General features: G+C 43.3%; 2 protein-coding genes across 4 annotated transcripts; one reads left to right on the top strand and one right to left on the bottom strand.

Moving 5' to 3' along the window:
* Positions 1 to 10,528: 10,528 nt before the first annotated feature.
* Positions 10,529 to 23,839, bottom strand: LOC125084326 (zinc finger protein 709-like). 3 transcript variants are annotated; one of them, XM_047701513.1, is made up of 5 exons: positions 23,702 to 23,818; positions 22,856 to 22,958; positions 13,188 to 13,314; positions 12,921 to 12,993; positions 10,529 to 12,522 (listed from the first exon to the last, which is right to left on the bottom strand). In XM_047701513.1, the coding sequence occupies exons 2-5, from the start codon at positions 22,931 to 22,933 to the stop codon at positions 10,959 to 10,961; spliced, it is 1,842 nt and encodes a 613-aa protein (XP_047557469.1). In that variant the 5' UTR covers positions 22,934 to 22,958; positions 23,702 to 23,818; the 3' UTR covers positions 10,529 to 10,958. The 3 variants fall into 3 exon arrangements, with proteins under 3 accessions (XP_047557469.1, XP_047557492.1, XP_047557481.1); XM_047701536.1 differs by lacking the exon at positions 22,856 to 22,958 and adding an exon at positions 19,239 to 19,436 and having other exon boundaries at positions 10,530 to 12,522; positions 23,702 to 23,782; XM_047701525.1 differs by lacking the exon at positions 22,856 to 22,958 and having other exon boundaries at positions 10,531 to 12,522; positions 23,702 to 23,839.
* A 21,808-nt stretch (positions 23,840 to 45,647) lies between these two features.
* LOC125084316 (zinc finger protein 709-like) lies at positions 45,648 to 70,617 on the top strand. The gene is given in 5 exon segments (XM_047701486.1): positions 45,648 to 45,945; positions 68,239 to 68,365; positions 68,550 to 68,610; positions 68,998 to 70,495; positions 70,498 to 70,617. Coding segments are annotated over 5 exon segments (1,710 nt in total). The 5' UTR covers positions 45,648 to 45,942; the 3' UTR covers positions 70,519 to 70,617.
* The last annotated feature ends 1,072 nt before the right edge of the window (positions 70,618 to 71,689 follow it).

Raw genomic sequence — 71,689 nt, 5'->3', positions numbered from 1 at the left:
TCACATATCCTTGATAAAACCTGTTATTACCTCCCTGTGCATTCCAGACATCCTAGTGGTCGTAAAGAGGTATCTCACTGGGCTTTTGATTTCCATTTCCTTGTTGAGTCATGATGTCCAGCATCAGGGCATATGCTCTTGACCATTTATCTGTCTTCCTTGGAAGAATGGAGTTATTTGACTTTTTATAATTAAATATAAGAAGTCCTTAGAGATTTTCGATACAAGTTCCTTATCAGACAGATGATTTGCAAAACTTTATTCCACTCTCTGTGTTGTGGGTTTTTCCCCCCTCTCTTGAGTTAAAAATTTTACTTTACTTTAAAAAGAATTTATTTAGGGCGCCTGGATGGCTCAGTTGGTCAAGCAACGCCCTTAGGCTCAGGTCATGATCCTGGAGTCCAGGATGGAGTCCCACATCAGGCTCCCTGCTCAGTGGGGAGTCTGCTTCTCCCTCTGACCTCTCCCCTCTCATGCTCTGTCTCTCTCTCTCTCTCTCTCAAATAAATAAAATAAAATAAATCTTTTTTTAAAAAGTATTTAGGGGCACCTGGGTGGCTCAGTCCTTAAGCGGCTGCCTTCAGCTCAGGTCATGATCCCAGGGTTTTGGAATCGAGCCCCGCATTTGGGCTCCCTGCTCAGTGGGAAGCCTGCTTCTCCCTCTCCCACTCCCCTTGCTTCTATTCCCTCTCTTGCTGTGTCTTTCTCTGTCAAAAATAAATAAATAAAATATTTTTTGAAAAAGTATTTATATAGTATTTATTTATTTATTTATTTAGCACAAGCAGGGGGAGGTGCAGAGGGAGAGGAAGAGAGAACCTTAAGCAGACTCCACACCCTGTGCAGAACCCATCACAGGACTGGATAACACGACCCCGAGATCACAACTAGAGCCAAAATCAAGAGTCAGTTGCTTAACTGACTGAGCCACCCAGGTGTCTCTAAAATTTTTACTTTTAATGCTGATAATAAACATATATGATAAAATTTACCTTTTAACCATTTTTAAAGTATATACTTCAGTCATGGGAAGTATATTGACATTAGGAAGCCGATCTCATAACAATTTTCATTTGCCAAAACCGAAACTCTATCCTATTGGAGAACAACTCCTCATTCTTCCCTTACTCTAGTCCTGGCAAAACCATTCTGCTTTTCGTGTCTGTGAACCAGATAACTCAGCACCTATTGCAAGTTGAACCGTAGAGTATTTGACCTTTTTTACAGGCTGATTTCACTTAGGGTCCTTAAGGGTCATCCATGCTGCAGCATGTGTCAGATTTGCTTTCTTTCTTTCTTCCTCTAAAGATTTATTTATCAGAGGAAGAGAGAGAGAGAGAGAGCACGAGCAGGGAGAGAGGCAGAGGGAGAGAGAAAGAGAGAAGCAGACTCCCCGCCACTGAGCAAGGAGCCCAATACACAGACCCCATCCCCCATGATGACCCATGCCTGAAGGCAGATGTCCAACCAATTGAGCCACCCAGGCGCCCCTTCCTTTCTTTTTCAAGTTGAATGTTACTCTGATATATGTATATACAAACATTTTAACCCATTGAACTGTTAATGGGTGCTTGAGTTATATCCACCTTTGGGCTAGTGTGAATAATGTTAATAAGAACACTAGTGGATATCTATTTGAGTCTGCTTTCAATTCTACTTCAACACCTAGGAGAACTGCTAGACCATAGGATAACTCAGCTGGTAATCTGAGGAACTGCTGTGTTGTTTTACATACCATCGACACAATTCTATATTCTCATCAATAGTGCAATGGGGGTTCCAAAGTGTGTTTTCACTTTCTTGACCGTGTCCTTTGAAGCACAAAAGTCATTAATTTGATGAAGTCCAAATTACTTACTTTCCCCCCATTCTTGCTGTTGGTGTCTTAGCTACCAATGCTTTGCCAAATATAATTCAAGAATTGTTTCCTATGTTTTACATAACTGTGTTATCATTTAAGCTTATGATTAGATCTTTATCCTTTCTGAAAAATCATTGTATGTGATGTCCTGTAAGGATACAACTTCTTTTGCATATGGCTTAGCACAAGCTTCTGAGAATATTCTCGCCTTGTTCTTCATTTTTATTTTTCTTTCAAAAAATCACTTGACTATAGATGTATGGGTTTATTTCTCAAATCTCAATCTACTCCACAGATCAATAGATCGATCTATCCTTATGTCAGTACCACACTCTCTCAATTATTACTGCATATTTCAAAGTTGTGAAATCAGGAACGTTAGTCCTACCACTCTTTCTTTTCCAAGAGTACTTTGTCTATTCTGGTTCCCTTGCAATTCCATATAATTTAAAAAACCATCTTGATAATTTCTGTAAGGGGGGATAAACTGGGGTCGTGATAGGTATTGTGTTGAGTCTCTAGATCATTCAGGGGCTAGTGCTATTTCAACAATGTTTAGTCTTCTGATCCATTTTCCTGTTTATTTACACATTTATTAATTTCTTTCATTCATGTTTTATACTTTCCGAGTATTCACTTGTATTTCTTTTGCTAAATTATCCCTAAGTATTTTATTCCTTTTGATTTCATTGTAAGTGTATTTCTTAATTTTGTTATCAAATAATGCCTTACAAGTGTTCAGAACTACAGTTCATTTTTCCGTGTTAATCTTGTATCCAACCAACTTGCTGAACTCAGTTATCCATTCTAAGAGGTTTTTTGTTTTTTGTTTTTAGTGGATTCCTTAGAGTTTTCTAAAAACAAGATATATCTATAGGAAGAGAGAGAGTTTTACATCTTCCTAACCAATCTGAATGCATTGTTTCCTTTTCTTGGATAATAGTTTTGGCTAATATTGTCAGTACATTCCCAAACATAAGTGGCAAGAGCAGATATTCTTTTGTTCCTTGCTTTCAGGAGCAAGTATCCAGTCCTTCATTACTAAAAATAATACTGGTTTGGATTTTCCCACAAATGCTCATAATGAGATTATTTCATTTCCTTCTTTTCTAGTATGCTGAATGCTTTAACTTAAAAAGCATATTGGATTTTGCCTATTTTCTCTGAGGCTATTGAGAAAATCTTGCCATTTTTACTCTGTTGGTATCCTTCATTATGACAATAATGGATTTTCAGATACTAACCCAAGTTTTCATCTTTGGAATAAATCCCACTTGGTCATGTTGTAGAATTTTCATATATAAAGCTGGATTGGGTTTGTGGGTTCACAAAGTAAATGTGACATGTTCTTTCCTTTATAACTGTTTTTGTACATGCCCAGTTTTTTCTTTTTTTTTCTTTTTAGTAGGCTCCACATCCAACATGGGGTTTGAACTCATGACCCTGAGATCAAGAGTCCCATGCTCTACCAACTGAGCCAGCCATGTGCACCTGTACTTGTACAATTTTTTAAATTGAAGTATGGCTTCCATATAATTTCAGGTGTACAACACAGTGTTGCAACAATTATATACATTACAAAATGCTCATCCAGAAAAGTGTAGTTACCATGCATCACCATAACAAGTTATTGACTTAATTTCCTACTGTTGTGCTTTTCATCCCACTGATTTACTCATTCTGCAACTGAAAGTTTGTAGCTCTTAATCCTCTTCATTTAGTTCACCTGTTCCCTCAACACCCTCCATTCTGGCAAACACTGGTTTATTCTTTATGAGTCTGTTTCTCAACCAAAAAAAAATGTTGCCTGTTCTTTTTTTTTTTTACATTCCACATATAAGTGAAATCATATGGGATTTATCTTTTTCTTTTTTTAAGGTTTTATTTATTTATTTGACAGAGAGAGATCATAAGTAGGCAGAGAGACAGGCAGAGAGTGAGGAGGAAGCAGGCTCCCTGCTGAGCAGAGAGCCTGATGCGGGGCTTGATCCCAGGACCCTGTGATCATGACCCGAGCCGAAGGCAGAGGCTTAACCCACTGAGCCACCCAGGCACCCCTGGGATTTGTCTTTTTCTGTCTGACATATTTCACTTAGGATACTGTTCTCTGTGTCCATCCATGTTGTCATGAATGGCAAGATTTCATTCTTTTACTATGGCTGAGTATTATTTCATCATGTATATATACCACATCTTTATCTATTCACCTATTGAAGGACACTTAGGTTGTTTCCATATTCTGTATTATTTTTTAAGATTTTGTATTTATTCCTTTGAGAGAGAGGGAGAACAAGAGCATGAGCAGGGGAGAGGGACAGAGGGAAAGGGAGAAGCAGGCTTCCCACTGAGTAGGAAAGCCCAATGTGGGGCTCTATCCTAGGACCCTAAGATCATGACCTATGCCAAATGCAGACGCTTAACTGACCCACCCAGGCACCACTTCACTTAAATTTTTAAAGGAGTTGTGAAGGATTGGTATTAAAAAATCTTTGAATATTCTGGAGAATTCTGCATTGAAGCCATATGGGCCTAGGCTTAATTTGTGGTGGTTCTTTGTTTACTAATTCAACCTCCTTACTTGTTATAGAGATGTTCAGATTTCCCACTTATTTTTTTTTTAAAGATTTTATTCATTCATTTGAGAGAGAGAGAGAGAGAGACAAAGCAAGCACAAGCAGGGGGAGAGACAGAAGGAGAGGGAGAAGCAGACTCCCGGGCAAGCCAGGAGCCCAACATGGGCTCCATCCCAGGACCTGGAGATCCTGACTTGAGCGGAAAGCAGATGCTCAACCATCTGAGCCACCCAGGCGCCCCTTCCCATTTATTCTTGAGGTAGTTTCAGTAGTTTGTTGTTTTAAGGAATTTGTCCATTTCATCTGAGTTATCTAGTTTGTTGCTAGACAATTGCTCATTAAATCCTTTCACCATCCTTTTATCTCCGTAATGTCCGTAGCAATGTCCCTCTTCCTGACTGTATGAATTTGAATCTTTTCTCTTTTTATCTATATTGATGTGATCAATAAATATAACTATAAGTGATCTATAAATCAATATGTATAACGTGAAGAAATATATGGGTAAGACAAATTTCTTATCATGAATTGTTTATTATGATTATCAAGTTCAAAAACTTAGACTGAGATGTAGAAATGCACCTAAAGACACTCCCAGCATGTCTTCTGGCATTGACATCTAGTCTCCCCATGCTCCTATAGATAACATAATTTGTTTCTTATCTTTTCCGCGCAGCAATTTAAAGTTTAAAGTCCGTATTTTTCTTCTCTTTGATTTGCAAAGGTAATGTCATTTACATTTTGAAATAAGCTTTGCTCTGCTATTAAGAATATATCTTGCGCCTGTTGTAATATCCGTGGTAGCATATCACCAGCACATGTGATGGAGAACATGGAAGAGCTGCTGCTCTCTGTCCTTAACTAGGCCATCCCTGATCAAAGACAGGACCCAGTGGCAGCAGGATTAATTATATTCCAGAAAATCATGCTGGAGGAGGTCCTGGCCAACAGTCTACTTTATCTCCACATTTTTACAGACCTTTAGGATTGCCAATGATCTAGTTGCCTGGGAGAACCCCTTATCCAAGGTCACCCCTTTGGGATAAAGCACTCTAGGATAATCGTGCCTCATAATGACTCAAATACAAAAGAGGATCCCATATGTCTTGGCACAAATAATAAAAATCAAACTGGACAGACTCGTTTCAATCTCAGGCTAATAAATTACTTCAATTTTTGGAAACATATATTGACACTTCAGTTCTACTCTGGAGCAGAGAAAACCAACGAGGGCAAAGGGAGATGGGCTTTGCAGAATCAAATTGGTGAGGTTTTCCTATATGCCATGGGGGTATGTGAATGGTTTATTTAAATGATTCTGTGGACAGACATGGTAATGATACCCATTATGGCTGATAATAGTCTGTAAAAGTATACGCCATACCATATTGGATGATTTTATACTATACCCAACATTATAATACAGCACACAAATACTTCCTTTTAGGTACATGAGAAAAGCCACAATAAAATACTAATCAGCTGATCCCAGCAATATATAAAATGACCTAAACATCATGATTACTTGGGATTCAAACCATGGAAGCAATATTGGTTTTACATCTAGAAAGGAATTAATGTAATGGACCGTTCATAGAATAAATGTCAAAAACTAGAGAATCATCTCAATAAACACAAACAAGCAGTTGACAAAGTTCAACACACCCTCACAAGGAAAACATTCAATTAACTGTGATAAACTACCTCAAAAAGCTACGTCAGCATGAAAACGGTAATCAAGGAAAAACCCAGAGCTAACAAATACTTGATGGTGAAAAAATAAAAGCTTTCTAAGATCAGAAAAAAAGACAAAAAAAGTTTACTCTCACCAGTTCATTTCAGTGTGGTAAGGGAGGTGGTACAAGGGCAATTAGGCAAGAATAAAAAATGAGAGCGTTCCAGGTTCCAGAGAACAGACATGTGTACCTTCCCAGGCTGACATAGGGAATTGCAGACGGTCATGACACCTTTGTGGGGACACACACAAATACCCAAATTCACAGACTCCAGAGATAATGGCCCAGAAATGGCCAGCCCAGGCCCTCTGGATTCCCCTGAAGTTTTCTCTCCCTCCTTAGGACTACCACCTAAGATACATTAGGTATCTTACTTGTAGTTCTTGTTTCTGGTCTTCTAAAATGTCAGCCTTAAGGGGACAAGGATATTTGCTCCCTGTCACTCACTGCAGCACCCACTAGAGCACCTGATACACTGGAGATTAACCCTTGTTGACTAACTGGCCTCACAGACACTCACGCACCCCACCTCATCACAGGAACCATGTCTGCTTGGCTTGATCAGAGCCAAGTGAATTGTTCTCGTCTCCTTCCCATGGGGCAGAGGGGTGTCGTCTGGTCCCCAAACAAACCAACTCCCAAAGGAGGATCCATGTGCCCTTCCTGATGGCCCAGTGACTTCACACTTCCTGAGCAGAAACCATACAAGGTCATGTCTAAAAGAACGCAACTCAGGAGCCTCGAGAGGTGAGTTGGGGCCCATGACAGCTGGAGCTACTGTGGGCCAGCCCCTCGCGCTGCTGTAACTACATCTAGAAACACATCCCTCATGACATTACATGTCCTCATTTTGCTTTTCTTTTTAAGATTTACTTGTTTATTTGAGGGCGGGAGGGGCAGAAGGAGAGAGAGAGAATCTCAAACAGATTCTCTGCTGAGCACAGAGCCCCATGCCAGGCATGATTTCCTATGACCTTGAGAACATGACCCTGATAGCATGACCTGAGCAGAAACCCAAGTCAGACACTTAACCAACCAAGCCACTCAGGTGCCCCGCGTTTTGCTTCTCTGTGGAGGATTCACTGAGGGGAACACAGAATGGTGTCTCCTCCCTCTGCTGCCATGTCCTCTGCTGTGTTCTCCTCAGTATGGTATCCGTGCCCGCCTGAGGTCTCATCTGTACGCAGACCTCACTCTGGTCAGCCATGATGGCCTGTCCTCACCAAGGCCTTGATGGTTGTCCATCCTAGTTAATGTCTGCTGGTGGGGAGCGTGGCAGCCTCAGAACCTTAGGCTCCAGGTCTCACAGCCACAGAGAGATCACTTTGTGGACTCAGGAAAGCACTAGATGCTGTTGCAAGACGACGTTAAGACGTTCTAGAACCCATTTCTGTATCTTCAAGATAATCAGGTGGTGTGGCCTCTGACAAAGGAGGGCACCACCTCCTGCGTCTGGGTGCTTTCGGGAAGGAGGAAATCCACCGTGTTTCTGCCACTTTTTAAACGTTGGACCCCATTGCATTCTGAGGGCCATGTTTACAAAGGGAAACTTGGGGCTGTGGAGGGCCCGTCAGGGATCTCCATTTCGCACAGACCACCGGCCGGTACTCTGTAGGGTGAGTCCTAGTCCAGAAGGGAGTTGGCCTGGGCCTTGGGGGGTTGCCCCCAAACTCACCCTGCAGGGAGGCTCTGAAGGAAGGGAACCTGGGCTTAGTTGGCACATGGGCAGCTGAAACCTCAAGGTGGCCTGTGCCACAAACACAGGGAGGGAGGTTTAGGGACAGCAGGGCCCCTGAAGTCCTCCTGGGACTAGAACAAAGCAGGGTTCCCTTTTTTGACATCACGGGAGGTTTGAAGACTATCGTGAAGCTGCGCTGGTTGGTGCCTAGCTGACGCTCGTGGGGCAGCAGGGGTGACTCTGCTTGAGGGGCCTGTGTCTCCTGACCGTTACGGGTTCTTCCACAGCTTCACAGTCACCTACAGTTGCGACCAAGAACATTTCTAGAGTAGTACAGGTGTTGCATTAACCGTAAACTTGGGGGACACCTAAGTGGCTCGGTCGGTTAAGTGTCTGACTCTTGATTGCCACTGAGGTCATAATCTCAGGATTATGAGATTGAGCCCTAGGTGGTGCTCAGCCCTGGGCATGGAGCCGGCTTAAGTCTCTCTCTATCCCTGCCCCTCCTGCCCGCCCTTAAAAAAAAAATACACACACACACATATATATCTAAATAGATACATATGACTTAAACTTGTTTCTCAGCAAGCTGGGCCAGAGAAGGCAAGAAGGTAAGAGATGAGAACCGTAACACCTGGAAATGGCCTCAAGACCAGCTCTCAGGGGACCTGATGTTGATAACCAAAGATTAGATTAGGATAAACCCAGGCAGCTCCCACCAGCATCCATTAGCTGCACCCTTGTTTCAGACAACAGCATTCTTAAGTTATGATCTGAGAATCCTGTTGTTTAATGTGGCACCAGGAGTCTTACGGCTTTCTCGCCATTTATGTGTATGAAATGAGGGTAGGTGTGCCCCTGGAGGGTGTTTTCTATGTCAGGCTGGGTTCCAAGACAGGTCTCTGTGGCCTTCTTCCCCACTTCTTAGACTACTTCCTACGAAGGACCCCACGTTGGAGGACATACGGCACACACAGAAATCAGTTAGGGTTTTAACATTCTCCTAGCATGTGACAACATTTTTACTATTTTCTATTAATTGCTTTTAGTAAATATACACATGTAATTTAAGAGTAGTTATGTATTTTCACAAATGCATAACTGTAACACTCTCAAGATAGAGAACACTCCATCATCTCAAAAGAACACAGTCAATAGGTATTAACAGAAAAATATGTTTACTATACAAATTAGACTTTATATGAATAAAATCTAGAAAAGAAGAGAGTAACACTTCAGAGAACATTCTCAACCATAACAATCTAAATTTGTGGATACCTGAGGACTTGCAGGAAAATTTGAACCCATGCTGGATCTTTGATGTAGAACTCTGGAGCCAAGTGGAGAAGCCTACTGCTCAGACCCAATGGAAGTCAAGCAGTTGGCGGTGGTTTTGAGATTATTCTTGGTTTCCAGGAAAAAAAAAAAAAAGGAATAAGGAAAACAGGCTGGAAGCATGTGTCTGTGAAGGTCTATGCTTCTACCCACCTCCATACATGTGGCTAAAAAATGTGCCAGTCCTATTTCACTTCTGAATTCCAAGTTTTATGTAAATTAGGCTTTGGTAAATTCTAACATGAAACCATAAATGCAACAGATTCTAGGAACAGTAGTTTGCACGACGGACTTTGACATTAACAGCTTCAAGGAGGGTCATTTCCAACTCTAGATTTATTTTTCTATCTCACACAGGCCTCTATTCTTAATGTAACTCTATACTCCAAGTCCCAGCCATAACCAATGACAAAGAGCAAAGGACAAAAGAAGAAAATAATTCACGAGACTATAACGTATGATGAACTTTACATATTCACAACTGTATGGCAAATATTTAGGAAAACAGAATAAGGCTCTTCAGGCCAATGAGACGGGAGCTTTCTGTTAATAAAGAATTGCAGAATATAGAAATAATGACTAAAGCATACTGAGTACTTGCCCCACAGGAGGACACCAGGGAAAGGAAAATACGAAAGTATTATTTCTCAACATTCCTTTCCTTACATAATTTTAAATATAAAAATTAAGGGCGCCTGGGTGGCTCAGTAGGTTAAAGCCTCTGCCTTCGGCTCAGGTCATAATCCCAGGGTCCTGGGATCTGGGAGTCCTGGGATCGAGCCCCTCATCGGGCTCTCTGCTCAGCAGGGATCCCGCTTCCTCCTCTCTCTCTGCCTGCCTCTCTGCCTACTTGTGATCTCTGTTTGTCAAATAAATAAATAAAATCTTTAAATATATATATAAATATATATATATATATATATTTAAAGATAAATTAAACCCACTTGCATATTAGAAATACACTTCAATCATCCACGGACCCAACAGACTTCAAAATAAGAATATAAAAATGTTACTGAGGAAAAATTTACTTATTTAACTTGGGAACTCTTGCTTAAAAAGTACCTACATAATTATCTAGATCACTTCAGTATCTGCTTGTAAAAGTAAGTGGAAGTCCACAGTACAGAGAATTAAGAATTCTCCTCAATTCTGCCTGGGTGACTCAGTTGGTTAAGCCGCTGTCTTCGGCTCAGGTCATGATCCCAAGGTCCTGGAATCAAGTCCAACATCGGGCTCCTTGCTCAGCGGGGAACCTGCTTCTCTCTCTGCCTCTGCCTGCCACTCTGCCTGCTTGAGCTCTCTCTCTCTGACAAATAAATAAATAAAATCTTTTAAAAAAAAAAAGAATGAAAATCTGATAAAGACCATATGTGTATAACATTTATAATATTTCTTTAATGTTGTGAATTTTCATAAGTATTCTCCATAAATTCATGTTCACAAAGTTTACCCATATTCCTTCTTTCTTTCCCATATAATTTTTACACTACCTTTAAAATATCTGTAAAAAGTTTTTATTTTTTAGTCTATAGTATGAATCCAGGGAATAATCTAACATGATTTTCAGTGTCGTGGGACAAGTGAAGATTTCCTACATTGTTTACCATCAATGGAATTCTCTCTATTGACTTTTCTGGTAAGTTCTGAAGGAAACAGGACAACTGAAGGCTTTTCTACATTCCATACGTTTCTATAATTTCTCTCCAGTGTGCATGAAAGACTAAGCAACAAATGACAGCTTTCTTACATTCCTTATTTCCATAGACTTTGTCTCACATATGAGTTCTTTCATGATTTTGTAAAGAATGAATAAGACTGAAGGCTTTACAACAAATTTTACATCGATAAGGTTTCTCTCCAGTGTGAGTTCTTTCATGTGTTTGTAACGAACTGGGAGAAATAAATGCTTTCTTACATTTCTTACATTTATAAGGTCCATCTCCAGTGTGGATCACCATGTGTGATCGAACACCTGACCGAAAAATGAAGCCTTTCCCACATTCCTTACATTCATAAGGCTTTTCTCCAGTGTGAGTTCTTTCATGTTTTTGAACATAATAGTGACTGCTGAAGGCCTTACCACATAGTTTACATTCATAGCGTTTATCATCAGTATGCGATCTCTCATGTTTGCGTAAGTTACTTGAATATCTGAAGATTTTACCGCATTTTGTACATTCATAGGGTTTTTCTGCACTATGTGTCTTTTCATGTATTCGAAAGGACTGGGGACAACTGAAAGCTTTTCCACATTGCTTACATTCATATGGTTTGACTCCGGTGTGAGTTCTTTCATGAATTCGAAAGTAATTGGGACAACTAAAAGCTTTCCCACATTCCTTACACTTATAAGGTTTCTCCCCAGTATGAGTTCTTTCATGATTTCGAAGGGAACTGGGATAACGGAAAGCTTTACCACATTCCTTACATTCATGAGGCTTTCCTGAAGTATGAATTCTTCTGTGTTTTCCAAGGGACCTGGGAGAACTGAAAGCTTTACCACATTCCTTACATTCATAGGGCTTCACTCCACTGTGTGTCATTTCATGACTACGACAGTTTTTGGGACACCTGAAGGCTTTCCCACACTCTTTACATTTATAAAGTCCATCTCCACTTTGCTTGATCATGTATCTTCGAAATTTGGTAAGAGGATGAAAGGCTTTCCCACTTTCCTTACATTCATAGTGTTTCTCCCCATTATGACTTCTCTCGTGTTTACGTAAATTACTTGAATAACTGAAGGTTTTACCACATTTTGTACATTCCTTGGGCTTTTTTGCACTGTGTATCCTTTCATGTATTCGAAAGGACCTGAGACAACGGAAAGCTTTACCACATTGCTGACATTCACTAGGTTTCTCTCCAATATGAGTCCTTTCATGTTTACGTAAGTTACTTGAATAACTGAAGGTTTTGCCACATTTTGTACACTTGTAGGGCTTTTCCCCACTGTGTGCCCTTTCATGAATTTGAAAGTAATTGCGACAAATGAAAGCTTTCCCGCAGTGTTTACATTCATAGGGCCTCTGTCCAGTGTGTGTCCTTTCATGCATTCGGATGGATTGCCGATGCTTGAAGGATTTCCCACATTCCTTACATTTATAGGGCTTCTCTTCACATTCCTGATACTCATATGGTTTGTGTCCAGTGTGAGATCTCAAGTGCTTGTTAAAGGATGAATAACACATGAACACTTGTCCACACAAAGTACATTTACGTAGTTTTATTCTGGTAGGACTTTTCTTCTTCTGATTATGATATGGAATCTGGCTGAAGATTTCTTCATACTGACTACATTCTTTGCTTTTACGGAGTCTTTCTACCATTTGACTGCTGTAAAATATGAGAAGCATATTGTTAATAGGTTATTAATGATCTTATATTTATTAATTATGACAGTGACTTTTGTACCATCTTGAAGGAAAATTTGGTTTTCTGCATATTTTGATTGTTTGAAAATGAACATACTGAGAGCTTTTCAACAGGCCTCTATCTTAAGTATTATCAAAACAGTAATATTCATAAATGGTATTTCTACATGCAGTTTTCAGATACACCATTTTTCAGAAACTGTACATCTCAGTTACATGTGAGGAAAAAAAACTTTTGGCGAAATATCTTAAGGATCAATGAATTTAAAGGTGGGGTGATTTATTTGCTTGTTTTTAAAATTTCATGACATCTCTAGATTCTCTAATGAAACTCTGTTTTCTCGTGTGAATGCTACTCACCTTAGATCTGTCCCATGATTTTCATTCTGATCTTCACTGTCCTGGATATCCCATTTTTCCTCTGAACTGCAAACTAGAAAAAAGCAGTATAAATTATAAAAATTTATAGAAAAATTGTTAGGATTCTAGGTCCATGATGAGTTGTGACCACAGCAGGTTTATTAATGAAAATATTCCCATCCCATTTTTCTCCCCTAAAATAGCCCCGATGAGCAAGTTACACTGAATCTCTAATTGATTTAGCAAGTAAGAATGTCATCATCCTACCTATTGAGGCCAGGTTCCTGAAGGTTTCCTGCATCACATCTCTATAGAGTTTCTTCTGGGAGGGATCCAAGAGAGCCCACTCCTCCATGGTGAACTTCACAGTCACATCCTCAAAGGCCACTGAGTCCTGAATAATCCCATATATGTATATAGGATGGGTAAGACAGACCACTGAAGACTTATACTCAATTTATAAGCAGTTTACATATGACTTCCAGAGCCTAAGTGACCTGAGGGGCAAGGGTATTTCTTTCCTTCCTGTTCCAAAGGTGGGACATTGTAAGGATGATAGGGTTTTCTCACTCTAACACCAAATATGTGGTATTTGTTCCACAGCCACTTCTCCAATTCTATGTCACCAAACAGGTGTCCAACAATTCAGTTCTAATCTAAACTACCCAGAATTTAAGTCAGATTCATAGTTTAAGAAGTCAGTCCCACACACTGCCCCTACCTGTGATACCAACTACAAATGGGGAGCCAAGTTTACTATTTCAGTAGCCAATTACAAATTCACAGATTTCCGCTACACTCTGTCTTATCTGTTAATTTACTGAAATGATTTTGAGAAACTTAGCAAAATGCTTTATTTACCATTACCAGTTTACTGTAAAGCATATAACCCAGGAACAGAGAAAAGCTGCAATGCATAGGACAAGTTAAGGCAGTGGTATGGGTAAGGGGAATGGAAAACAGGGTGTGCAGAGCTCCTCCCTCACCATGGACACACCAACCTCCCAGCACCTGGGTGGACTCACCCTTGCACAAACTGTCAGAATTCCATCTTTAAGAATTTTGATGGAGGTTTCATTACATGGGCACAATTTATTAAATCACTGGCCACTGGTAATTAACCCAATTTCCAGTTCCTGTCCTATACCCAGGAGCTGGGAGCTACAGCTCAACATTCTAAACATTTAATCAAAGCTTGCTATTTTAGGGGGCACCTGGGTGGCTCAGCTGGTTGGGTGTCTGCTTCCGGCTCAGGTCATAATCCCAGGGTCCCAGGCTCTAGCCCCACTCAGGCTCTCTGCTCAGCGTGGAGTCTGCTTCTCCCTCTCCATCTGCTCTTTCCTCTGCTCACTCACTCTCTCTCTCTCTCTCTCTCCCTCTCAAATAATATTAAAAAAAAAAAAACAACTTGCTATTTCAGGTATCCAAAACCCCATGATAAAAGCTACCTAGAGGGACGCCTGGGTGGCTCAGTTGGTTAAGCGGCTGCCTTCGGCTCAGGTCATGATCCCAGCGTCCTGGGATCGAGTCCCACATCGGGCTCCTTGCTGGGCAGGGAACCTGCTTCTCCCTCTGCCTCTGCCTGCCTCTCTGTCTGCCTGTGCTCGCTCGCTCTCTCTCCCTCTGTCCCTGACAAATAAATAAATAAAATCTTTAAAAAAAAGAAAAAAAGCTACCTAGAAAGTGGCCAAGAGGTGCCTCATTAGACAAAACACACTCATTCACAATTAATATTCAAGTAATTTAAAGGGATTCAAGAGGATTTTGCTAGGAACTGAGGACACTTACCATACTTCTTTCTCATTATATTATAGTAGGGCAAGCCCAGGGACAAGGGCCCACTAAAAAGACTGACAGCAAATCACTGAGGTAAAAGAATGCCTCCCCACTGGCCCCATGTACCTCTACATCAACTGGGATCTTATTTAATGTAAGTGCACAATTTGGGGAAAAAAACAACATGCTTTCTGGTAACCTCAGGGTGAAGGCAAGAATGTCCCCTCTCACTACACTTAAATGACATTATACTGGAATTCTTAACTAATACACTCAGACAAGGGCAATAAAAGGTAAATAACAAAAAATGAAAGGTAAACATTTGGGGAAGCAAGAAATAAAACTGTCTTTGTACCATGACAAGATTGTCAATTGAGGGGCACCTGGGTGGCTCAGTCATTAAGCATCTGCCTTCGGCTCAGGTCATGATTCCAGGGTCCTGGGGATCGAGCCCCACATCAGGCTCCCTGTTCAGCAGGAAGCTTGCTTCTCCCTCTCCCACTCTCCCTGCTTGTGTTCCCTTTCTCGCTGTCTCTCTCTCTGTCAAATAAATAAATAAAATCTTTAAAAAAAAAAAAGATTATCAATTGAGAAAATGAAAAAAATTCCAAATAACAAAGAAAACCCCACAAACCAAGAGCAAAAATAAAAGATAAAAAGCTAAGGGAGCCTGGGTGGCTCAGTTGAATGAGCATCTGTCCAACTTTTGGGTCACGGGATCAGGCCCATGGGGCTCCACTCCCAGCAGGGAGCCTGCTTTTCTCCCTCTGCCCTTCCCCTCCCCTTGCTTGCACTCTCTCTCTCTCTAAAATAAATAAATCAGGGCGCCTGGGTGGCTCAGTAGGTTAAGCCTCTGCCTGTCGCAGAGGCTCTCTGCTCAGCGGGGAGCCTGCTTCCCTCTCTGTCTCTGCCTGCCTCTCTGCCTGCTTGTGATCTCTCTGTCAAATGAATAAATAAAATCTTTTTTATTTTTTATTTTTTTTTAAGATTTTTTTTATTCATTTGTCAGAGAGAGAGAGGGAGAGGGAGCGAGCACAGGCAGACAGAATGGCAGGCAGAGGCAGAGGGAGAAACAGGCTCCCTGCCGAGCAAGGAGCCCGATGTAGGACTCGATCCCAGGACGCTGGGATCATGACCTGAGCCGAAGGCAGCTGCTTAACCAACTGAGCCACCCAGGCGTCCCAATAAAATCTTTTTTAAAAATAAAAAAATCTTTTTTAAAAATAATTTTAAAAGTTAAGGGGCACCCAGGTGGCTCAGTTGGTCAGGTGTCTGCCTTCAGCCTAGGTTGGGATCCCAGCATCCTGAGATCAAGCTCCGCATCAGGTCACCTGCTCAGCAGGAAGTCTGCTTCTCCCTTTCCCTCTGCATCTCCCCCCACTTTTGCTCTCTCACGTGTGCATTATCTCTCTCAAATAAATAAATAAAATCTTTTTTAAAGAAAGTGAATATTTGGGTGCCTGGCTGACTCAGTTAATAGAGTGTACAACACTTAATCTTAGGTCGTGAGTTCAAGCCGCACATTGGGCATGGGGCCTACTTAAAAAAATAATAAATATGTAAAAAGTTGGGGTGCCTGAGTGACTCAGTTGATTAAATGTCTGCCTTTGGCTCAGGTCATGATCCCAGGGTCCTGGGATCAAGCCCTGTATCCATCTCCTTGCTCAGTGGGGGCCTGCTTCTCCCTCTCCCTTGGCCTGCCACTCGCCCAGTTTGTGCACGCTCTCTCTCTCTCTCTCTCTCTCAAATGAATGAATAAAATCTTTAGAAAAATTATATGAAGTTAATATAGAAAGGCAATTGCTTTCCTACAGATCTACACAAATACAGTGAACTCATCTTTGACAAAGAACCAAAGGTAACTCAATGGAAACAGTTTTTCCAAGAAATAATGCCAAAAGAACTAGACATCCACATGCAAAAAATTTTTTTTAAATCTACAGACTTTATACCTTTCACAAAAGTTAACTCAAATTTGATCATAGATCTTAGTATAAATTGTTAATTTCAACACTCCTGAAAGATAAGACAGTTGAAAATCCTGGTGATGTGGTGTTTGGTGACTAATTTTCTGAAAAACACAACAACAAACATTTCATTACAGTGAAAAACTACTCAGTGAAACAGAAGTTAACAGAATGAAAACACAAGCCATAGTCTGGCAGAAAATCTTTCAAAATCACTTATCTGATAAAGGACTGGTATTGAACACAAGCAAAATATTCTTAAAAGGCAATAAAAGGAAACAATCCAAATGAAGATGGGAAAATATCTAAACACATCCCTCATCAGTGATATATAGACAGCAAATAAGCACATGAAAACAATTTCAAAATCATATCTCATTAGGAAGTTGCACATAAAAAGAACAATGAGAGGGGCACCTGGGTGGCTCAGTGGGTTAAAGCCTCTGCCTTTGGCTCGGGTCATGATCCCAGGGTCCTGGGATCGAGTCGCACATCGGGCTCTCTGCTCAGCAGGGAGCCTGCTTTTCTTCCTCTCTCTGCCTGCCTCTCTGCCTACTTGTGATCTCTGTCTGTCAAATAAATAAATAAAAATCTTTAAAAAAAATTTTTAAAAATAAAAATTTAAAAAAGAACAATGAGGTATCACCAGTTGCTTATTACAATGGCTAAATATCATGAGAACATCAAACCAACTTCATTGCTGGTGGAAACGGAAAATGGTAAACCTACATTGGAAGAAAGGCAGTTTTTTAACACTAAGCCTACATTTGCCATACTATGCAGCAATTACGTGTTACAAATGTACACAAATGAATTTAAAACTTATGTTCATAAAAATCCTACATGTGAATGTTTACAGGAGCTTTATGGACACTTGTCATGACTTACATGGAACCAAGATAATTTCAATAGGTGAGCTGATAAAAAAAAATATCACTGGTATATCCACTGGATGAAATATTTTACAGTGACGAGAGAAATCAGGTTATCAAACAAAAAGACAAGAGGACAGTTAAAAGTCATATTCTAAGTGAAAGAAAACTATATAACAAGGCTACACACTATGATTCCAATCATAGAGCATTTCCCAGAAAAGAGAAAGTTAAAAGGCATCAAAAGATCTTTGGTTACTTGGGCTTTGGGGTGGGAGGAAGGGGTGAATGACCAGGTAGAGAACAGGAGATTTTCAAGAGAGTGAAAGTATTCTATAGAATACAAAAATAACAGACAGGGGTGCCTGGGTGGCTCAGTGGGTTAAGCCTCTGCCTCTGGCCTGGATCATGATCTCAGGGTCCTGGGATCGAGCCCCATGTCGGGCTCTCTGCTCAGCAGGGAGCCTGCTTCCCCCACCCCTACCTGCTGCTGCTCTGCCTACTTGTGATCTCTGTGTCAAATAAATAAAATCTTGAAAAAAAATGACAGAGACAAGTCATTTCACATTAGTTGAGGTCCTGAGATTATACAACACAGAGTCAACCTTAATATATGGACTTCATGCACTAAAGTTGGTTCAACAAATGTAACAAATGTATTACAACAATACAAGATATAAAATATAGGACAATCTGTGTCCAGGCAGAGGGGTTTTATGGGAAGTCTCTGTACTTTCCGATTAAATTTTCTGTAAACCTGGGGCGCCTGGGTGGCTCAGTGGGTTAAGCCGCTGCCTTCGGCGCAGGTCATGATCCCAGGTCCTGGGTTCGAGCCCCACATCGGGCTTTCTGCTCAGCAGGGAGCCTGCTTCCTCCTCTCTCTCTGCCTGCCTCTCTGCCTACTTGTGATTTCTCTCTGTCAAATAAATAAATAAAATCTTAAAAAAAAATAAAATAAAAAAATTTTCTGTAAACCTAACTTCTCTTAAAAAAAAAGTCTACTAGGAAAAGAAAAAGAGACACATTAATATTCACACCTGATAACTGATCCATGTGAGGCAGACCATCTTTCATTCAATGTATTTCAACTTACTTCAGTAAGCCATTATGATGCTTTATGAAGTCTGCACCCTGAGACTTGGAAGAGAGGAGAAACTTCCAGTGAATGCCTATAAGAGTGCCCAGCACAGTGTATTTTGAGAAGTGAAATGAGTGCCTTTGTTACTATCAGTAACATCTGGACTTAGACATCGATTACATGGCTCCTGGCAAGGCCTTGTGTTCTGGCCTTAATATACATATAGACAAGTGTTACTTTTATTTATATTGGGGATAGTGGAGACATAGGATTCCTAGAGTTCTTTCACCCCAGCAGGGCAACTCAGAGAGTCACTCCAGACTAGTGAACAGGTGAAGATGGTGTCAACCGTCAACTGGTGCTAAGATCACTGACTGATGTACGGTAAGCTGTGATGACCCTCTGGTCTGATCCAATTCAGACATAAGAAGCAGCAGTTCTGCCTAAACTCCATTATGTACAAATGTGGTGATGTCATACCTAAAGTCTATGAACTCCCATTGCTTTGCACTCAGATACTCCTATGGAGCTCCCCAGAGAGCCCGGGGTCTGGGAAAGGGGGGACTTCCTCCAACACCATGGCATCTTGCAAAAGACTGCAAAAGAGGGCCATGCTCTCCTGTACCTGGCTATCCCAAATCCACGGTTTGCCCCATGTCTCAAGCTGGTCAAAGAGCAGCCTTTTTCAAGGCCATCATGGGTAACTCCAGGAGGCATGAAAGGAGGTCAAGGAAGCACTCAAGTGAAGAAGTCTGTGGACACTACCAGTGCCAATTCAATGGCAGTTTCAAGAATCTCCAGCCTTTTGAGGTACTGGTACCCACTGTAATAGCATAAATGGGTTCAAGTAAAATTTGTAAACAAGAAATGTTTCCTCTGGAACACAGTAGATGTGAGTGCTGCTGGGAGAACAGCTATTTCCTCGAGATGTTAGAGAGGGGAGGTGTCACATTATCAAACAATTTTTAGTAAAATAACAAGGTTGACCAGGCCTCACATTTATGCATGACAATGCCCCATCCACATTTTGCTAGCTCCTTTTCTCAATGTTTGTCTCCCTAGTATGTCCTCAGGGGAGGAGATCATTAATGGGGCACCTGTGTTCTTGGAGAAGCCCGAATGCAGTTCAGATGACTGTTTGGGAGGGCAAAACTGTTGAAGATCCATGAGGATAACCCAGGAAAGGTGTACTTCAAGATGAAGGCCACTGCCTGCTGCGAGGCTTTTGAGAAAAGCACTGACCTGAACAGACCCCACCCAGTCTGGGACAGCAGGGTATTTACCCTGTTGTTGATTGGTTGAATCAATAATTTCCCTGAAGTTGGGGACTGGGTATAGAGGTCCACTGGGTGTGACCACAGTTAGAGTTACACAGTTGTGGCAATCCACTGTGAGGTGTCATTTAGTTGTTCCAGATAAAATAAGTCAAAATCAGCTTTTCACCAAAGGAGAAGCACTGGGAATAATCAACCCTTCACTGAACAGGTTTTGTATATGGTTTCGATCCTTCAAGGGGCCATATGAACTACTGTTAGAGGGTACAGTGCAAGAGGTCTCATTTTTGTGAAGACAAGTTGTAAGTGACAAGGACAAACATCAGTAAGAATAATATACACTTGCGGGGCGCCTGGGTGGCTCAGTGGGTTAAGCCGCTGCCTTCGGCTCAGGTCATGATCTGGGAGTCCTGGGATCGAGCCCCTCATCGGGCTCTCTGCTCAGCAGGGAGCCTGCTTCCTCCTCTCTCTCTGCCTGCCTCTCTGCCTCCTTGTGATCTCTCTGTCAAATAAATAAATAAAATCTTTTAAAAAAAAAAGAATAATATACACTTGCAACTGCTTCTTGGATATAGGAGGCTCAAGAAATGATCAAAACTCTGTATTTGGGGGTGGCTGGGCTTAATAGTGCTGGAAGGAACTCAGATAGGTTCACGGTGATTTTCTTAAGTTACACTCCCTATCTTACAAATTTATTTTATTTTATTTTCTAAAGATTTTTTTTTTTTTTTTTGACAGAGAGAGAGATCACAAGTAGGCAGAGCGACAGGCAGAGAGAGAGAGGAGGAAGCAGGGAGCCTGATGCAGGGCTCAATCCTAGGACCCTGGGATCATGACCTGAGCTGAAGGCAGAGGCTTAACCCACTAAGCCACCCAGGCGCCCCAATTTATTGTAAATATATATATAAACTTGGGGCGCCTGGGTGGCTCAGTCACTTGAGCATCTGACTCTTGGTTTTTGGCTCAGATCATGATCTCATGGTCCTTAGCTCTAGCCCCATATCAGGTTCTGTGCTCAGTGTGAAGCTGGTTTGTCCCTCTCCCTCCACTCCTTCCCTCTCCCTCTCCCTCTCTCTCCGGAATAAATAAAATCTTTAAATAAATAAATAAATATGTATATATATATATGTATATATATGTATATATATGTATATATATATGTATATATATGTATATATATGTATATATACGTATGTATGTGTATATATATATATACGTATGTATATATATATATGAATTTATGTATATTATAGTATTTAACAGTCTTGGTTTCATTTTAACTTTGTATACAGGAAATCATTTTAAGATATAATTCCTTTAAACACTAGAGGTTACAAAAATGTAAACCATTTGTATGGTTTATGAAAATTTTCAGATGTCTAACTAGCAGGACATGGGGCACCCCAGTCTGTCCATCCCCTACATCACATGCAGGCTATTTTTCAGGAATAAGTAGCATATTACTTACATTAGGGGTTTGAGTTGAGCACCTTACATGCACTGGGTTTTCAAATATTTACCTAAGCTTTGGGCAGTTTTTCTTACATCAATTAAAATAGGAATTCAATTGCTTTAGCCTGTTGAATGTCACTATTCTCTAGGGGCATGGACATGCTCTAACTGATCCAAAAATGAAAAATGACCTTAAGAAAACCTAACTGAGTGCCTCTCACGTCTTGAAGTTCTCCTGTCTATAGAGAACACAAATTCTATCTAGTTCCACAATTTTCTTGCTTTCCCACTCTATCTCTCAATCAACTCACAATTCCAGAGCCCAAGTGCTTAAAGAAACTAGAGCCAAAGGGCTGTACTATTTAATCACTAAAGGAACCCAAAGTAAAGAAATATAAGGATCCGCACATATGAGCGGCCTGCTTCCCACGGGACAGAAGGAAAGCCACATTCAGAAAGTTTCACATTCTAGGAGCACCTGGCTGACTCAGTGGGTAGAGTATGTGACTCCTGATCTTGGGATGGTGAGCTCAAACCCCACCTTGGGCGTAGAGCTTACTTAAAAAAAAAAAAATCCAAATTCTAGACTCTCCTGGTGGAGACAGAAGCCCTGGAATGGGTCAGTATATGGAAGGAATGATAACAGACACGTGAGCAGCCACCGGAATGAACCCTGGGAACTTCACACACATGCAGGGGAGGTGATCCGGGAAGAAAAACTGGGCATTATGTACTTCCCCTTGAAGGCTCAAGGGGGTCAGAGCTTAGAGACACCGTCCTGAGGACTCTGCCTGCCACTGACATTGCTTTGCACCACCAGTGATATCTTTAATGACATAAACTCAATGTCTGAACAATCCAGCAAATCACTCAAACCAGTGTTTATGTGGAAAGGAAGAGAAAAAAAAAATGTAGAGCACTTTACTGGCTCAATAAGAAACCTCACAAGTATGGACTGCAGTCACAAAAATAAATAAATAATAAGATGTTAATTATTAACAGAACAACTTGTTTTATAAACTACTAATAATAGTTGAACACTATAGGTCTGCAAGTCTAAGCCTTGGAAATCCATTTGAACTCATTCCAAATTAGAGAACAGACCTCAGAGTATCAGTAACATACTCAAGGGAGGAAAAAAGTAAAAAATAATAATACCTGCAGGGTAACACTAGAATTTTTTTTCCTGAACTCACCCCTTTCCTGACTCTTTGGAAATATTTTAGTTTTTCACGATGTATGGATTAAATAAACTTTTATTCATTGAAAAATCTGAGACTAAAGTTCATTGAATAAATCGTTTAAAGGTGACAAACTGAGGGGCACCTGGGTGGCTCAGACAGTTAAACATCTGCCTTTGGCTCGGGATGATCCCGGGGTCCTGGGACCCAGCCCCACATCGGGCTCCCGGCTCGGCGGGGGAGCCTGCTTCTCCCTCTGCCTACTGCTCCGCCTGCTTGTGTTCTCTCTCTCTCTCTCTGTCAAATTTAAAAAAAAAAAAAAAAAAGTGACAAACCGAAGGAAGGACCGTGCTGACAGGACAGGTCACCCAGGAAAGTTTCAAAGAGGAACCTCCAGCCGAAGGACTTCCCATAGGATCACTGTGCCTAAGAACGACCCTGGAAGGAGGGGCACAAGGATTTCATACAACGTTGTTCCAGGTCATTATTAGCTATTTTTCTCTTCCGTAAAATATCCAGGAACAAAAACTAAACCCGTTTAAAAGCGCCATCCACTAAGAGCAGGAAAAAATGATAAATAATTGGAAATACTCGGTCTGTTTGAAATGCACCATGAAGGACGAATAGCTAGTTCCTAGTGACGCTGTGAATTGGAAATGGTAAGTGGGCCAGGAGGGATCTGGAAATTTACGCAACGACTGCCAGTCCTAGGGAGAGCTGGGCGTGGGGTGGAGGGGGGTGCGGGTGCCGCGACAGGATCGTGGATTTCCCGCAATTTTGGGAAACTCAGGAGAAACGAGGTCCCCTCTGAAAAGAAAGGAAGGGCTGAAGACCCCACAGACCATGGCACCTCCCGAGCACGAACTCCAGGGAGCCAGTCACGATCGTCCCCGGTCACCGGGGGTCACCGCACAATGTGGGGAGACGCGGAGCTGCGGGAGCAGAGCCGTCCACAGGGCGGAAGTTGCCGGGCGCAGGGACGGGACAGGACGCCGGGGTCCCGGCTGCGGGCCCAGGCCGCGCGCGGGAGGAGACTGAGGTCCGAGCGGCGCCACGGACCGACTCGAGTCACAGACTTCAGAGTTCTCCTCAGGGAGGCCAGCTCGCGCCCGACGCCGTCTCCGGGCTGTTCCACCCGGTACTCCGCCCCCCGGTCTGGAAGCCCCGGCCGGCACACTCACCATCTCTAGCTTTCCGGGGTCTCCCGGCGTTCTGCTTACGATTTCGGGGAAGGTACAGGTCTAAGAAAGACAGAAACCCGGGAAGGGCGACCTGGAAGCTCTGAGGACAAGGACCCCCGATCCCAACAATGGCGGGAGCCAGAACCTCCCGCGGAGTGACTGCGGAGCATCGCCCCGCCCACCTGCCCTGACGTCTCCCCTGATTGGACAGGTGGCGAGGCCCACCCACCCCCTCCCTCGGGAGTGACAGCTGGCCAGAGGGGAGATGTCTGGGGAACCGCGGTGGAAACTCGTTCTCTCCCGGGATTTTTACTTTGGAGGGTAATGCGGACCGTAGTCGTGGAACTTGACCCTTCTTCACAAATACGGAACCTTAGGAGTCACCTGGCTCCATTTTGATTATATGAAAGCGTTGGGTCTTCCACGCGACACTTCCCCATCCTTACTTCACAGTTTAAAAATCCTATTGCCCCCCCCCCCCCCCCCCCCGTCCAAAAAATCCTATTGCCTACCAAGCACCAGGCTGTGGTGGGAAGTTGGAACCCCAGGCCCAGGTGGGTGCAGGAACTTTTCTAAAACCATCACAAGTTGTAAACTGTATTGACTAAATTCTCTGGTATACTTTTTACACTGAAAAGACATTTACGTTAGATCACTGTTTGAATGTATCCTGAGAGAATTGTGCTAGATAAAAGTTATAAAACCTATACGGTAATTCGATTACTGTTTGGACTCAAATAACAAGAAACAAGAAAAGGTTACATAAATATAGGATGTTGTTTGAAAGTATTAATATGCTTAAGAGATTGGATTGCAAAACTCTTAAAGCATTTTCCACTTATTTGAGGAACTATGGGGGGAGCATTTTTTTTTATCATTTTACTTTATGTTATTTTTCATCATGATAAATGTACTCTTTTATCCCCATCCCCTGTTTCCCCCATGCCCTCACCCATCTCCCCTCTGGTAACCATCAATTTGTTCTTCATACTAAAGAGTCTGCTTCTTGGTTCGTCTTTCTCTCTTTTTCCTTTGCTTGTTTGTTTTGTTTCTTAAATTCCACATATAAATGAAATCATATGGTATTTGTCTTTCTCTGACTGACTTATTTCACTTAGCATTATACTCTCTAGTTCCATCTATGTTGTTGTAAATGGCAAGAGCTCATTCTTTTTTATGGCTGAGTAATATTCCATTAGATAGATAGATAGATACCACTTCTTTATCAATTCGTTTATTGATGGACACTTGGACTGCTTCCAGAGTTTCACTATTATAAATAATGCTGCATAAACATAGAGGTGCATGTATTCCTTTGAATTAGTGTTTTTGTATTTTGGGGTAAATACTCAGTAGTGTGACTCCTGGATTGTATGGTAGTTCTCTTTTTAATTTTTGAGGAACCTCCATATTGTTTTCCAGAATACATGCAAGTGGGGGAGGGAGGGCAGAAGAAGAGGGAAAGAGAGAATCCTAAGCAGACTCCATGCCAAGTGTGAAGCCTGACATGGGGCTCGATCTCATGACCTTGAGATCATGACCTGAGCTGTAATCAAGAGGTAGATGCTCAATTAATTGAGCCACCCAGGTGTCCCTCTATATTTTGATACAAGTACTTTTCAGTTATATTATTTGCAAAATTTTCTTTCGTTCTATGGGTTGTGTGTTCATTCTCTTAAACATTTTACTTCTCATGGTGGTAATATACACATTCTATAAATAATCTTACCCATTTTTAAGTGTAGAGTTCAGTAGTGTGAGCCACACTGACTGTGAAACCAGTCTGCAGAACTGTTTTCATCCTGCAAAACTGAGACTCTATACATATTAAACAACAAATCCCCACTGCCCTGGGACCCTAACCCCTGAGAACCACTATTCTTCTCTCTGTCTCTGTGAATTTGATTACTCCAGGCACTTCATGTAAGTGGAATCATACAGTTTTTGTCTTTTTTTGACTGGCTTGTTTCACTTATGTCCTCAAGGGTCACCCGTGGTGTAGCATGTGTCAGAATTTCATTTCTTTTAAAGCTGATTAGTGGGGCGCCTGGGTGGCTCAGTGGGTTAAGCCTCTGCCTTCGGCTCAGGTCGTGGTCTCAAGGTCCTGGGATCGAGCCCCGCATCGGGCTCTCTGCTCAGCAGGGAGCCTGCTTCCTCCTCTCTCTCTGCCTGCCTCTCTGACTGCTTGTGATCTCTCTCTGTCAAATAAATAAATAAATAAATAAATAAAATCTTTTTTAAAAAAAGCTGATCAGTATTTTGCTGTATGTGTATACCATATTTTGTTTACCCACTCATCTCTGATGGACACTTGGGTTGCTTCTACCTTATGGCTACTGTAAATAATGCTCTTGCAAACACAGGTGGACAAATATGTTTGAGACCATGTTTTGAATTCTTTTGGGTATACACTCAGAAGTGGGATTGCTGGATCATGTGATAATAATCTGTATATTAAAAAAAAAAACAACTGCCATACTATTTTCCTATTTTCCACAATGGCAGCATGGAGTTACATTCCTCCCAGAAGAGTATAAGTAGAAACAAATGAGAATGGAGAGAACACTTCACGCTCATTTTGTGAACCCACAAACCTTATCCAGCAATACATAATATTCTATACCATGACTAAGTAGGATGCAATCCAGGGATGAAAGCTTGGGTTAATATCTCAAAATCTGTTAATGTAATAATGAGAAGGACATCAATACAGTAAGAAACAAAATAGCAAGATCTCAGTTGCCTCAGAGAAAATAAGTGACAAAATTCAATATGCTTGTGTGATTAAACCACTCAGCATATCAGGTGTAAAAGGAAATTAACTAAGCTCATTAAGAGCATCTATGGAGGGAACCTGGGTGGCTTAGTCGTTAAGCGTCTGCCTTCTGCTCAGGTCATGATCCCAGGGTCCTGGGATCGAGCCCCACATCGGCTCCCTGCCCTGCAAGAAGCCTGTTTCTCCCTCTCCCACACCCCTGCTTGTGTTCCCTCTCTCACTGTGTCTCTCTCTGTCAAATAAATAAATAAATAAAATCTTAAAAAAAAAAAAAAGAGCATCTATGGAAAACCCAAACTAGTATTGTTTTTGGTTGTGAAAAGCTGGATGCAGTACCCTGAAGTAAGGAACAAAGCAAAGATATCTGCTCTTTCCATTTATATTCCGGATGCACCATCTATTTTAGCTAAAACTATTATGCAGGAAAAGGAAACAAAATGCATTAAGGTTGGTTAGGATGTAAAACTATACCACCTCCCCACTGAGGTATCTTGTTTCCAGAAAATTCTAAAAAATCCACTAAAAAAAAAACAACCCTCCTAAAACTTATAATTGAGGGGTGCCTAGCTGGTTCAGTTTGGTTGAGCATGGGACTCTTGATCTTGGGTTGTAAGTTCAAGCCCCATATTGGGTGTAGAGATTACATAAAAATGAAATCTTTAAAAAAAAAAAACCCTGATAATTGAATTTAGCAAATTGGTTGAATCCAAGATCAAGGTATAAAAATTTTAAAAAAAAAATTTTTTTGAGAGAGAGAGAGCAGAAGGAAGGGGCAGAAAGAGGGAGAGTAATCCCACACAGGCTCCCAGTGCAGAGCCTGACTTGGGGCTCAATCCCATGACCCTGAGACAATGACCTGAGTGGAAATCAAGAGTCAGACGCTTAGCTGACTGAGCCACCCAGGTGCCCCACAACTGTATTTTTATACACTCGTAAGGAATAGTCTGGGGACACCTGGGTGGTTCAGTTGGCTAGGTGTCTGCCTTCAGCTCTGGTCATGATCCCAGAGTCCCGGGATCTAGCCACCTCTCAGCTCCCTGCTGCTCCCTCTCCCTCTGCCACTCCCCCTGCTTGTGCTCACTCTCTCAAATAAATAAAATCTTTTTTAAAAAGAATAGTCTGATAATAAAATTAATAAATGCATTTACAATGAAATCAAAAGGAATAAAATACTTAGGGATAATTTAGCAAAAGAAGTCCAAAATGAATATTCAGAAAACTAAAACATGAGCAAAAGAAATTAATAAATGTGTAAATAAATGGGAAAATGAATCAGAAAACTTAATATTGTTGAAATAGTGCTAGCCCCCTAAATGATTTAGAGACTCAGCACAATACCTATCATGATCCCAGCTTATCTCCCCTTATATAAATTGGCAAGATGGCTTTTTAAATTATATGGAATCGCAAGGGAACCAGAATAGCCAAAGTACTCTTGAAAAAGAAAAACAAAGTGGTAGGACTAACATTTCTTTTTTTTTTTTTTTAAGATTTTATTTCTTTATTTGACAGAGAGATCACAAGCAGGCAGAGAGGCAGGCAGAGAGAGAGGAGGAAGCAGGCTCCCTGCTGAGCAGAGAGCCTGATGCGGGGCTCGATCCCAGGACTCTGAGACCATGACCTGAGATGAAGGCAGCGGCTTAACCCACTGAGCCACCCAGGCGCCCCAGGACTAACATTTCTTGATTTCACAACTTTGTAATATGCAGTAGTAATCAAGAGAATGTGGTACTGGGGCACCCGGGTGGCTCAATCATTCAATCAAAGTCTGCCTTTGGCTAAGGTCATGATCCTAGGGCCCTGGGATTAAGACCCACATCAGGCTCTCTGCTCACTGGGGAGCCTGCTTCTTCCCTCTCCTTCTGCCTGCTACTCCCCCTACTTGTGCTCTCTCTCTGTCAAATAAATAAAATCTTTTTTAAAAGAGAAAGAATGTGGTACTGACGGTAGATTAAGATTTGAGAAATAGGGGTGCCTGGATGGTTTAGTTGTTTAAGTTTCTGCCTTCAGCTCGGTTCCTGATCTCAGGGTCCTGGGATTGAGCCCCATATCAGCCTCCCTGTTCAGTGGGGAGTCTGTTTCTCCCTCTCCCTCTCCACTTCCCCAAGTTCTCTCTCTCTCAAATAAATTAATAAAATCTTTTAAAAAATATTTGAGAAATAAACCCACATATCTGTAGTCAACTGATTTGGGGGGGGGTACTAAGAATAGGACAAGAATATTCTTTTCAAGGGTGCCTGGGTGGCTTAATCAATTTAGTGTCTGACTCCTGATTTCAGCTCACGTCATGATCTCAGGGTTGTGAGTTCGACCCTGTGTCGGGCTCTGTGCTAGGCGTGGAGCCTGATTAAGATTCTTTCACTCCTTCTCCCTCTGCCCCTCCTCCCTGTCACTCCCTCTCTAACAAAGAAAAAAAAAGAATATTCTTTTCATAAATTTGTGCTCGGTCAACTGGATAGCTATATGCAAAGGAAAGAGATTTTATCCTTACAGGACACCACATACAATAATTTAAAAGAAAGGATAAAGACCTAAACATAAGAGTAAATTATAACACATTTACATAAAATATAGGAAACAATTCTGAACTTGTATTTGGCAAAGAATTGGTAGCTAACACACCAAGAGCAAGAATGGAAAGGAAATGAGCTTTATCAAATTTGGACCTCATTAAACTAATGACTTTCATTCTTTTTTTAAAGATTTATTTATTTGACAGAGATCACAAGAAGGCAGAGAGGCAAGCAGAGAGAGAGAAGGAAGCAGGCTCGCTGCTGAGCAGAGAGCCCGATGCGGGGCTCGATCCCAGGACCCTGGGATCATGACCTGAGGGGAAGGCAGAGGCTTTAACCCACTGAGCCACCCAGGTGCCCCTATAACTTTCATTCTTAAAGGACACTATCAGGGAGACTAAAATACCTTTTGGAACCCTTGTTACACTATTGTTGAGAATATAAAATCATGTTGATGGTATGAAAAACAACATGGCAATTCCCACAAAACTACAAACTGAGTTATCCTCTAAGCTAGCAATTCTCTCTTGGGAATTGAAAGCAGTGATTCAAACAGCCTTACTCAGTCATTGACCACAGGGGTCTATGTCCCACTGGAGTTGCTTATATTCTATGTTCTAAACAACACAACCATTATATACTATGTTTTAAACAACACAAACCAAGTGTTTGAACAAAGTCACTCAAACTCAGTGTTTTTGTGGAAAGGACTAAAGAAACTGTAATGTACATTTACTAGTTCAACCAGAAAACATCAAATATCTACTCCTTTTGGGGAAAGATATCAATTATTTTTCATGGCAAGACATTGTTTTGCAAATAATTAGTCCTGCTTGAATACTTTCACTCTGCAAATCTAAGCAGATTTGAAATCACCCAGAATTAAATAATAGGTCTCAGAAACTTACAAGACACTCTCAGGAGAAGAGAAAGTGAAATCAAAATCCTTAACAAATGGAATGTAATATTAGAATATCTTGTTTTTTTCTGAAATTCACCGCTTTCTCATTTCATACTTTCTCTCAAGCTCTATCAATTAAATAAATTTTATCCCTATTGGAAAAAGATAAATAAATTAGCACATCTTTTCAAGGTGGCAAACCCCGTGTGGGGCAGTTCTAACAGGACAGATTCCCCCAGGAAAGTTTCAAAGAGGAAATTCTACCAAAAGACTTCCCATAGGATGTTTGTGCCCAGGAAATATACTTACAGAAGAGTCACATGGATTTCATACAGGATACTGAATGTTGTCCTGCCCAATTAAAACATTGAAGTCTGTTCGAAATACATCACGGAGAGCAAATAGTTGGTAATCATGTCAATCAGAGAAGAAAGTGACATTTGGTAACGTGGAAGTGATCTCAAAATTAGGCATTTATTCCAGTTCTGACATTGATTTCTCAGTCTCATGCCAACCCCAGAACACCATCTAGTTCCCGTCTGGCCTGGCCTGGTCTAGCCTGGTCAGGCGCCCCTCTTGCTTTGAACGAGGGCGTCCTTCCCCTGGAACGGACTCTGGAACTCCCTGCGCACATCTGCGTCCCCACGTTTAGAAGGAGCTGCAGGAAGACGCCACTGTCCCTCCAGGTCCTGGACCAGGTGTTGTCTAAAAGCGAACGTCCAAGGAGGGGGCCGGTTCCCCACCCCCAGCAGAGACCCCTGTGCCTGAGAGATCCGACCTCCTGCCCTGTTGTCACTCAGGAGCGGAGGGGCGGGTCCTTGCGAGCTGTCCAATCAGGGGCGCAGCCGGGGCCGGTGGGTGTGGCAACTCTCCGCAGCCACGTGGACTCTCGTGCTGTTGCTGGCGGTGAAGTCTCACCTGCGCTTAGCTGTCCCAGTTGGCTCTGCTGCCGCGTCTATAGCGCGGAGAGCTGCACCGGGTGCGGGAGCCGTAGGGACGACGCCGGCGGACCGAGAAGCCGGGAAATGGTGAGTGTGAGGAGCCGGGTGTGCCAGGAAGGGGCGGAGGGGCTGGCGACGGGCGGTGGCGGGGACCCAACCTCCCGCGGGAGCCCCCGAGTCTGCGGAGCGGGACCTCAGTCCCCTGCGGCGCGCGGCGTGCGGGCTGGGCGGGCAGCGGGGACCTCGGCGTCCTGTCCCGTCCCTGCGCGCGGCCGCGTCTCCCCTAATCGTGCGGTGACCACGGGGAGGGAGGGTCGTCAGGGGACAGTCGTGACTCGGTCTCCGGGGTTCGTGCGCGGGAGGTGCTGTGGTCCGGGGCCCCAGTCCCTCCTTTCTGTCGAGGGGCACCCGTTTCTCCTGAGTGTTCCCGATGTTTGGGAAGCAGAGGGTCCAATCCACGACCCTGTCCCTCAGCCTATCCTTTCCTTGGACTGGCAATGAATGCTTGTTTCCCAGTCCCGCCCCGCCTGCCCCGACGCCAGCTTCCCCTCTTCAGTTTACAGCATCAATATCAACCATTTGTCCTCCGCGGTGCAGTTCACACAGCTCAGTATTTTAACTATTTATCGTTTTCACACAGTCAATGAATGGCTCATTTTAAACGTTTATAATTTTTGTCTGGATATTTTACATGAGAGGCAAGCAGAGAATAACCACGTGGAACTACGTTTTTATGAAATCCTGTGCCTCTCCTCCCAGGATCTTTTCCTGGGCACGGACATCCAGTGGGAAGTCCTTTCTGGGGAGGTTCCTCTTGAAAGTTTCCTGGGTGATCTCTCCAGCCAGCACTGCCCATGCCTAGGTTTGTCACCTTGATAAAATTTATTCATTTTTAGTTTCCAGTTTTCAAATGTAAATGTATTTAATCGATAGATTGAGAAACACAGTATTAAATATTTCCAAAGAGAAAGAGAAAAATTCTAATATCACATGGCATGTGTTAAAATTTATCATTTTTCTAATCCCCGAGAAGGTGTAGTAATATTCTTAGGTAAGTGTGTGTGTGTGCGCGTGCGTGTGAGCGTGAAGGGGAGCAATTTCCAATGTAATTCCACCATTTAGTGTATTCAGTGGTTGATTCTAGACAATTTCTTGCCATGGAAATAATTATTTACTATCATTATTTCTGAAAGTAATAAATACTTGTGGATTTTCTTGTTGAACTACAATTTTCTTCCACCTTTTCTACATAAACATTGGGTGTGTGTTACTTTCCTAGATTCTTCATATCCTGGGTTTGTGTCATTAAAAATATAAATATACAGAGTGCCTGGGTGGCTCAGTGGTTTGAGCCTCTGCCTTCAACTCAGGTCATGATCTCAGGGCTCTGGGATCAAGCCCCGCATAGGTCTCTCTGCTCAGCAGGGGGCCTGCTCCCCACCTGCCTCTCTGCCTACTTGTGATCTCTGTCAAATAAATTTTTTTTAATCTTTTAAAAAAATAAAAATAAAAAATATCAATACATCCAAAGCTATGTGACTGGGAACAGAAGGCTATGACTAGTGACCCAAGCTAGGCTCCCCACACTCTGCCCCACTGAGCCTGCAACAGGAAATACCTTCAAGACCCCAGATGGTTCTTCTTGAGAGCCTCTGCAGGTGTCCTACCTGCTCATACCCACCACAGAAGGAGGCTTTATATGAAGAGAAGCTACAGAGCCTGAAAAGAGCCTGGGGATGCATGTGCATAAAGGTGAAGGGAGGTAATTTCCTTCTGAGGCAACTGTGGTACCCTTGTGCCTGTGTCTGGACATAGTTTGGAGTTTTGCGTCCCTGTGCAGGTGCACTCAGTGTAATTTGGATTGAAAAAGTCTGTGAAAGTCAGGAGTTCCGTGTCTGGGTTAGGGTTCACAAATTTGGGAGCTCATTTAGGTAACAGCCTAAACCTGAATCCAGCTGAGGGTTTCCCTGCTTGTGAGAATGCAAGGCTTAGGGAGAGAGGGGTTCCATTACACCCCAGGGAGGGGAGGGCGTGCAGGGCTCCCAGGATTCATTCTTGTGGCTGCTCAGGTGTCCCTTTCCCCCCTCCCCCACTTTCTTGGGGATCTACCAACTCCAGGGCTTTTGTCTCCACTGGGAGAGTCAATTTAAAAAAAAAAATTTTATTTATATATTTGACAGAGATCACAAGCAGGCAGAGAGGCAGGCAGAGAGAGAGGAGGAAGCAGACTCCCTGCTGAGCAGAGAGCCCAATTCAGGGCAGGATCCCAGGACCCCAGGATCATGACCTGAGCCGAAGGCAGAGGCTTTAACCCACTGGGCCTCCAGACACCCCTCCACTGGGAGAGTCTAGAGTGTGTTCAGCAATATCAACGTGGCTCTCCTAATGTCCTATGAGAAGCAGGCCTCTCCTCCGTGCTGAATGCAATGATTACATTTCTTTTCTCTGGATTCCTTTATGGATTGAGTACTGAAGCCCTTTGGTTCTAGTTCCCTTAGTACTTTGTAATTTTTTTAAAATTTTTTTAGAGAGGGAGGGAGGTGGGAGAGGTGCAGAGGGAGAGAGAGAATCCCAAGCCGACTCAAGTGGAGCCTGACTCAGGGCTCCATCTCACAACCCCGAGCTCATGATCTGAGCCGAAATCAGGAGTTGGATGCTTAACCAACTAAGCCACACAGGCAACCTGGTACTTTGTAATTTTATTCCCTGTGGGAGAAATAGCACTTTTTGTTTCTTGGGCTTGCCAATGTAAATTGGTTGAGAGGGATAATGGCAGTAAGGTAAGAAAACTATGGAACTCAGTAGAATTTTTGTTCCTTTTAGGCAAGAGAACTTCAAGATTTGAGATGAACGTGCTTCAGTTTTCAGGTACATTCAGTTTTCAGGTACATGTTTTCATTTTTACATCAGTGCTTGTATGTGCATGTCTCTAGAGGACTCTGACATTTAAAAGGATAAAGAAAGTGAATTCCTATTTTAATTGACATGAGAAAATGTACCTGTAGCTTATTAATTAAGTCCTTGAAAATCCAGTCCATTTAAGGAGCTAAATTCAAGCCCCTATTGCATCAGAACATTATTTCTGAAAATACCCCCAGTGTTGAACTTGGAAGGGCAAACTATGATGCCACATGTCCTTCTAGTTAGAAAAATATTTGAAAATACTCATTTTCTATGGTTTTCACTTTTGTAACTCTTAGTGTTTAAAGGAATTAAATCTGGGACACTTGGCTGGCTCCATCCGTGGAACACGAGACTCTTAATCTCAAGGTTGTGGGTTCCAGCCCTATACTGGGTACAAACTACTTAAAAATAAAATCTTTTTTAAAAAAGGAATTAAATATGAGAATCGTTTCCTATGTACAAAAGTTAAAATTAAATAAAGATTGCTAAATAGTAAAACTTAGTATATACAAACTTCTGTTGATTTGAAGTAAAACCATGAGCTAGAAAGTCTGACTTAAGAAAGCTCACTGCTGGGACGCCTGGGTGGCTCAGTTGGTTAAGCAGCTGCCTTTGGCTCAGGTCATGATCCCAGCGTCCTGGGATCGAGTCCCACATCGGGCTCCTTGCCTGGCAGCGAGCCTGCTTCTCCCTCTGCCTCTGCCTGCCACTCTGTCTGCCTGTGCTCACTCTCGCTTCTCTCTCTATGACAAAATAAATAAATAAATAAAATCTTTAAAAAAAAAAAAAAAAGCTCACTGCTGGGGCACCTGGGTGGCTCAGTGGGTTAAGCCTCTGCCTTTGGCTTGGGTTGGGATCCCAGGGTCCTGGGATTGAGCCCCACATCTGGCTCTCTGCTCAGTGGGGAGCCTGCTTCCTCCTCTCTCTCTGTCTGCCTCTCTGCCTACTTGTGATCTCTGACTGTCAAATAAATCTTTAAAAAAAAAAAAAAAGAAAAAAAACTCACTGCCCACACATCCCACTCCCCTCCAGTGCTATAACTTCAGCCATCTTCCAATCCACCGTCTTGATCATTTCATGAACTTCCGGCTAGCTTTTGTGTTTCTTTAGATAGAAACCAAGCCATTTCAAATGCATATTTTTCTTATCCATGCGTGTCCTTGTAACAAGCAGCCAGACTCCACATCTTTTGATGTTTGCTGGCAGCTTACCCCTCACCTCTCCCTCTTTCCCTTATCTCCACACTTGGACAAACAGACAAGAAAGTCTGGAGACGCCCTTATATGGTACTGGCTTCAGATTCCCAGCACACAAGCCCCTGTGTGCAGAATTCTTGCCCTGGCCCCACCCCTGACAAAGATTCTTTGTTTGACCAAACTTGAGTCAGGCTCCCGAACCTTCTCCTAAGTCTGTCAGGGTAGCTCCTTGTAAAATCCGGTTTTAGCAAGAACGCTGCTAAGTCCGTTGATCCAGAATCCTCCCCATACCCTCCATATCTGATCACCCTTGATATGTGACCAAGTTCCTCCCCCCACTTGCTGTGTGTGTTGGGGCAGGGAGGAGGGGTCAGTCTTAACACCGGAACCGCATATCAGCTGGTGACTGTTAACTCTCGTCTGTGAACAGCATGTCCAGACGAAGCCACCACCCATGGGTCTGCCTTCTTTTACTCTGACCTACTCACCTGCTCTGCCTGATGGTGGCGTGCACTGTGGGCTGCTCAGTCCCCGGGAGCTCGTGTTGTGTGCTGTGCTGCCCTGTGCCAGTGACCCTACAAAGCCTAAGTTCTAAATCAAACTGACCAGAGGTGGTAGCTCTAGGATTCTTAGACCTTTCAGAGCAGGAGTATGGGATTGGGGCCCTCCTTACAGTGGTCCTGGGTTGATATGTTTGCAGGGATTTATCTGTGTGTTAGAATGAAACTGCGATAAAGGCTGGGTTGGCCCTGAGATAGCCCAGGGGCGGGGCTGGGGGAGAGGACTATACAAGAGGAGAGTGTATCAAGGGATCACCCCTGAAACAGCTGTCATTTAAAAAGAAGAAGGGAAGAGAGGGGAAAGGCAGATCATTAGAGTGCAGGCGGAGTCCTGACCCCAAATACCAAAGGACCCATCAGGATCCTGAAATACCTCTGGGGCTGCTTCTCTGCCTGACTGTGGCAATGATTCTGACCCTCAGGGTCACAGAGGCCAACACACACAGCACAGCAAAGGTATTCGTTTAAGATGACTTAAGTCCGGGATCTTCAGATCCTATAAAGCAAAACATTTGTCACAGGAAAGTCTCCTGTCCCTGATGGCACTGATTTGAGGCTCACTGAAGGAAAAATATATATATAAATACCTAGGTAGAGAGGACACTCCTTTCCCTGAAGTTGATCCAGTGACCAAAAACAAACCAAACAAAACAACTCAAAATAGGGAAGGACAGGAAGAAAATTCCAATTTCACCCAATTGGAAATCCAAAATATACTAAAGGAATCTACACAACAAAAAAAGAGTACAGGGCACTGTTTAAACCCTTTAAAAACCAGGGGCACCTGGGTGGCCCAATCAGTTAAGTGTCTGCCTTTGGCTCAGGTCATGATCCCAGGGTCCTGGAATCGGGTTCCTTGCTCAGCAGGGAGCTTGCTTCTCCCCCTCCCTCTCCCCCTGCCTGCCACTCCTCCTGATCGTGCACCCTCTCTCCATCTTGAATGAATAAATAAAATCTTTAAAAGACAAAGGATTTGGGGGCCTCTACAACAGAGATTCTGAATTAATTTTGCCATCTGCTTCAATGCACTAATTCGGAAACCTTTATGCAAATAAGACTAGGGTTCAAATGATAGTTATATTGGGATTCCAGAAAATTTCAGCAAGTTACCCCTGCTAATGTAGGGAGTTACTGAATATAAAATAGGGGACAAATAGGTATGTATGCCTCTCCTTAATGCTCTCCGCAGTTTCTTGCCGGGTACCATCGTTCTGCAAGAAGTAACTTTTCTGCATTCAGTATGATGTTAACCATGCATTTGTCATTTATGGCTTTTATTGTATTGAGGTACATTCTTTCTATACCTAATTTGTTTTTTTATCATTAAAGGATGTTGGGTTTTGTCAAATGCCTCTTCTGCACCTGTCAAAATGATCATATGACTTTTATCTTTCGTTTTGTTAATTTGGTGTAACCCATTTTTGGATTTGCAGAAGTTGAACCATCCTTGCATCCCAGGGATAAAGCTAACTTGATCATGTTGTCTAAGCCTTGTAATGTGCTGTTGAATTTGATGTCCTAGTATTTCGTAGAAAAGTGTTGCATCTATGTTTCCCAGGGATATTGGCTTGTAATTTTCTTGGAGTGTGCTTGTCTGATTGTGTTATCATTGTAATGCTGGCCTTGTAAAATGGTTTTGCAAGTGTTTCTTCCTCTCTGATTTGTTGCAAGCATTTGAGAAGTGTTGGTTTGAATTTTTTTTTTAAGTGTTTGGTAGAATTCACCAGTGAAGCCATCTGGTGCTGAGCTTTTCTTTGTTGGGAATTTTTTGATTGCTGATTCAATTTCCTTACTTATTACTGAGCTTTTGATTTTCTATTTCATGATTCAGTCTTGGTAGGTTATATATTTATAAGAATTTATCCAGTACTGGGGCGCCTGGGTGGCTCAGTGGGTTAAAGCCTCTGCCTTCGGCTCAGGTCATGATCCCAGGGTCCTGGGATCGAGCCCCGCATCAGGCTCTCTGCTCAGCGGGGAGCCTGCTTCCTCCTCTCTCTCTGCCTGCCTCTCTGCCTACTTGTGATTTCTGTCTGTCAAATAAATAAATCTTAAAAAAAAAAGAATTTATCCAGTACTTGTAGGTTATCAAATTAGTTGACATATATTAATTATAGTAATCTCTTATGATCCTTTATATTTCTGTGTTATCAGTTATCATTTGTCCTTTATAATTTCTGATTTTATTAATTTAATCTTTTCTCTCTTTTTTAAGGGTTCTATTTATTTATTTGCCAGAGAGAGAGCAAGAGAGAGAGAGAGAGAATGAGAGTACCAGCAGGGGGAGTGGCCGGCAGAGGGAGAAGCAGGCTCCCTGCTGAGCAAGGAGCCCGATGTAGGACTCAATCCCAGGACCCTGGGATCGTGACCTGAGCTGAAGACAGATGCTTAACCAACTAAGCCATCCAGGCGTCCCTAATCCTTTCTTTTTTTTTCTTAGTCTCCGTAAAGGTTTGCCAGTTTTGTTTATATTTTCAAACAACCAACTCCTAGTTTCTTTGACCAGATAGTTTATGCTTTCATATGTTTTCATGTTACTAATTGGTATCCTTTCATTTCAGCTTAATAAAATTCCTATAGCATTTCTTTCTTTTTTTAAGATTTTATTTATTTGAGAGAGGGAGAGTGTGCACAAGCGGGGGCGGGGGTGAGCAGAGGGAGAGGGAGAAGCAGAGTCCCCACTGAGCGGGGAGCTCTACAAGGGACTCCATCCCAGGTTCTGAGCCGAAGGCAGACACTTAACCAATTGAGGCACCCAGCGCTGCTGCCCCCCCCACCCCTCATAGCGTTTCTTGTTAGGCAGATCTAGTGGTGATGAAATTCCCTCAGTTTTGTTTATCAGGGAGTCTTTCTCTTTCCTTTCTTTCTCAAGGATAGCTTCACCAAGTGAGGCATTCTTGGTTGGCAGTTTCTTTCTTTCAGCACCTAGCATAAGTCATTTCATTGTCTCATGTCCTCAAGGTTTCTGTCAAGAAATCGGCTAATAGTCTAATTGGGATTTCCTTGTATGTGATGTTTTGCTTTCCTCTTGCTACTTCCAAAATTCTCTTTGATGGGGCACCCAGGTGGCTCAGTGGGTTAAAGCCTCTGCCTTTGGCTCGGGTCATGATCCCAGGGTCCTGGGATCGAACCCCGCGTCGGGCTCTCTGCTCCGCAGGGAGCCTGCTTCCTCCTCTCTCTCTCTGCCTGCCTCTCTGTCTATTTGTGATTTCTCTCTCTCTGTCAAATAAATAAAATCTTTAAAAAAAATTCTCTTTGATTTTTTTTAAAGATTTTATTTATTTATTTGACAGACAGAGATCACAAGTAGGCAGAGAGACAGGCAGAGAGAGAGGAGGAAGCAGGCTCCCTGCTGAGCAGAGAGCCTGATGTGGGGCTCGATCCCAAGACCCTGAGATCATGACCTGAGCCGAAGGCAGAGGCTTAACCCTCTGAGCCACCCAGGTGCCCTCTCTTTGATTTTTGATAAACCACTTTTAATGCATCTTCGTGAGGTCTTTAGTTTCAACCTGTTTAGGGATCTTTGAGTTTCATGTACCTGGGTGTTCACATCTCTCCTGAGATTTGGGAAGTTTCTGGCCATTATTTGTTTATTATTATTTTTAAAGATTTTATCTATTTATTTGTCAGAGAGTGAGAAAAAGAGCACAAGCAGTGGGAGGGCCAGGCAGAGGGAGAAGCAGGCTCCCCACTGAGCAAGGAGCCCAATGTGGGACTTGATCCCAGGACCCTGGAATCACAAACTGAGCAGAAGGCAGAGACTTAACTGACTGAGCCACCCAGGTGTTCCTGTTTATTATTTTTTTTTAAAGATTTATTAACTTATTTTAGAGCATGAGTGGGAGAGGAAGAGGAAGAGAGAATCTCAAGCAGACTCCATGCTGAGCATGGAGCACGATGGGGGGCTCAATCCCACAGCCCCAAGACCAGAGCCGAAACCAAGAGTCAGATGCTTAACTGACTGCACCACCCAGGCACCCCTAACCATTATTTCTTTAAATAAGCTTAATACCTTTCTCTCTTCTTTTGGAATTTCTATAATGTGCACATTATTTATTTTACTGGTGTCCTCTAATTCTCATAAGCTTTCTTTCTTTTATTTTATTTTATTTTATTTTATTTATTTATTTGACAGAAATACAAGCAGGCAGAGAGGCAGGTTGGGCGGGGATGGGGGGAAGCAGGCTTCCCACTGAACAGAGAGCCCAATGTAGGACCCAATGCCAGGACCCAATGTAGGACCCACCCTGAGGTCATGATCCAAGCTGAAGGCAGAGGCCCAACCCACTGAGCCTCCCAGGCGCCCCTCTTAATTCCTTTTCATTCATTTTTCTTTTTTCTTCTTTCATCTGTATAATTTCATCTGTACAATTTCACATGATTGGTCTTCAAGTTCACAGATTCTTTCATTGTGTAGAATTACACAGTTCCTCCCTCCCTGTCCCTTGTAACAATGCGGTCATTCATTTTGTTTATCTATAAGCTATAATTACTGAAAACATTGCTATTATGACTTTGAACAAATTGTTGTCAGATTAAATAAAAATACCAAAAACAAATCATTGTATTTTGCCTTTATTGTTTTGTTCTCTGATACTCTTCCTTTCTTGATTATTATCTTCCTCCTACTGAATTTCTTTTAACATTTCTTGGGAAGCAGGTTTTACTGGTGACAAAATCCCTCAAATTTTGCCTCTTTTTTTCCTCGTACTTTTATTTTATTTTTTTTTAAGATTTTATTTCTTTATTTGACAGAGAGAGATCACAAGCAGGCAGAGAGGCAGGCAGAGAGAGAGAGGAGGAAGCAGGCTCCCCGCAGCAGAAAGCCCGATATGGGGCTCGATCCCAGGACCCTGAGATCATGACCTGAGCTGAAGGCAGCGGCTTAACCCACTGAGCCACCCAGGCGCCCCATTCCTCGTATTTTTTTTTTAAGATTTTTATTTATTTGACAGACAGATCACAAGCAGGCAGAGAGGCAGGCAGAGAGAGAGAGGAGGAGGAGGAGGCAGGCTCCCTGTTGAGCAGAGAGCCTGATGTGAGGCTCGATCCCAGGACCCTGGGATCATGCCCTGAGCCGAAGGCAGAGGCTTTAACCACTGAGCCACCCAGGCGCCCCCCATTCCTCGTATTTTTAAAGAATTATTTTGTTTGACACAAAACTGTAGTTGGAGTTTTTTCTTTCAACACTTTTACAATTTAACAAAACTCTTTTCCTGCTTGCATGTTTCTGAAAAGAAGCCTGAATTAATTCTTTTCTTTCTATATAACTATATTTTCTCCCCCTAGTTTCTTTCAAGATTTTCTCTTTGTCTTTTCCCCTCAATTTTGAATATGATATTGCTAGGTGTGCATTTGTAGGCTTTTATCTTCTTTGGTGATCTCTGAGCTTCCTGGATCTGTAGTTCCGTGTCTAACATTAATTTGGGAGTATCTCAGTCATTGTTTCACTTATATCTCCTGTTCCTTTCTGTTTTTATTTTCCTCCATGTAGTCCAATTATGTTATGTTACACTTTGTGTCACTCTCCCAAATTTCTTAGATTTCTTTTGCCTTTTTGTTTATTCTCTTTGCATCTCAGTTTTGGAAGTTTCTATTGACATTTCCTCAAGCTCACTGAATCTTTCATCACATATTTTCACTGTATTGATGAGGCCCCCCAAAGGAATTCTTCATTTTTCTTCTATTGTTTTGTTTCTTCATTTCTTGCCTATTTCTTTTGGTTCTTTCTTAGTTTCCATCTCTGAGTAAATTACCTACCTGTTTTTGCACGTTATCCACTATTTCCATTGAAGTGCTTAGCATATTGACCATGGTTGCTTTACATCTCTTGTCTAATAATTGCAACATATCTGCTACATCTGAATCAAGTGCTTTTACTTGTACTATTTCTTCAAACTGTGTATTTTAATATTGTTGGTGTTGAATGCAAGTCATGATGTACTGTGAAAAAAGAACTGGGATAAATAGGTCCTTAGCTTGAGGGTTCATGTTTATATGACGAGGGTTTAGTCTATGTTTACTCTCTGTAGCTGTCAAAGGCTAAAATACCCAAGGTGTCCTTGCTTTTGTCATTTTTGGGAGCACTGAAAAGACTTCTTACAGTAAGTTCTGAAATGTATATTTCTTTCAGTTTATTCCACTGTTATTAAATGGGGGCCATCCTGATGTAATGGCATGTTGTGGATGGAGAGGAAGTGTTCAGTATTGGTCTCAGTATTTTAATGAGCATGTGTCTCTGGGCTGTGACCTTTGGTATAATAAGAAAAATGTCTGGGGATTTTTTTTTTGTCTGTTTTAATTTAAGTAGGCTCCACACCCAACATCGGGCTTGAAGTCATGACCCTGAGGTCAACAGTCATGTGCTCCACTGACTGAGCCAGCCAGGCACTCCCCCAAAATTTCTGGGTTTTGTCCATAGTTCCTACTAAATACCATCAAAGCCCTTGGACTTTCTGGGTGAGAAAGGTGATAGGAGCATCTTATTTTCAAAGAGGCCACTATTTGTAAGCCTTCAAGCATTTGTAATGCTTCAAGATTGAGGTTGGTCACCAGGAAGACCAAGATCTGATTAGAGGCTTAGAATTTTCAGCCCAGCCCCCAACCTTTGGGGAATGGGAAGGAGCTAGAGATTGAGTTATTCACCAACCACCAATGATTTCATCAGTCATGCCTATCTATGTATGGAAACTCCATCAAAACCCCTAGACCTCAGGATTCAGAGAGATTCTACTTTGGTGAAGACATCAGTGTGGCAGGAGGGTATTGTATCTGGTGAAGACATGGAAGGTCCCTTCCTCCCCCACCTACTTTGTCTTGTATACCCCTTCCATTTGGCTGTTTCTGACTTTTGCCTTTTAAAATAAATCAATAATAAGAAGTAAATTTTATTCTAATAGTGTTTCTACTGAATTAACAAACATGGGAGTTTGTCTAGGGACCCTCCAAGGGCTGGGCCTCCCACTTGCAGCTGGCTTCTAACATGGGGACCATTTTGTGGGAGTGTACCCTTAAACTGTAGAGTCAGATGTTAACTCTGGTTAGTGTTAGAATTGAATTGAATTGTAGGCCACCCAGTTGAGAGTTGGAGAAATGGTTTTGGAAAACCATTTTGTTTTTTGTTCCAATGCGCTGGAAAACCCAACATATTGACTATGAGCAGTGAAAAATGACCTATGAATCCCACAAGGGTATCTAAGTTCCCCCACACCTTCAACTTAGGTCAGGCAGAAAGGCCAGAGGGGAATCAAGCGGCTACTTCCTTCCCTGACCCCATGGGATTCTTGAGAAACAATTTTTTTTTCGAGAAACAATCTTTTGAGGACAGATCTTGTTAAGAAGAACAGAATATTGTAGGAATATTTCAAAATGGCAACTATTTTATGTCTCCATTTTTGGAGACAGCAGTTTGTACTGTGACCTCAATTCTTCTATAGGTCTAAGAAGAATCATTGGTTTTACTTGGCTAGCTTTTTCTGGTAAGGATAGAAATGTCACCTTCTAAACTCCTTCCATGCCAGGGAAGAAACCATAAGCCTCTGACTCCATTTTTAAATATTTGACTATTGATTTGTTGAGAAAATCCAATATTATTCCTGAGTAGAGAGAACCCAGTTCTTTTCTCCCGTCTATCTCCTTTGTATTCACCCAGAACACTTTCCTTCTGACAGTTCTGGTCTCCAGATGTGTGAGGGTTTTTCCCCCACAGTTGTGATGCCAGCAGGGTGTCAGTCCTAACACTATCTACCTGTAGATAGTGCAGATCCTACAGGTTAAGGGCTCAGTCCCACCAGACCCCCCCCTTCAGATGCCAGTCACTTGTAGTAGGTGCCAATAAAGTTACCCACAACTGACTTGCTACAAATCAGAGGTTCCCACAATCCCTTCCTTAGGTTCAATTAATTTGTTATGGCAGGTTCCAGAACTCAGGGAAACACTTACTTAATAGATTTTTAGTTTATTGACGATATGATAAGGGATACAGATGAACAGCCAGATGAAAACATGTTGAGGGGCACCTGGGTGGCTCAGTGGGTTAAAGCCTCTGCTTTTGGCTCAGGTCATGATCCCAGGGTCCTGGGGTCAAGCCCCACATCGGGCTCTCTGCTCCATGGGGATCCTGCTTCCCCCCTCTCTCTGCCTGCCTTTCTTACTACTTGTAATCTCTGTCAGATAAATTAATAAAATCTTTAAAAAAAATTTAAAAAGAAAACATATGTTGAGAGAGTTCTTGGAGGGCCCCTAGGGAGTTGGAGTATGCTACCCTCCTAATACGTGGATGTGTTCCCCAACCTGCAAAGTCTCCAAACCCCATACCATTGGGATTTTATGGACGCTTACTAATGTAGGCATGATCATTTTTTTTTAAAGACTGAATTCTCTATTTTAAAAAGAGAGAAGTGGGGGAGGGGCAGAGGGAGAGAGAGAATCCTCAAGCAGACTCCCTGCTAAGCATGGAGCACAATGGGGTGCTTGATCCCAGGGACCCTGAAAATATGACCTGAGCTGAAATCAAGACTCAGGTGTTTGACCGGCTGAGCCACCCAGGCATCCCTCCCTAAACATGATCAAATATTAACTCCATTTCTAGCTTCTCCCCCCTTTCTGGAGGATGAGCTGAGCTAAAAATTCAAAGCTTCTAAGCATGGCTTGGACTTTCTGATGACCAGTCCCCACCCAAGAGCCCACCCAGAGTCACCTCATTAGAACAAAAGATGCTTCTAGTGCTCTTATCACTTAGGACTTTACATGGTTTCAGGAGCCCTATGTCAGGGACGGAGTCAAAGACCAAATATTAGAACAAGACTGGCTCCTAGTACTCTTATCTCTAGGAATTTACAAGCTCCAGGAATTTGGAACAGAGAGCAATATGTATATATTTTCTACTATCTGACAGCTGACTGCTTTAGAGTTTTACCTCTCCCTCATCCCTCTGTGCTCCACATCTGTACGAGGTAATAAGAAAGCCTGGGTGCTCAGCTTTGGCCCTGGCAAGAGAGTCAGTCACAGTAAGTCCCTAAACTCTCACCTAGCCACCCTCCAACCACCCTCAGTAAAAACACATGCCTGCCGGGGCACCTGGGTGGCTCAGTGGGTTAAGCCCACTGGTTGTGATTCCAGGGTCCTGGGATAGAGCCCTGCATCAGGCTCTCTGCCTGGCGGGGAGACTGCTTTCCCCCACCCCCCGCCTGCCTCTCTGCCTCCTTGTGATCTCCGTCTGTCAAAGACATAAATAAAATCTTTTAAAAAAATAAAAGAGAAATTTAAAAAAAAATACACACCTGTCTCCTTTCCTTGCTCTGTCAAGGCATTCCCACCTGCTTGAGAGGCCTGCCTTGTCCTCCCCAGAAACTTCCATTATGAAAGTAATAAACCCTTTCATATATTCCTAGTAGGTATGTTTTAGTTTCTACTTTTAAACCAAACATTGGGGGTTTCTGCTAAAGCTGGAAATGAAAGCTCACATTACCACATTACCGAAAAAACAAACATACAAATTATGTTCTTTTTTCAACCTTAATTACTTCTTAAAATTGTTTATCATCAAATATATTTAGGAAAGAATGTACAAAATGTTTTGCGGTAGGATTTGCTAATAATATAAACATGCCTGAAGTCATCATCAAGATTCCTAACTGAGGGCAGTAGTGAGAGTCTCATGTTCCCCAACCTGTCTCACCTCTGTCCTGCCCTTTCAATGACCGTTGTCCCCATGCTTTGTTTATCCTTGATACCTTTACCATCTCTTATTTTTCCCTAAGCGGTGTTCTTTCTGTTTTCCTCCTCTAACCTTTGAGCAGTAAGTATCCACGGAATGACGCTGAAAGGTTTTCCAGTGGGTTTTTGCCTCAGTATGTTTCTGACCTGCGAGCACCTGAGGCTTCGGGGCTGGTCTAGGACTGTGGGGTTCAAACCTCCCAGCAAGCTAAGTGGCCCAAGGCTTCGAGATTCTTTCCATACAAATGAGTGCGGTTGGGGGGCGTGGTGGGCAGAAGACTCCCTGATGGCAGATGGTCCAAGATCCAAATGGAACCAGACTCCGCACTACCTACGGTGAGGTCACTTGGGTCCGTGTTTGTGAGGAAGGGTCACGGCTCCGTGAGTGGCCTGGTGGCCTCACGGTTCAGAGCGACGTCCTCGGAGAGACCAGGTTGCAGCCCGCCGCCCAAGCAAGGTCGACTCAAAGACGTGACCTCCGGCCCGCTGTCACTCAGGCGGGCGGGGGCGGGGCCTCGCGAACGGCCCAATCAGGGGAGTCGCTGGAACCGTACGTGCGGGCGACGCGCTGTGGACGGCGGGGACTGGGTGCCGTCGCCGCTGTCCGGCCGAGGCTCGCATCACCTCGCGCTGTCCTGAAAGGCTTGGGGAGCTTCCGCCACATCCTCTGTCGCCGTGAGCTCCGCCGGCCGCGGCAATCGCATGGTGGTCGACCCGGTACCCCAGAAAGTGGGCAATGGTGAGTGTGCGGGGCCGGGAGTCGGGAAAGGCGGGTGGTGGGACCGGCTGGAACCGGCCGCGGCTGGACCTTGCTTCCCCTTGGTGAACTCCGGAGTCTGGGGACCCGAGGCCGCGGATGGCGCGGCACGCAGCCCGGGGCCGGCCCGGCCGCAGGGACCCATGCCATCCTCTCCCGTCCCTGCGTGGCCGCATCTCCCTCAGATCGGGCGATGACCACAGGGAGGGTCATCAGGGGACGGTCATGCCTCGGTCTCCCGGGTTCGTGTGTGGGAGGTGCTGTGGTCTCTGGGGTCCCCTTCCCTCTCTCCCTGGGGGGACCCGGTGTCCCCACATTTTTCCAAACATTTGGGGGTAGGGTCTCAAAGTCACGACCCTGTGCCTCCAGCCTAGCTCTTCATGGGACTGGCAATAAATGCCTCAATTTCCAGATCTTTCCGTGTTTTCTGAAACGCCATCTTTCCTCTCCAGTTCAGAGCAACATTATTAACTATTTGTTCTCCGGGATGCATTTCATATTACGCAGTATTTTATCATTTACCCACAGAGCCATGGATGGCTCTTTTTAAAGATTTATCTTTTTGGCCCATGGATGTTTTACTTAAGAGCCAGGACTAACCACCTGGAATACGTCGCATGAAATCCCTTTGCCTCTCCTCCCAGGGTCTTACCTGGGCATCGACATCCTATGGGAAGTCCTTTGGTTGGCGGTTCCTCCTTGGAGACTTCCCTGAGTGTCGTCTCCTGTCCGTATTGACCCTACGTGAGTTTGTGACTTTATTCAACTTTAAGCCTGCATTTTTCGTTAAGTTAAAATGTTTTTAACCAGTAGATCTCCAAAGTATGAAATTTTACAAAGAGGCAAGAAAGGGGTGAATTTCAGGGGGAAAAAGTTCCATTGTTACATTTATTACAAATTTTGTTTCCTTTTTTTTTCCTTCCCATGAGTGGGTGTGTTAAGGCCCAGAGATTCGTCCTTAGGTGATTTGAAATGCAGTATCAGGACTTAGACTTGCAGTACCTAGAAGGGTGTTCAATTATGATTGTTTCCAAACAGTTTCTTGCCGTGGAAATTGTAATTAACCAACATATTTATATTTTCTAAAGAAGTAGATGTTGGTGTGTTCCTTTTGTTATACTAGAAGAATCCTTAGTTTTCTTTCCTCCCTTACTCATAAGCACCGGGTTTGATTTTGTCCAAACACTAGGCTTATCACTTTTGAGGTATTGGTGGTTCAGAGCAACTTGGTAGGAAGCAGAAGCCTGAGGTCAGTGTTTCTAAGGTAAGGACTCCCCCTTGAGCCTGAGAAGGGAGGTACTTGAAGGCCCAGGCGGTTCTTCCTGGAAGACACCACAGAAGGAACTGAGAGAAGCTAGAGAACCAAGGAAAGCTGGGATGCCTGTGTACATGGGGGATGGGATTACAGGACAGGGCAGTGCTGCTCTTCCTGAGGTGGAAATTGTGGTTTCCTTGTGCCTGTTTCCAGACATAAGCTTGAGCTTTGCGTGCGCAGTGTAGGTGCACTCAGAGTAATTTTGTACATTGAGAAAGTCTGTGAAGGTCAGGAGGTAGGTCTTCTGGACCAAGTGTTTGTGAATTGGGGAGTTCTTTTGAGTTAGATCCTTACACCGAATCTGGCCAGTAGTTTCTTAACTTATGCCAATGGAACCCTGAGAGAGGAATGTTTCCATTATGCCCTAAGAGAGTTGTGTACGTAGCTCCCAGACTTCATTCCTGGGGCTCCAAGTGTTCCTCCCCAAACCTCCTCTCTGATTCTAGAGGTCGTATTCCAACAGGTGCCATTTGGAGCACAAGCTGGGAATATGAATTTTCCTTCTGAACTGTGGAAGCAGGCTGCTTATCTCACCTGATTCAAATATTTGCATTTCTTTCCTTGTATATGTTTGTATATTGCATTTTGTAACCTTTAACTTTAGGTAGCTTCCCTCAGCCATGTGTGATACTGTTTGCTTTGTGAGAGCATGAAATTTTTAGTTATTGGATTTTGAAAATACAGGTCGATTGAAAGATACAATGGAAGTAATGGAAAGAATCCTGGAACCAAACAATGTTTCTTCCCTTTAGGCAAAAGGTTCTCAAGAGGTGAGATGGGGGTATTTGAGGTTCTCGGGTAGGTTTTACATTTTAGGTCAGGTTTTGTGTGTGTGTGTGTAGAGGGAGCTTTGGAAATTTGAATGCTGTAATACTGTTAAAGGTTAAGGCAAATTAATTCCTCTTTTAGGGCGCCTGGGTGGCTCAGTGGGTTAAGCCGCTGCCTTCGGCTCAGGTCATGATCTCAGGGTCCTGGGATCGAGTCCCACGTCGGGCTCTCTGCTCAGCGAGAAGCCTGCTTCCCTCTCTCTCTCTCTCTCTCTCTCTCTCTGCCTTCCTCTCCGTCTACTTGTGATCTCTCTCTGTCAAATAAATAAATAAAATCTTTAAAAAAAAATAATTCCTCTTTTAATTGATACAAGGAAAACTACTCAAAACTTGCATAAATCTTTGATAATTCCCATACATTTCATGTCTGAAGGCCAAATCCCTAGTGCATTATAATATGCTACTTAATCTTAACCCCCCCAGTGAAAGTTGAAAGAAGAAACTATCGTGCCTTTTTTTTCTTTTTCGTGTTTTTTTATTTAATTTAATTTTTTCAGTGTTCTAAGATTCATTGTTTATGCATCATACCCAGTGCTCCATGCAATATGTGCCCTCCTTAATACCCACCACCAGGCTCTCCCAGCCCCCTCCCCCACAAAACCCTCAGTTTGTTTCCCAGAGTCCACAGTCTCTCATGGTTCGTCTCCCCCTCCGATTTCCCCCAACTCCCTTCTCCTCTCCTTCTCCCAGTGTCCTCTGTGTTATTCCTTATGCTCCACAAGTAAGTGAAACCATATGATAATTGACTCTCTCTGCTTGACTTATTTCACTCGGCATAATCTCCTCCAGTCCTGTCCATGTTGATACAAAAGTTGGGTGTTCATCCTTTCTGATGGAGGCATAATACTCCATAGTGTATATGGACCACATCTTCCTTATCCATTCGTCCGTTGAAGGGCATCTTGGTTCTTACTGCAGTTTGGCGACCATGGCCATTGCTGCAATGAACATTGGGTACAGACGGCCCTTCTTTTCACTACATCTGTATCCTTGGGGTAAATACCCAGTAGTGCAATTGCAGGGTCATAGGGAAGCTCTATTTTTAATTTCTTGAGGAATCTCCACACTGTTTTCCAAAGTGGCTGCACCAACTTGCATTCCCACTAACAGTGTAAGAGGGTTCCCCTTTCTCCACATTCTCTCCAACACTTGTTGTTTACTGGCTTGTTGATTTTGGCCATTCTGACTGGTGTGAAGTGGTATCTTATTGTGGTTTTGGTTTGAATCTCCCTGATGGCTAATAATGATGAACATTTTTTTGTGTGTCTATTAGCCATCTGTATGTCTTCATTGGAGAAGTGTCTGTTCATGTCTTCTGCCCATTTTTCGACGTGATTATCTGTTTTTTTGAGTGTTGAGTTTGAGGAGTTCTTTATAGATTCTGGATATCAGCCCTTTGTCTGTAGTGTCATTTGCGAATATCTTCTCCCATTCCGTGGGTTGTCTCTCTGTTTTGTTGACTGTTTCCTTTGCTGTGCAGAAGCTTTTGATCTTGATGAAGTCCCAAAAGTTCATTTTCGCTTTTGTTTCCTTTGCGTTTGGAGACATATCTTGAAAGAAGTTGGTGTGGCTGATGTCAAAGAGGTTACTGCCTATGTTCTACTATAGGATTCTGATATATTCCTGCCTCACGTTGAGATCTTTTATCCATTTTGAGTTTATCATTGCGTATGGTATAAGAGAATGGTCAAGATTCATTCTTCTATACATAGCTATACAATTTTTCCACCAACTGTGGTGCTTTTTATTATGCAAAGAGATTTGAAATTCTTTTTGTTTCTCATGGCTTAAACTTTTATAAATACTCATTTTTTAAAAGATTTTATATATTTATTTGACAGAGAGAGAGGGAACACAAGTAGGGAGAGTGGGAGAGGGAGAAGTAGGCTTCCAGCTGAGCAGGGAGCCTGATGCAGGGCTCGATCCCAGAACCCTGGGATCATGACCTGAGCAGAAGGCAGACGCTCAAGGACTGAGCGACCCCGGCATCCCTATGTTTATTTTTCTTAATATGTATTTATTTTAAAGCAGGAGAGCGTGCGCGCACTTGGGGGGGGCAGAGGGAGAGAGAGAGAGAAAAAAATCTCAAACAGACTCCCTGCTGAGCACAGTGCCCAACACAGGGCTCAGTCCCACAGCCTGGAAATCACGACCTGAGCTGAAATCAAGAACTGGACACAGCTGACTGAGCCCCCCAGGCACCCCATAAGTGTTCATGTTTATTTATTTATTTTTAAAGATTTTATTTGACAGAGATCACAGGTAGGCAGAGAGAGAGAGGGGGAAGCAGGCTCCCCACTGAGCAGAGAGCCCGATGTGGGGCTCGATCCCAGGACCCTGGGATCATGACCTGAGCCGAAGGCAGAGGCTTTAACCCACTGAGCCACCCAGGCGCCCCAAGTGTTCATGTTTAAAGGATGAAATCTTAGAATGGTTTCCTATGTAGAAAAAATTTTTCATTAAATTTTAAAAAGCATAGTAAGGTTATTCAAAAGAAAGGGTATTGAAAAGAAAAACTATGGTTTATATATATTACTGTTTACCTTAAATAATATATGCAAGGGTTAGCAAAAATATGTAAAATATAGTCTAAGGAGACTCAGTGCCAGAACATCCTGGTCCACTCCGGAGCTCTGGCTTCAGCCACCCCCGAAAATGAGTGTTGATCATTTCTTGAGCATCCTGTGTTTCTTTATATGTCTTTATATGACATATAAATGACATAGAATATGTATATATAGTCTTTAGATATATATTTAGATATATTTAAATTTAAATGTATATTATAAATATATAAAATATATTTATAACATACATTATATTTATATTATTTAATATATTATTTAAATATTATACATTATATTTATAATATATTATAGAAATTTAAATATGAGTATATAAAGACTATATATAGTATATATATGTTATATATACTATACACATATATTATCTTTACATGAAGACAAGCTCTTGCAAATGCGCATTTTTCCTAACCACGATTTTCTCCTTGTATGAGCAGTCAGGTTCCATATTTTGGATGTTTGCTCACAGTTTAAGTCTCCTCCCTCCCTCTTTGTCTTCTGCCTCCCACTTGGTCAGGCTGATGAGAAAGTCTAAGTGGTGTCTCCTCTAGAGACGGCAAGAGATTCAGATCACTCAGGCCCCTGCCCCGGGCAAGGATTCTTGCCCCCGCCCCACCCCCCAGCCACAATGAACCCCAGACCAGGCTCTTTTCACTGCTTCCTGAAGCCCAATCACAGCTGCTCGAAGGGCCAGCCCTCCCCTCCCCAGAGACCTTTATTATGTGATTTGTAAACCTCTTCCTACCTTCTTGCTCTGTGTATGTGTGTCCCGGTGCCACACTGACCCCAGTCTCGACGTGGGACCCACATCTCCGCAGGTGACCATAATCACTGGCACCGCCAGCCACATCCAGGCAGGACCGCTAGGCTGTGGGTCCGCTTCTCTTGCTCTGACCTGCTCACCTGCGCGGACGCCTGATGGCGGCATGTTGCGCGGGCGCTCGGGGCTGGGGAGCGCGTGCTCTGACCTGTGCTGCCCCGTGTCGCATGGCTGACCCTCCCACGCCTCAGTTCTGTGTTCAGCCTACCAGACTCGGTGGTTTACACAATCCCCAGGCATGTGGGAGCAGGAGTGTAAGAGCAAAGCCCTCCTTAAAGTGGTCCGGGACGATGTGTTTGCTGATTTATGTCTGTGGTAGGGTGACACTGTGACAGAGCCTGGGTTGGCCCCACATACCTGAAGGTGGAGTGGCAGAGGGGACTCTACCCTGTGCAAGAGGAGGGCCCACGGGGAAGGGGGGGGTCACTCCTGAAATAGCGGTCACTGAGTTAGAGAAAGGAGAGGGCAGGGCAGCCAGAAGCCTGTGGGCTGAGTCCACACCCCTAATCCCAGGGGGGACCCTTCAGTCCCTCTGTGCCACCCCTGCCTCTCCTGCAGCAAAGATCTGGAGCCTCAAGTTTAAGGGACACACTCAGGGTCCCCCTGTGGCATAGCAAAGGCTTTAGTTCAAACTTGATCTGAGTCCAGAGTCCTCAAGCTCAATAAAACAACCAGTGGTCATGCGGGAGGCTCCAGGCCCTGCCAGCGCTGCTCTGAGGCTCCCGGGAGGAAACAGTGTACAAATATCCAGGTAGAGAGCACCCCGCTTCCCTGAAGTATACCCAGTGATGGACGAAAACAAAACCGGAGAGGAAGCCGAAGAAAAAAGTGTTGAAACTGATGCAGAGAAACTGGCTCTGAATACCCAGAGGGGGTCCCACGGGACCAGCCAAGAGGGTCCTTGGTTATGCTTAAGATAGAAAGCAAATGTAAGCCCGCAGGAAGTGAGAGCAGAGTTTATTGAAGATAGAGAGCGGGAGCGCGAGTTCAGATGGAGTGTCTGGGAGACTCAGAAAGGAATAGGAGAGTGAGTCTCGTCTTTCAGGTCTGGAGGTTTTAAAGGGTATTTTTTTTTTTTTTTTAATTTATTTTTGATCTGCTTTCAGCTCATGTCCTGATCTCAGGGTCCTGGGATTGAGCCCCGCATGGAGCTCTCTGCTCAGCAGGGGGCCTGCTTCCCGCCCCTCCCCACCCTTCTCTGCCTGCCTCTCTGCCTACTTGTGATCTCTCTCTCTGTGTCAAATAAATAAGTAAAATCTTTTCTTTTTAATTCTATTTATTCAATGCAGGGCTTCATCCCAGGACCCTGGGATCATGACCTGAGCTGAAGGCAGATGCTGAACCAGCTGAGCCATCCAGGGACCCCTCAGGTCTGGGGTTTTTATTGAGAATGCTGGTTTGATGTACATGTCCTGTCAGGTGTCTGGGAACTGGTCCAATGAGCACGAGTGCTCTGGTGTCCTCCATACTTCACTTGTGCCTTGGAGCCAGGTGTCTTGGCGGCAGGGTATCTGGAGTCAGTGGTCTTTGAAAAGGTGTACGATGACCCCTCCAGGCCACTCCTTGGATGTTATCTGTTGTACTGGAAAACACCAAAGAAATCATTAACTCCCTGATCTCCACAAGGAGGACATACATTAAGGCATGTGTAAGGGGGTGCCTGGGGGACTGAGTCTGTTAAGCCTCTGACTCTTGATGTCATCTCAAACCTGGATCTCAGGGTCCTGAGTTCAGGCCCTGTATTGGAGGCTATTTAAAAAAAAAAAAAAAAAGAGGCTTGGGGCACCTGGGTGGCTCAGTGGGTTAAGCCTCTGCCTTTGGCTCAGGTCATAATCTCAGGGTCCTGGGATCCAGTCCGGCATCAGGCTCTCTGCTCAGTGGGGAGTCTGCTTCCCCCCCCCCTCTGCCTGCCTCTCTGCCTGCTTGTGATCTCTCTCTCTGTCAAATAAATAAAATCATCTTTAAAAAAAAAAAAAAGAGGCTTGTGTAAGGCAGGGGTGCAGGTATTAGCAAGAATAGAAACAGGAAAAGTAGCAAAGGAAAAAAATCCTTTTTTTGTGAGGTCCCTTCAGTTTTCCTGTCTCAAAACCAAGGTCTACAATTTGACCAATTGAAAATTCAACATATATTAAAATAATTTTTGCAACAAAAAAGATAAAAATACACTCCTTCATGCTCTGGGCCTCTACAACACGGGCTCTATAATGCATTAATTTAGGAAACTATGCAGATAGTCAATACTAAGGTTCAGCTTGCAGCTAAAGCTGGGGACCTGACTATACTTAAGCAGGGCGCCCCTGATAAACTTAAGGGAGTTGCTGAATATAATACAGAGAACAAATAAGCGTGTCTCACTTGAACCATGAGAACTGCGCTCTTACCTAAAAATCTCTCATGGTCCTAGCACCCATTTTCTTTCTTTTTTTTTTTTTTTTTTAAAGATTTTATTTATTTATTTGAGAGAGAGAGTGCACAGAGAGAGGGGGAGAAGCAGACTCCCCACTGAACAGAGAGCCCAGTGTAGGGCTCGGCCCCATGACCCTCAGATCATGACCTGAGCCTAAGATAGACACTTAACTGACTAAGCCACCCAGGCACCCCATACCCATTTTCTTTAAATATCCCATACTGAACAGAGAAAGACTGAACCCACTGTGTCTTATCTCCCTCTCCTCCCCTCTCATGCTCTCACTATCTCTGTCTCTCACAAATAAATAAATAAAATCTTAAAAAAAAAAACCTTTAACAAATATTTAAATTTTGGTTTTGGAACTTTTAAATTTTACCAACAAAATGGGACCCCACCGACCTTCCTGCACCACCCCCCAGTTAAATTACTTAATCCGACCAAACATAAATTTTTTTTTTAAGATTTTGTTTCTTTACTGACAGAGAGAGAGAAATCACGAGTAGGCAGAGAGACAGACAGAGGTGGGGCGGGGGGAAAGCAGGCTCCCTGCGGAGCAGAGACTCGATCCCAGGACCCTGGGATCATGACCTGAGCTCTGCTGAAGGCAGAGGCTTAACCCACTGAGCCACCCAGGTGCCCCTGACCAAATGTAAATTAAACAGGGCCTTCAAGGAATCCAAACCATTGATTGAAAACTCCTTTTTTAATGAATAAGAGGCTGTTCCCTCTGGTTCTCCTTTTAACAGCCTTATTCGGCCTAGCGTTTAAATCTGGAAAGAATGAATGACACGTCAGAGTGGATTCCTGCAACCTTGAGGCTGTGTCTGCACCCGATGAATCCCTATTCGCAGTCCCCACCGTAGTGGAAATTCATGACTCTGTCGATTCAGCACCAGATACATTTGCTGCCGTCAGAGACTTGAGCAAGTTGGATTTGTTCGGTGCCCCTTTTAGCCGCCTGTCAAGTGCAGTTAGTTTTTACCTCCCAGATGACATGATGCACCTCTACCTGGTTACCTGCAGGGGGTGTCCAACTGCAGCCTGTGCACTCAGCCTCTGTGAGTGGGATCTGACCTGCACTCACCTTGCTCCAGCATCATGGGTATGACATCACACTAACGACAGCCTTCGCTGAGGATATTTGGGACATAAAAATTTTGATAAAAAGAGTTCATAAAGGGGTGCCTGGGTGGCTCAGATGGTTGGGCATCTACCTTCTGCTCAGGTCACAATCTCCAGTTGCTCGGATTGAGCCCCACGCCAGGCTCTAGCCCCACATTGGGCTCCCAGCTCAGCGGGGAAGCCTGCTTCTCCCTCTCCCCATGCTTGTGCTCTCTCTGTCTCTCTATCAAATGAATAAGTTTTTAAAAATTTTCTTCTTAAGGGGCGCCTGGGTGGCTCAGTGGGTTGAAGCCTCTGCCTTCAGCTCGGGTCATGGTCCTGGGGTCCTGGGATCAAGCCCCGCATTGGGCTCTCTGCTCGGTGGGGAGCCTGCTTCCCCATCTCTCTCTGCCTGCTTCTCTGCCTACTTGTGATATCTCTCTCTCTCTCTGTCAAATAAATAAATCTTTAAAAAATATTTTTTCTTTTTAAAAAAAGAGCTCCTAAAAAGGGGCTAGCCCATTGCCATATGTATGATGCAATGCCCTGGCACCTTGTTTAAATTCTTTTTTTTAAGATTTTATTTATTTGACAGACAGAGATCACAAGTCAGACACTTAACCGACTGAGCCATGCAGGTGCCTGGGTGGCTCAGTGGGTTAAGCCCACTCCCTTTGCTCCTCCCCTTGTGCTCTGTCTCTCAAAGAAATAAAATCTTTTTTTAAAAATCTTAAAAATTATATGGTAATCTGGAGCCTGTTCCCTGCTTGACACCGTGAAGTAACTGCTGTCCCTCTCAGCAGCCACCACACTGGCTAGATTCCTTTGGTGTTGTGGCCGCAACATACTCTTTGCTTAAAATTCTACTTGAGCCCATTGCTGCTCTCACTTGTAAAACGGTCCCATGACAACGCGGACGGCTCTGGGCTCTGGTCCAGTTGCCGCACAGCAGGCACACCTGTGAGTGCCCCCAACACTGTTTCACAACAGAGGCCTCAGTGACCTCTCCTCAGGCCTCCTGGGGTTGCCCGCGATGGCCTTTCCTTGTCCATGGGCTTCTGAGGCAAGAAGTGGCCCCAGGCCCCAGACTGTGCCCGTCCGTCATCCGTCCGTCACCTTAGCACTGACCAGCAATGACTTCAGCTACGTTTGTAGACTCTTGGGTGATTGTGAAGAGATGCTCCTTCGTGGTAAAAAGTCAGAGACCTCTCCAACATACAAACCAAGGTAACATTTGTCTCCACGTGTGCTGAGGTCCCAGTGTGAGTCCTTGCCTGGACACGCCTTACCACACCAGAGTTCTAGACGCTACCGAGAGCGACGAAGGCACTCAAGGCACTCATGTCGCTTCTCCGAACAAACAGTGGTGGGCTGTCCGGAAGGGCATTTAGTGGAAATTTCTGTTCTCCCATGTCTTTGGGTTTAGGCCTCAGAGGGTGCCATATAGGTCACTGAAATAAATTCAGATCAGTTGAATGAACGATGGCCTCTCTCAGTCGTCAGTCATCAGGGATGAATGTGAACGCCTCTGTCTTCTCCCCCCGCCCCCCCAGACGGACTTCTCTACAGCAGTTTTAGGTTTGTAGAAAACTTAATCAGAAAGTACGGAGAGGGGGCGCCTGGGTGGCTCCGTCGGTTATGCATCTGCCTTCGGCTCAGGTCATGGTCCCAGGGTCACAGGATGGAGCCCTGCATGGGACTCCCTGCCTGGTGGGGAGCCTGCTTCTCCCTCTTCCTCTGCCTGCCTCTCCCCATTTGTGTGCTCAGGTACGCGCATGTTCTCTCTCTCTCTCAAATGAGTAAATAAAATCTTAAAAAAAAAAAAGGGACAAAGAATTCCCACATAACCCTCTTGCCTTCATATAGTTTGCCCTATTTTTTATATTTCGCGTCGCTGTGGTATAGTTGTTATATCTGTGAGCCAGTACTGATGCGGTAAAGTCCTCGGTTTACAGTAGCCAGTCTCTGGGCTCTGACAGCATCAAATGATGTGTATCAGTCATTTCTGGACCATGTAGTCTACTTTCCCTTCCCGAAGCACCCCCTGCCATCCATTCAGTCATTCCTCCTTCCCACCCCCCAGATCCCTGGCAACTGTAGCTTATTAACTGTCTCCGGTTTGGGGCTTTCCAGAACTATGCTTGGAACCATACAGTGGGTGGCCTTGCCATGGTCTCTGCTTTCACCTCGCAGTAGGATTTTGAGGTTATCCCACGTCTTTCTGGCTTGATACCTCCTTTCCTGTTACTACTGAATAATATTTCATTATATGGAGGTGCCAGTGATTACTTTTCCATTCACCTGTTGGAGGATACTTTAGTTACATGTAAGTCTTGGCAATCCCTAATAAAGCTCTTATAAACACTCATGTGCAGGTTTCTTTATGAAGTACTTTTATGAGTTTATAACTCATTTGGGGTAATAGGAAGGATGGTGACTGCTGGATAGTAAGGTTAAAAAAATAGGTGGTTTTTTAAGGAACTGCCCACCTCGGGCGCCTGGGTGGCTCAGTGGGTTAAAGCCTCTGCCTTCGGCTCAGGTCATGAACTCAGGGTCCTGGGATCGAGTCCCACATCGGGCTCTCTGCTCAATAGGAAGCCTGCTTCCCCCTCTCTCTCTGCCTGCCTATCTGCCTACTTGTCATCTCTCTCTGTCAAATAAATAAATAAAATTTAAAAAAAAGAAAAACTGCCCACCTCCCAAAACAGGCATATATTTTCCATTCCCATCGGCCATGAATGAAGGTTCCTGTTGCCCCACATCTTCACTATTATTTGGTTTTTTTTTTTTTCAGTGTCTTGAATTTTTGCTGTTGTAATAAATGTCAGGTTGTATATCATTCTCTCATTCACAATTTCTAATGACATGGTGTTGAGCATTGTTTTATATGCTTAATTACCATCTATGTGTCTTTGGTGAAGGGTGTGTTCACATCTTTCTCCCATTTTTTTTTAAGATTTTATTTATTTAGGGGCGCCTGGGTGGCTCAGTGGGTTAAAGCCTCTGCCTTCGGCTCAGGTCATGATCCCAGGGTCCTGGGATCGAGCCCCACATCAGGCTCTCTGCTCCGCGGGGAGCCTGCTTCCTCTTCTCTCTCTCTCTCTGCCTGCCTCTCTGTCTACTTGTGATCTCTGTCTGTCAAATAAATAAATAAAGTCTTTTAAAAAAATTCTTTAAAAAAAAAGATTTTATTTATTTATTTGACAGAGATCACAAGTAGGCACCCCATCTTTCTCCCATTTTTTAATTGTGTTGCTTGTCATACTGTTCTTGTCTTAAGAGTTCTTTGGACATTTTGGATACTAGCCCTTTATCAGAGAAGTGTTTTGTGAAGATTTTCTCCCAGTCTGTAGCTTCTGTTTTCCATCTCTTAATTTTCACAGATCGGGTTTTCATTTTAATGAAGCCAAACTCAACTATCTTTTTTTTCCTTTCATGGATCTTGATTTTGGTGTTCTATCTGAGAAATAATTACCAAACCCCAGGTCATCTAAATTTTCTCGTATGTTATCTTACGGGAATTTTTTATATATCTCTGAGTCCATTTTGAGTTAACTTTTACGAAAGCTGTAAGCTCTGTATCTATAGATTTTTTTTTCATGTGGATTCTGTTTTTCCTGGCACTTTTTGTTGAAAAGACTGTCTTCTATATTGAATGGCCTTTGTCTTTTGTCATAGATCAGTTGACTATATTTGTTTAGATCTATAGGAAGGCACAATTTGTCCTTTTCTATATTAACCTTTTTTTTTTAAAGATTTTATTTATTTATTTGACAGAGAGAGATCACAAGTAGATGGAGAGGCAGGCACAGAGAGAGAGAGGAGAGAACCCGATGCGGGACTCGATCCCAGGATCCTGAAATCATGACCTGAGCCGAAGGCAGCGGCTTAACCCACTGAGCCACCCAGGCGCCCTATATTAACCTTTTTTAAAAAAATTTTTTATTTATTCTTTTGAGAGAGCGAGCGAGCATGAGAGTAGAGAGGTCAGAGGGAGAGCAGACTCCCCGCAGAGCAGGGAGCCCGATACAGGGCTCGATCCTGGGACTCCAGGATCACAACTGAGCCGAAGGCAGTCACTTAACCAACTGAGCCACCCAAGTGCCCTGCTATATTAACCTTTTATCCCTTCAGTCTTACTCTACTCTCTTCTAGTTCAAAGGACTTTCCTTGTTGTTGTGAATTATTTGACATTTGCTCCTTAGTCATTTTTTTTTTTAGATTTTTTTTTTTATTCATTTGACAGATAGAGATCACAAGCAGGTAGAGAGACAGGCAGAGAGAGAGGAGGAAGCAGGCTCCCCGCCGAGCAGAGAGCCCGATGCGGGGCTCAATCCCAGGACCCTGGGATCATGACCTGAGCCGAAGGCAGAGGCTTTAACCCACTGAGCCACCCAGGCGCCCCTCCTTAGTCATTTTTATATGTGTCAAAGACAGTTTTTATTTTTTACTTCCCATTCTGTATTTTTTTTTTTAAAGATTTTCTTTATTTGACAGAGATCACAAGTAGGCAGAGAGGCAGGCAGAGAGAGAGGAGGAAGCAGGCTCCTCGAGGAGCAGAGAGCCCAATGCAGGGCTTGATCCCAGGACCCTGGGATCATGACCTGAGCCGAAAGCAGAGGCTTTAACCCACTGAGCCACCCAGGCGCCCCTGTATGCCTTTTATTTCTTTTTCTTGTCTCCTTATATTAGCTTTGACTTCTAGAGATCGTGGCAGCTTCCAGAGGTTGAGGTTGAGGTCCTCCGAGACCACACGCACACACCCAGGCTGTTACCCGTGCTTCTGATCTACAGATTAGAATCTCCGTCAACCCCCTCCAACTCAGGAGGGCTGGCACAAGTCCAGGTTGTGACCTATTCTGACTGGTGATAAATCAGAGCTTCCCACAAGCTCCTCCTTGGCTCTGTTTTGATGAATACTAATTTGCTAGAGGGGCTCACAGAACTCAGTGAAACATTGTACTTACTAGATTGCCACTTACTATAAAAAGTTACAACTAGGAATGGCCAGATGGAGGGGGATAAGGTGTGGTATAGGGAAAGGGCTCAGACCTTCCATGTTGCCTGGATGCACCACTGTCCCGTCACCTTCATGTGCTCTCCAGCTCCATCCTGTTAGGTTTCTGTGGAGACTGCATTACATAGGCTTGATTGGTTAAATCACTGGCCTTTGGCCACTGATTCAGTTCCAGCCCCTGGGCCCCCTGGAGGTCGGGGGTGGGGGGGGACTGAAAGTTACATCACGTCAAGTGGTGGGTTCCATTGGCAACCCATCCCCTTCCTTAGGTGCTTTCCCAAAATCCCTGCACTAACATAGTACCAGCCCTTTCATCACTTCCAGCCCTTAGCAAACTCCAAGGTTTGGGGTAGATTTTGAGGCCGAGAACTGTGGAATAAGACCAAATATGTATGCAAAATACATTTGGTCATTCAGACAACCAGATTGCACTATTGCAGTCTTTGTGAATTTTCCATGTGAACTTGAAAAGAATATATATTCTCTTTGATGACGTATCCCACAGTTTTCAACTAAATCCAGTGATGGCGCTGCCCAGTTAAACTGCGACTTCTCTGATATTCTTCCTGCTGATCTGATTACTAATAGAGGGTCTTGACGTATTCAACTCTAATAGTGGATTCATCTGTTTCTCCTTGCCGTTCTGTCCATGGGAAACTCATGTATGTTGCCATGTTATTATTCACATAAGCAGCATGGGATGCTGTGTCTCCTTGGAGACTTTTTTTTTTTTTTTAAGAGAGAGCCTGAGTTAGAGGGAGTTGGGGGGATGGGCAGAGGGAGAGAGAGAGAGAATCCCAAGCAGGCTTCACGCCCAGCACGGAGTCGGATGCGGGCCTCAGTCTCACAACCCTGAGACCATGACCTGAGCTGAAATCAAAAGTTGGACGATTAACCAGCTGAGCCACATGGGGTAGATACAAGGAAGACATTTGGTCTTGAGCACGCTTCCTGGCAAAGATCCCTGAAGCCCTCAGAATCCCGAGCGATAAGGGTGAGAGAGTGTGTTTTGTTCTAATGAGGCATTTCTTGGTGGACTCCTACATAGCTTCAGGATGGGGATTGGACACCAGAAACGCCAGGCCTCGATGGGAAGTTTAGAACTTTCAGTCCCAGTTCCCAGCCTCTGGAGAGGGAAGAGTGGTTAGAGATTGAGTTAATCACCAAAGGCCATGAGTTAATCACTCCTGCCTACATAATGAAACTTCTATCAAAACCCTTAAAGATGGGACTTCAAGGGGTGCCTGGGTGGCTCAGTTGGTTAAGCAACTGCCTTCAGCCTAGTTCATGATCCTGGAGTCCTGCGATCGAGTCCCGCATTAGACTCCCTGCTCAGCAGAGAATCTGCTTCACCCTCTGACCCTCCCCTTCTCATGCTCTCTCTCACGCTCTCATTCTCTCTCTCGCAAATAAATAAATAAAATCTTAAAAAAAAAAAAAAAAAAAGATGGGACTTCGAGAACTTCCAGGTTGGTGAACCCATGAAGGTGCTGGAGGCAGGGGGAGGTGGGGACAGCTTGTGGGGAGAGAACGTGGAAGCTCCAAATGATCCTGCCCCCCTCACCCCTGCTCCCATTCTTTTCCCTATGTATCTCTTCCATTGGGCTGTTCCTAAGTTGTTATCTCTTGTCATAAACCAATAATTGTAAGTCAGGTGCTCTTTTTTTTTTTTTAAGATTTTTTTTATTTGACAGAGAGATCACAAGTAGGTAGGCAGAGAGAGGGGGGAAGCAGGCTCCCTGTGGAACAGAGGACCTGTTGTGGGGTTCAATCCCAGGACCCTGAGATCATGACCTGAGCTGAAAGCAGAGGCTTAACCCACTGAGCCACCCAGGCACCCCAGTCAGTGCTTTCTTGAGTTCTCAGAATTGTTTTAATAAATTATCAAACCTCAGGGGTTTCAAAGGCATCTGTGGATTTGTAGTCAGCTGGGTGGGAATGTCAGCAGACGAGGCACCCCACTTATGGCTGGCATCTGAAATGGGGCAGTTTTGTTGTAGTGAATGCTTAATCTGTGAATCTGACGCTTAGTGTTAGTACTGAGTTGAACTAATGGCCTCATACTGGGGGAATTAGAGTTGGAGCTGTGGTGTTAGAGGAACCGTCACATACTTCATGTCAGGAAGGAAGAATCCTGTCACTATCACAAGTATTTCTCTGTCCTCCACCTCCTCAGGTCCACCAGGTGCCAAGAAAATCCCAGTCATTCATGCTCTCATAAAATAGATTTTGAGGGGCGCCTTGGTGGCTCAGCCGTTAAGCGTCTGCCTTGGGCTCAGGTCATGGTTCCGGGATCCTGGGATCCAGCCCCGCATCGGGCTCCCTGATCAGTGGGAGGCCTGCTTCTCCCTCTCCCACTCCCCCTTCTTGTGTTCCCTCTCTCACTGTCTTTCTATCAAATAAATAAATCTTTTTTAAAAAGTAGATTTTGAGAGGAAAGGCCTGGTAAAGAACAGAATATTTTGGACATATTTTTAATTGGCTACTTTTTGTCTCTCTGACTTTGGAAGCAGTAGTTTCCTTGTGACCTCAGTTCTCTGATGGATCTAAGAGAGTTGTTGATTTTTAACATGTATGGTTTTTTTTCCTATGAGGACAAGAATACCAGCGTCTAAACTCCTTACATGGCTGACCCAAAACCAGGAGTCTCTGACATTTTTTGATGTTTGTCTGCTGACAGCTTTCAACCTTCATCTCTCCTTTCCTCCATCTCCGTACAAGGGGGCAAGACAGCCTAACTATTCACTGCTTTGGCGCTGGCAAGATATTAGGTTCACTGAAGGCCCTGTCCCTGTACCCGAAGTCTCACTCTAGCCCACTCCCAAACCTCCATAAAAAAAATCCAACCAGGTTCCTTTCCTTGCTTTCTCAAGGCATTTCTCCCCTGGTTGAGAGGCCTGCCCTGCCCTACCTCCACTGGGCACTTGCATTCATTATGGAAGAAATCTTTTCATGCCCTCTTGGCCTGTGTGTGTGGTCAGTCTGATCTGAGTCAGATCTTGGGTGGGCATCTACCTTCCTCTGTGGGTGACTATTAGAGCTACAGAAAAGGTAACCTTGTGTATATAATGCAATGCATTTTACTTACTTATTCTGTTGATAAATCCTTCACATCTTTCCATACCAGTATGTCTCACCCTTTGTTTTTAAGAGCTATGTAACCAATTCTTTAAAAATAAACACTTGTTATCAGTTTTTTTTGCTGCCCAAATCTGTGAACTAGAATTCGGATTTCTATATTACAGAGCCAAGAATAAAAAATAAGAACTTCATACTTCTCCAAACTTAATTCTTTAAATGTTTATCATCAAATGTATTCAGAAAATGATATGTATAATGCTTTATGGGAAAATTTTATAGTAATAACAATATAATAGTAATAATAACATCTTTGTGATCATCATTATTTATATGTGGGCCTTGGACAGGTTTTGTCTCCTGAGGCTCCTGACCTGACTTCTCTCCATCCTGCACCATGAATGACCTCTGACTTGATGTTTTATTCTCCCTAACCTTTGCCATCTTTTTTTTTTCCCCACTAAATGGTATTCTTTTAGTTTTACCTTTAGATATATGAGTATAGGGGCACGTGGGTGGCTCAGATGGTTGGGTGTCTCCTTTGGGCTGGGGTCATGGTCCCAGGGTCCTGCAATCGAGCCCCATATCAGGCTTCCTGCTCGGCAGGGAGCCTGCTTCTCCCTCCCTCTACTATTCCCCCCCCCCCCGCTTGTGCTCTCTCACTCTGTCAAATAAATAAAAATAATAGATAATTAGATAAATAAATAAATAGATATTAATGAAATCACATTCAAAATGTGTTTTGGTTGGTTCTTTGCAATGGTATGTTTCATAAATGCTTGTATCTTGAGACTGCGAGCCATCCAAGTTACTCACCCATTGCTTTGCTTTTGGTATTTGGACTTTTTCAAATTTCATTTTTACTCTCGTTAAAAATACAGCTCCTTTCTTTCTTGTGTCAGACTCCCAAGTGCAAATACACAATAAATTCTCTGGACATTGGAGGAATATTGTAGCTCGTGATCAAACTCAGATTGACAGGAAATGGCAATGGAGCGTGTCAGTTGATGGTTTCCTCCATTCGTGCATGATTTGTGTATTTGCTGACTGGTCATCCACACCTGGCATTATTAAATTGACTAATTTTTATCCTAATCAGTATGAAATGTAATGTGCTTGGCCTTTTTTTTCCCTTATTACTTAGCAGAAAGACTTTCTTTTTTTAAGATTTATTTTTTTAGAGAGAGATGGCACAGGTGGCAGGGGCAGAGAGAGAGAAGGAAAGAGAATCCCAAGCAGACTCTGCACTGAGCGTGGAGCCCTATGTGGGGCTTGATCCCACAACCCCAAGATCACGACCTGAGCCAAAACCAAGAGTCAGATGCTTAGCCAACTGCACTGTGGAGGCATCCCCAGATGGACTTTTTTTTTTCATATATGGTCTTTCATCTTCCTGTTAAATATGTTTTGATTATTTTCTAATTTTTAACTGTTCACTCTTACTCTGCAAACTATTTTTTTAATACAGTTTTTTAAGATTTTATTTATCCATTTGACAGAGAGAGAGAGCACGAGCAGTGGGGAGCAGCAGGCAGAGGGAGAAGCAGGCTTCCCACTGAACAAGGAGCCTAACACAGGGCTTGATCCCAGGACTCTGGGATCGTGACCTGAGCTGAAGGCACACGCCCAGCCAACTGAGCCACCCAGGCGCCCCTAACTCTTTAGTATTGCGCGTTATTACGGATATTTTCTTCTACCTTGTTTTTTAATTTCCTTAGTTTGATTATGAATTGTTCAGTCTCTTGTTTCAGGTCTTACTCTTTCCCTCTTATGAGAAAATTCTCCCTATTTTTGGGTCAATGAAGCATTCATCTATGACTTCTACAAGTGTCCTAGTTTTATCTTTCACATTTAAATCTATAATGAATTGGCTATTTTCCATGGAATAGAAGTGAATACAATGCATTTTTCCAGGTAGATAACAGTTTGTCTTTCTGGGAGCGCCTGGGTGGCTCAGTCAGTTAAGCATTTGCATTCAGCTCAGGCCATGATCCCAGGGTCCTGGGATCGAGCCCCACATTGGGCTCCCTGGTCAGTGGAGAGTCTGCTTCTCCCTCTCCATCTGCTCCTCCCCCTGCTCATTCTCTCTCTCCCTCTCTCTCTCCCCCCCTCACTTTTAAATAAATAAAGAAAATCTTTTAAAAAAATTAAAAGGGTTTCTGATGTCTGCCACTGTACAGATCACAACGCCTGATCTGCCCTTTACCAGCTTCCAGAATTTAATGCTGGCCCATGGAAGAGGCTTTTCCTCTTGGTCTGTTTTTCTCTCTGCTAATACTGTGCTGTCTGGAATGCTATAGTTTAAGAAACTTTGATGTGTATTAGGCAAGCCACCCCTTTGTTCTTTGGAAGACCTTTTTTCCTCATACTAGGTTTGGAGGAATAGTTTTTGTTGACCCCTAAAAAGTCTGTTTTGGGGATTGATGGGATTTTATAGAAAAACATTTTGGGAGAGGAAACATCTTGGGAAATGGAGTTGTTTCTAAGAACATGTACCATATTTTCACTTTTTTCATTCTTTGACGCTCAATAAAAATGTAAATCTTTTTGGGCACCTGGGTGGCTCAGTCGGTTAAGCCTCTGCCGTTGGCTCAGGTCATGGTCCCAGGGTCCTGGGATGGAGACTCACATCAGGCTCCCTGCTCAGTGGGGAGCCTTCTTCTCCCTCTGCTTGTTCTCTCTCTCTTTTGTCAAATAAAATCTTTTTAAAAATTTAAATCTTTTTCTTTTTTTTTTTTTAAGATTTTATTTATTTATTTGACAGAGAGAGATCACAAGTAGACGGAGAGGCAGGCAGAGAGAGAGAGAGAGAGAGGGAAGCAGGCTCCCTGCTGAGCAGAGGGCCCGATGCGGGACTTATCCCAGGACCCTGAGATCATGACCTGAGCTGAAGGCAGCGGCCCAACCCACTGAGCCACCCAGGCGCCCTTAAATCTTTTTCTATTAGGATCATTAAATATCATCCATTTGTTTTGTTTAGTATTTAATTAAATTGGTTTGGCAGGGGAGTGGGGGGAGCGCCTGGCTGGCTCAGTTGGAAGAGCGTGCGCCTCTTGATCCCAGGTCATCAGTCTGAGCCCCACATTGGGTGTCGAGATTACTTAAAAATAAATAAACTTTAAAAATTATAATATAAGGGACGCCTGGGTAGCTCAGTTGGTTGGACGACTGCCTTCGGCTCAGGTCATGATCCCGGAGTCCCGGGATCGAGTTCCGCATTGGGCTCCCAGCTCCACGGGGAGTCTGCTTCTCCCTCTGACCTTCTCCTCACTCATGCTTTCACTGTCTCTCTCTCAAATAAATAAATAAAATCTTTTAAAAAATAATAAAATAATAAAAATTATAAGTAAATTTGTTCTGGAGGAAACCAGATGCAAGCTTCAAGGAGATGTGTTACCTCCTATTGTACTCCGTAGAAAGGGTTCAGTCCCCCAAGCGACATGTTGTGACAGCACATGTAAATGTTATCTTCCCAGGAAGCTTATTTAGAGACTCAGTGCCTGGGTCACACAGGCACCCCCTTCTGTGCATAATGAAAGTTCAGACTCTCAAGAGCAAAAACTAGAGTTTGGGCTGTATCATATTCTTTGCATAAACAGCTTATGGCACACTGAGTCACTCTCAGCAGGTTGCTGGGCTCCCTCCTACCTCTTGGTGGCTGGGATCCACCAACCAAGGACAAATACCATGGGCAGGTGTTCATAAGGATCAGCAATCTCATGCCTGCTAGTAGTGTCCACTCCCTTCTGCACACTGGGTCATAGGACATTCTGTGAGCAAGTGCACGGGTCCATTATAGAAAAAGTCATTAGAGCCCACCCAGGGAGCTCATTTTACTTCGTGGATCTACCAAGAAGTGTGAGTTTCCCCTCTCTTTTCTTAACCAAATGGGTGAACTCTGCCATCCAAATTACTGTGTGGGAGCCATATCCCCATATAGACATCTGTGGGTTAATCATCTTTTTCAGAGACCAGCATTTAGGGGAATGAATTAGCTGCAGGTTATGCAGGCCCAGAGGTGAGGCAGTCATACTCCTGTGCCATACCTGAGGGGACAGAAGTGAGAGAAATGGAAGGGCGGCCTCCAGAGCAGCTGGTTGAAAATCACTGCCTCCTGAAATTGGAGAAGGGAGGTCTTCTGTTCTCTTGGAGGAAAACGCCGCTGAGCCCTGTGTGTGTTTTACAGCAGTGGGCACACTTGCCACCGAAGCACTGTGGCTTTCAAACGAACTTCCTTGTAAATTGCAGCTTTTATCCCATTCCACATGCTCAGCAGGGCCCGGAGTACACCATTAATGGTTCTGGAAAAGCTCTTCTAGCCTCTTAGCCATCCCAGTAGATGTGCGTATAAATGCTAAAAGTTGGTGAGCGGCAGCTCTGAGGCCCATGAATGTAGGGATTTTTGTAGAGTTCTAAGTTATGATGACTTCTTTTTGAGCTGTAGTTTCTGGGTAACTCACTCGCCCATGAAATGGGACAAATAGAAAGGAGTAACTCCGTTTCTGACAAAAATTCTTACAGACAAGTTAAAATTAATACTCTCTGCTAGGTGTGTTCATTCAGCCAGTGGCATCCGACTACTTCTTATGGCCTGGAGCGCTTCAGGACAATATGGCCAGCTGGTGCTGGTTATACAGTGGATCCCCACAGGCCCCCTGGCCTTACATGTCTGGCGATGGACATAGAAGGAAAAGCTCCCCATGTTTCACTGTGTTTTTTACACATTAAAACTTCATGAGGATGTGACCCTGCACTTCGTGGAGTGCTGTGTGATATGGTGGCTAATAAGAAAGGAGCTGAGTTTTTTTCTCACAAGGAATTGGTGGTCTCAAAATGCAAATGTTTCTTTCCTTGTATATCATTTCTCGCATTCTCTGACGTGCCTGGGATGCTACCATCAGAGAGCAATAAGATTTGAACATAGTAAAAAAGTAGAAATAATTTCCGTGTGTTCATGATGTTCCTAAATGTATGAGAAATGATTACATACAGAGCGTGAGAATTCTGATGACCAAGTCATAGAATTTTTTGAGATTACAGAATCATGTGAGCTTCTTACGAATTGACTGTAGATTCCTAGTGCTGTCTCATCCATCCTCCTCTGCACATATGTGGGATGTTTTAGGACCCAGTGGCCTTTGAGGATGTGGCTGTAAACTTTACCCTGGAGGAGTGGGCTCTGCTGGATCCTTCACAGAAGAAGCTCTACAAAGATGTGATGCGGGAAACCTTGAGGAACCTGGCCTCAATAGGTAAGGACGACACCTTACTTTCACCTTGTTATTTAGAGGACAAGTGTTTCTCGCCCATCAGCATTCTTTGATTTGGAATGGGAAAAGGAATACTCCGGTAACTCAGGCATGATCAGAACTCATCAAGGACTTGTAATAATTCTTCTATAATTTATTGTTTTTTTTTTCTGGGTTTTCATTGTAGGGAAAAAATGGAAAGACCATAACACTGAAGATGAGTACAAAAACCAGGGAAGAAAACTAAGGTGAGTAGCACTCACGGTGGAAAGCAGCATCCAAGGGAATCTTTGTATGTTATGAAAATGCAAAAGCAAGCCTAGTTTCAGATGTATTTTCTTCTAGAAAGTTTTCACCAAAAGTGTTTTCTTAAATGTGACACATCTTCAGTGTTTTCAAAAATAGTTCATTTGGAATTATTATCCAGAAACTCCATATGTGACTATCACTGTTTTCATATAATAGTTATGGTTGAGCCCCTCTTGCAGAATATTCATTTTCAAACAATTCAGACAAGACAGAAAAACCTGCCCTTTCCCCTACATGTAAATGATAACAATGTAATTCTGGTATTTACTAATAGATGGGAAATCACAATAATACACTTCTGGTGGTTTTTGGTTTTTGTTTTACAGAAGTCATACGGTAGAGAGGTTCTGCCAAAGTAAAGAAGGTAATCAATGTGGAGGAAACTTCAGTCCTATTCCAAATCTTAATCTGAACAAGAAAACTACTGAAGTAAAACCATGGGAATGCAGCGTGTGTGGAAAAGTCTTTATGCGCCATTCATCCCTTAACAGGCATAAGCGATCTCACACTTCACCGAAACCATACAAGTATCAGGAATATGGAAAAAAGCCTTATAAATGTAAAGAATGTGGAAAAGCGTTCAGTTATCTCCAGCCTTTTCAAAAACATGAAAGGAATCACAGTGTAGAGAAATCTTATAAATGTAAGGAGTGTGGGAAATCCTTTAGATATCGCCAGTCTGTTCGAAAACACGAAAGGACTCACACTGGAGAGAAACCCTATCAGTGTAAACAGTGTGGAAAAGCCTTCAGATATCATCAAACCTTTCAGACACATGAAAGGACTCACACTGGAGAGAAGCCCTATCAGTGTAAGCAGTGTGGGAAAGCCCTCAGTTGCCCCAGTTCCTTTCGAAGTCATGAAAGAACTCACACGGGGGAGAAACCCTATGAATGTAAAAAGTGTGGTAAAGCCTTTAGTTGTCCCAGTTCCCTTCGAAAACATGAAAGAACTCACACTGGAGAGAAACCCTATGACTGTAAGGAATGTGGGAAAGCCTTCATTTCTCTTGGAAGCTTTCAAAGACACATGATAACACATACCGGTGTTGGACCGTACAAATGTAAGGAATGTGGGAAAGCCTTCAGCTGTCCCAGCTCATACCGAATACATGAACGATCTCACACTGGAGAAAAACCCTATGAATGTAAACAATGTGGCAGAGCCTTTAGTTGTTCTAGTTCCTTTCGAACACATGAAAGGACTCACACTGGAGAGAAACCCTATCAGTGTAAAGAATGTGGAAAAGCCTTCCACTGGCTGACCACTTTCCAAGTGCATGTGAGAACTCACACTGGAGAAAAACCCTATATATGTAAGCAGTGTGGGAAAGCCCTCAGTTGTCCCACTTCCTTTCGAAGACATGAAAGGACTCACACTGCAGAGAAACCCTATGAATGTAAACAATGTGGGAAAACCTTCAGCTCTCCTCTAGGTTTGCAAATACATGGAAGAACTCACACTGGAGAGAAACCCTATAAATGTGAGGAATGTGGGAAAGCATTTGTTTCTCTCACAAGTTTTCGAAGACACATGATGACACATACTGGAGATGGACCTTATAAATGTAAGGAATGTGGGAAAGCCTTCAATTGCCCCAGTTCCTTTCGGATACATGAAAGAACTCACACAGGAGAGAAGCCCTATGAATGTAAAATATGTGGCAAAGCCTTCAGTTGTTCAAGTTACGTTCAAGTACATGAAAGAACGCACACTGGAGAGAAGCCCTATGAATGTAAGGAATGTGGGAAAGCTTTTATTTATCGTACAACCTTTCGAGGACACATGAGAGTGCACACTGGAGAGAAACCCTATAAATGTAAAGAATGTGGGAAAGCCTTCAGTAGACCCAGCTCGTTTAGAAGCCATGAAAGAATTCACACTGGAGAGAAACTTCTGGAATGTAAACATTGTGGGAAAGCCTTCAATTGGCCCACATCCTTACATAAACATGTGATGAGAATGCACACTAGATAGGTAAATTATAACTGAAAAATACAGGAGAGTTTTCAGTCTTAACAAATACAAGGTCATGTAAAAACACCACTGGAGAGAAATGCTATAAATGAAAGCAATAGGGGAAGTCTGATACAAATTAATTCAAGTATAATACTCTAAAGAATTCGCTACATGAAAGAAATGCTTCAAAATTAAAAATAATGAATTTCATTCTGAAACTCAGTCTCCGGACTGTGGCTTCCAGTTGTTGCTTTTCAGCTGGACACTGAGTCGAGACAATTCTGTAACCACTGTTTAGGCAATAGTACATACGTAAGCTTAGTAGGTACCGTTTTTCATTGAATCAGGTCATAAAATTTTTGTCTTTCCTTTTTGAAGTCTGTTGGATCAATGGATGAGTTAAAGTGTATTTCTAATATGTAAGGAGGGCTAATTTTTTAAATTTTTTTTAATTGTTCAGTAAGTGAAGGGGCCAAGGAATAATGACATTTTGGTGTTTGTTGAGATTTTCCCTATTGACCTTATGTCACAGATACTGGATATTCCTTATCCATTATAAATAGTCCTCCTTTCTTTTTTTTTTTTTTTTTTTTAAATTTTTTTTAAAGATTTTATTTATTTATTTGACAGAGAGAGATCACAAGTAGACGGAGAGGCAGGCAGAGAGAGAGGGAAGCAGGCTCCCCGCTGAGCAGAGAGCCCGATGCGGGACTCGATCCCAGGACCCTGAGATCATGACCTGAGCCGAAGGCAGCGGCTTAACCCACTGAGCCACCCAGGCGCCCCAATAGTCCTCCTTTCATATGAGAAAAGATTTCCTTCTTTTTCTTTCATCAAAAGAGACTTATTTTCCTGGCTAATAAGTAGTTGGCATACATTTGTAAGTATGCAGAGTTTATCATAGAGTATTATCTCATTAGACTTGCTGTTTACTTATTTTCCTTTTATTCTTTGTCATTTCTCCTGTGGATTTGGATATTACACTTTAAGAGACCTGTGATCAAACAAACAAACAAAAAAACAATGTAGAATTGGAGATGGCTCTCCTGGAATGTGCCA

This window comes from Lutra lutra, chromosome 1 (genome assembly GCF_902655055.1).
Source record: "Lutra lutra chromosome 1, mLutLut1.2, whole genome shotgun sequence".
Taxonomy (NCBI): domain Eukaryota; kingdom Metazoa; phylum Chordata; class Mammalia; order Carnivora; family Mustelidae; genus Lutra; species Lutra lutra.
Note: the sequence above shows the minus strand (reverse complement) of the source record. Positions and strands in the feature narration are given on the sequence as shown.

Excerpts from the sequence above, each read along its gene's own strand:
- LOC125084326 (XM_047701513.1), bottom strand. The coding sequence starts at position 22,933 with ATGGGAAGTCCTTCGGCTGGAGGTTCCTCTTTGAAACTTTCCTGGGTG. Across the intron at positions 13,315-22,855 it reads TCAGCACGGTCCTTCCTTCG|GACTCAGTGGCCTTTGAGGA; the intron begins GTTTGTCACTTT and ends GGGATTATTCAG. Across the intron at positions 12,523-12,920 it reads AATCATGGGACAGATCTAAG|CAGTCAAATGGTAGAAAGAC; the intron begins GTGAGTAGCATT and ends CATATTTTACAG.